Source organism: Nesoenas mayeri (assembly GCF_963082525.1).
Source record: "Nesoenas mayeri genome assembly, chromosome: 2".
Classification (NCBI taxonomy): domain Eukaryota; kingdom Metazoa; phylum Chordata; class Aves; order Columbiformes; family Columbidae; genus Nesoenas; species Nesoenas mayeri.
The window spans coordinates 1,476,521-1,533,925 of record NC_137543.1 but is presented as its reverse complement, the minus strand read 5'-3'; the positions used below and the strand labels follow the sequence as shown (position 1 = coordinate 1,533,925).

At 53.6% G+C, this 57,405-nt stretch overlaps 5 protein-coding genes across 6 annotated transcripts in view; 4 read left to right on the top strand and 1 right to left on the bottom strand.

The window, feature by feature from the left end:
* Window positions 1-9,632, top strand: part of ARHGAP39 (Rho GTPase activating protein 39) — a gene marked incomplete at both ends in the record, with an annotated part of 153,405 nt that extends 143,773 nt beyond the window's left edge. Inside the window, 6 exons of the mRNA XM_080339494.1 lie at window positions 2,471-2,563; window positions 5,373-5,446; window positions 7,553-7,752; window positions 8,882-8,973; window positions 9,063-9,232; window positions 9,438-9,632. Of these exons, the coding sequence (XP_080195620.1) occupies window positions 2,471-2,563; window positions 5,373-5,446; window positions 7,553-7,752; window positions 8,882-8,973; window positions 9,063-9,232; window positions 9,438-9,632 (824 nt within the window). The remainder of the gene's footprint in view (window positions 1-2,470; window positions 2,564-5,372; window positions 5,447-7,552; window positions 7,753-8,881; window positions 8,974-9,062; window positions 9,233-9,437) is intronic.
* A 10,137-nt stretch (window positions 9,633-19,769) lies between these two features.
* On the top strand, window positions 19,770-25,966 carry LOC308038273 (UPF0598 protein C8orf82). Its single transcript, XM_080340629.1, has 3 exons — window positions 19,770-19,951; window positions 23,235-23,283; window positions 25,311-25,966. The coding sequence occupies exons 1-3, from the start codon at window positions 19,820-19,822 to the stop codon at window positions 25,799-25,801; spliced, it is 672 nt and encodes a 223-aa protein (XP_080196755.1). The 5' UTR covers window positions 19,770-19,819; the 3' UTR covers window positions 25,802-25,966.
* LRRC14 (leucine rich repeat containing 14) lies at window positions 25,739-31,335 on the bottom strand. Its single transcript, XM_080340627.1, has 5 exons — window positions 31,266-31,335; window positions 27,830-28,169; window positions 27,023-27,658; window positions 25,993-26,841; window positions 25,739-25,855 (listed from the first exon to the last, which is right to left on the bottom strand). Exons 2-4 carry the CDS (start codon window positions 28,156-28,158, stop codon window positions 26,268-26,270), a joined length of 1,539 nt encoding a protein of 512 aa, XP_080196753.1. The 5' UTR covers window positions 28,159-28,169; window positions 31,266-31,335; the 3' UTR covers window positions 25,739-25,855; window positions 25,993-26,267.
* A 340-nt stretch (window positions 31,336-31,675) lies between these two features.
* Window positions 31,676-37,415, top strand: LOC308037605 (ATP-dependent DNA helicase Q4-like; the record flags this gene model as incomplete). Its single annotated transcript, XM_080339493.1, has 5 exons — window positions 31,676-31,788; window positions 33,994-34,027; window positions 34,180-34,283; window positions 36,700-36,843; window positions 36,930-37,415. Coding segments are annotated over exons 1-5 (852 nt in total), but the record flags the coding sequence as incomplete, so codon positions are not given.
* Window positions 37,416-51,437, top strand: RECQL4 (RecQ like helicase 4). 2 transcript variants are annotated; one of them, XM_080340625.1, is made up of 20 exons: window positions 37,416-37,519; window positions 37,907-38,006; window positions 39,813-39,942; window positions 40,091-40,222; window positions 42,627-42,752; window positions 42,839-42,931; window positions 43,017-43,153; window positions 43,223-43,306; window positions 43,398-43,586; window positions 43,664-43,846; window positions 46,864-47,026; window positions 48,081-48,358; window positions 48,439-48,576; window positions 49,758-49,911; window positions 49,997-50,126; window positions 50,247-50,419; window positions 50,500-50,686; window positions 50,765-50,921; window positions 51,030-51,138; window positions 51,243-51,437. In XM_080340625.1, the coding sequence occupies exons 1-20, from the start codon at window positions 37,422-37,424 to the stop codon at window positions 51,362-51,364; spliced, it is 2,883 nt and encodes a 960-aa protein (XP_080196751.1). In that variant the 5' UTR covers window positions 37,416-37,421; the 3' UTR covers window positions 51,365-51,437. The 2 variants fall into 2 exon arrangements, with proteins under 2 accessions (XP_080196751.1, XP_080196752.1); XM_080340626.1 differs by lacking the exons at window positions 37,416-37,519; window positions 37,907-38,006 and having other exon boundaries at window positions 39,837-39,942; window positions 42,853-42,931.
* The last annotated feature ends 5,968 nt before the right edge of the window (window positions 51,438-57,405 follow it).

The window sequence follows — 57,405 nt, the reverse complement described above, 5'->3', positions numbered from 1 at the left end:
GACCCCAACGCAGGTGTCCACAAGGTGGCCGAGAAAGCCCCGTGTACGAATGCATCCCCAGACAGGGGGACAGGAGGTGCCCATGTCCCCAGCGCAGGTGTCAGCTCATGTCATGGGTGTCACTCACGCTGGATCGGTGTCACCGGTGGTGACGCCAGTGTCACCGGGGACAGAACCCCCCAGAGACACCCCAGAGACACCAACAGCGACTGTGCCCAGCGCCACCGGCCCCATTGGCCCCATTGGCCTCATTGGCCCCATTGGTCCCATTGGCCCCATCTCCGGCATCTGCTCCTCGTTACATGTTCATTTTCAATTTTATCGTCAGTTTTGGTTCATGTTTGTGTAATTTGTTCATAGTTTTATATTCATGATTTTTAGTTCATGATTTCTTTTTATTTTCATGTTAATGTTACTTATGTTTTCTTTCATTTCTATTTGATTTATTCTTTATATTCATTTCAATTGTCATTCACTTTTCTTTTTATTTTCTGTTTTATTTTCATTTTATTTCTTGTTTTCTCTTTATTTTCCATTTTATTTCTATTCCATTTTCATTATTTTGATTTTTTATTTCCATTTAATTTATTTTCATGTTGATTTTTCATTTCATGTCTTTTCATTTTCATTATTTTTTATTTTAATTTCAATTTTCAGCGCAATTTTCCTTTTTTATTTTCATTTTATTTTTTTATTTATTAATTTCCATTTTTTCTTTCTTTTTTACATTTTTGGTTTCATTTTCTTTTTAATTCTCATTTTATTTCTTTTACATTTTATTGACATTTTTCACATTTTATTTTCTTTTTTAATCTTCCTTTTCATTTATTTTTTCAATTTCCTATTTTTATTTTTCTTGTCATTTCATTTTTTATTTTCATTCTTTTCTTTTTTAATCTTCCTTTTTGTTGCATTTTTTAATTTCCATGCTTTATTTTTATTTTCTTTTTATTAATATTACTTTTAATTTATTTTTTAATCTCCATTTTATTTTTAATTTTCATTTCCTTCCTTTTCTATTTTCCTTTTTCTCTCCTTCTTTTTAAACTCCCTTTTATTTCTTTTTTAATTTTTATTTTCCTTTTTTCTATATTCTTTTTAAAATTTTCCTTTTCCTTTATTTTTTTATTTTCATTTATTATTTTCTTTTTCCTATTTTCTTTTTTTAATCTTCCGTTTCCTTTATTTCTTTAATTTTCGTTTTAAATTTCCTTTTATTTTCTTTTTTCTTTTTTAAATCTTCCTTTTCCTTTATTTCTTAATTTTCTTTTTTATTTTCTTTTCTATTTTCTTTTTTAAATTTTCCTTTCCCTTTATTTTTTTATTATTTTCTTTTTTAATCTTCCTTTTCCTTTATTTCTTTTAATTTTCTTTTCTTTTCCATTTTATTTTTTACTCTTCCTTCTTCTGTATTTTTTAAATTTTCTTTTTATTTTATTTTCTTTTGTATTTCCTTTTTTATCTTCCTCTTTCTTTTTTAATTTTCTTTTTTAATTTCCATTTATTTTCTATTTTCTTTTTTTTATCTTCCTCTTCCTTTATTTTTTATTTTTCATTTTTAATTTTCTTTTCTTCTCTTTTCTTCTCTTCTTTTCTTTTCTTTTCTTTTCTTTTCTTTTCTTTTCTTTTCTTTTCTCTTCTTTTCTTTTCTTTTTTTCTCTTTTCTTTTTTTTCTCTTTTCTTTTCTTTACTTTTATTTTCTTTTCTTTTTTCTCTTTTCTTTTCTTTTCTTTTCTTTTCTTTTCTTTTCTTTTATTTTCTCTTTTCTTTTCTTTACTTTTATTTTCTTTTCTCTTTTCTCTTTTCTTTTCTCTTTCCTTTCCTTTTCTTTTCTTTTCTTTTCTTTTCTTTTTTTTCTTTTTTCTTTTCTTTCCTTTCCTTTCCTTTTCTTTCCTTTTCTTTTTTCTTCTCCCCTTCCCTTCCCTTCCCTTCCCTTCCCTTCCCTTCCCTTCCCTTCCCTTCCCTTCCCTTCCCTTCCCTTCCCTTCCCTTCCCTTCCCTTCCCTTCCCTTCCCTTCCCTTCCCTTCCCTTCCCTTCCCTTTCTCTTCCCTTCCCTTCCCTTCCCTTCCCTTCTCTTCCCTTCTCTTCTCTTCTCTTCTTCTCTTCTCTTCTCTTCTCTTCTCTTCTCTTCTCTTCTCTTCTCTTCTCTTCTCTTCTCTTCTCTTCTCTTCTCTTCCTCTCCTCTCTTATTTTATTTATTTTATTATTTTATTTTATTTTATTTTATTTTATTTTATTTTATTTTATTTTATTTTATTTTATTTTATTTCCATCTTCCTTTCCTTTATCGTTTCCATTTTCACCTCTTCTTTTCACTTTCCATTTCCTTTCCTTTCCTTTCTCAGTTTTCATTTCGGTTCATTTCCGGTTCCAGTTCCCTTTCCGTTTGCATTTCCGTTCCCGTTCGCGACGTTAATTTGCGTTTCTGTTTCCGTTGCATCGTCTCCTCGTCGCTGTGTCCGTTGCCCAGTGACCCAGCACATTCACGACATCCTGGCCAGGAGCACTAAGAAGAAGCCCAAATTGCGCAAGAAACCCAAGCCCCATAGCGACCAGCACCATGGTAGGGGCTGCACCCCAAGCCCCCAACTCGGGGGGCAAAGCTTTCATGGCCCAGGAAATAACAGCAAGGGCACAAAGAAATTAACAGGAATTAATACAAATTAACATTAATTCATAGAAATTTATACCATACTTAATATACTCTTATAAATTACTAACATAAAGTAAATTATACAAATATAATGGGTGGTTATATATTAGATATCGTAATATATTATAGATATAGATATTACATATCATCATATTTTGTGTTTTATTTTATATTGCATATATTATCTATAGGGTTACCTATAAATATATGTTATTTATTTAATATATGTTATTTATTTCTAAATATATGATACATATATTTATAGGTAACCTTATAGATAATTTATATATATATATAATGTTATTAATTAAATATATTGTTTAACAGGAACATGGATAATGGAAATATAATAATAAAAATAAATATAGTATATGTTATATAATATATAATAATATATTATAATATATTAAAATATATAATAAATATAGATATATATTAATAAATACATAATTAATATAAATATATATTAATAAATACATAATGGATACAAATATAATATGTGGTATAGACTATGTACTATATTCTATATACCATATAATATATACTATATCATATATAACAAATAATATATACTATATAATATATAGAGTATAACATGTAAGATAATATTTAACATTGAGTATATATAATGTATATCACAGAATATATAATACGATATTTTATATAATTATAATTATATTATATTACATATTATTATAATTCTAATTATATATCATATGATATTATATATTATGATATTATATTGTATCTTATGCTATATTATATTTAGATGTAGAATATTACCTACTATATTTATATATATAATGTCATAGGTAAATATATATAACATTATATATAACATTTTATGTATTTATCTATAACATTACATAGGACATTTTATATAACCATAATATAAAATAATATCAATAATATGTTAATATGTATTACATATAATGTTATAGATAAATATATGATGTTATAGATAAATTATAATGTTATATATAACATTATCTATCAACACATGATATTTTATATCATATATATTATAAATGATTTTAAAGTCATTAACACAAGGGGGAAGGCAGGAATTTAATTAAGCGGCACCACCGAGAAGACGCTGGTGAGTTTGTGGGTGTTTGATGTTGACTTCGAGGTGACCACGAGTCCCCAAGGTGCCACAACTGTCACCAGTGGGACGGGGGGTCATGGGATGAGCCCCTTTTCCCAGTATCCTCTGGGGTTTGGGGGGTTTTGCTGAGAACCCCAAAACCAGAGCAGGATGTCGGTGAAGGTTCAACATCCAAGATGGAACCAAGAGGTTCCTGGTGCAACTTGAGGGACCTCAACCTGGAGCCCCAGCCATGGTGAGCCTGGGGTGGAGACACCCCAAGAAATGGCTTTGTAGCCATTAATTAACGTTGATGTTAAATATCTTCATCAACAACATTGATGGTGGGATCCAGGGCACCCTCAGCAAGATGCCACCAAGTTGAGTGGTGGGATTGACCCACCTGAAGGACCTGGGCAAGCTGGAGAAGTGAGGGCCTATGTGAACCTCCTGAGGTTCCACCAGGCCAAGAGGCAGGTCCTGCACCTGGGTAGGGACAACGAGGCTGGGGGATGGATGGAGAGTGAAGGACTTGGGGACACTGGTGGGTGACAAATGGGACAGGAGCTGGCCAGGAAGCCAATCATCTCCTGGGCTGCAACTTGATCTAGATAAAGATGTCCCTCACTGAAGGGTGGATGATCTAGATGTTCTTCAAAGGTCCCTTCCAGCCCAAATCCTTCTGTGATGCCTTGAACAGAGCATTGAGCAACCTCATCTAGTTGTAGACGTCCCTGCCCATGGCAGAGCGGTTGGTCTAGATGACCTTCAAAGGTCCCTTCCAACCCAAACCATTCCGTGATTCAATGACTCTAGCAGGTGGAGAAGGATGGGCACCAGCTTTGAGGTCACCCCCTCATCGGGGATGGACGGAAAAGTAGCTGGTCCCAAGTCCCCAAGTTTGGTTTGAACCAAAAAGGTCCCGTTGAGGGGTCAAAACTACAAATTTCAAAGTGACCAAAAGAGAGAAGGTGCCAGATGATGGATCTTTTTTGTTCATTTTGCCCATTTTTAAGCTCTTAGAAGAATTTATGGGGCTTCCAGCATCTTCTGGGGTGGTCCGGAAGGTACCACCAGATCTCCATAGCTCTAAGATGCAGGATGCTGGAACATCTTCCTTGAGATGAGCCCATTGGATGCTCCAAGGGTTGAGGGTGCCACCTCCTTGTTGAAGAACATCAGGTAGAGAGGATGGATGGTGTAGAGGGGATGAAGGTAGAAATGGTGGCATCAGGAGGAGAAGATGGATGGTGGGGCAAGTGACAGTGGCATTGATGTCTATGGGGTGACAAATCACCCCAACAGCTGGGACATCCCTGCACAAGGCCACCAGAGTGATGGAGCCAAGAGGATTCCAGGGCTCCACGTTTGGTGGGTACGAGGACATTGGCTTCTCCAAGGTCTGAGGCTCTTGGGGAGAAGGTTGAGTTGTGGAGATACCTCCTGCAAGAAGGTTCTCCTCAAAAACCCCCCAGGAGCGGTGACAGGGACAGAGATGGAGCATCCCAGGGTGGACCCTGAGCCCTTCCTGGAGCTGAGATGAGCTTCCCCCCTCCAGGAGGGGACAGTCCCCTCCTGTGACCCACCCCGTGACCCCAAGGTGACACCCACTCCCTCTCTTCTCTCTTGCAGGGGTGGCCATCAGCACCTACGCCAAGTACTGCTACAACAAGCTGCAGAAGGCTGCTCTGACGGGAGCCAAGAAGGTATCAGCCAAGCGTTGGGCATGGGGAGGGCCACCACCGTCCAGGGCCACCATAGGGCCACCAGGGTTTGAGGTTGGGGTCTGGAAGAGGAGGAGGAAGGATGAAGCTGAGGAGAGGGGGAAATAAGGTGGCAGCTTGTGCCAGAGACGTGATGAGGATGGTCTGGGTATCTCCAGCGTGGTTTAACCATCGCTGCATCTCCTCTGGGGACCTTCTGGGGATCTGCAGGGACGTTCTAGGGACCTTCTGGTGTCTGCCAGGTCCTTCCCAAACCTGCTCATCAGCAAGGGACCCAACAGGGAGTCTGGAAATGATCCCAGGAGCAAAAGCATGACAAGATGTTCCAGCAGCTCCCATGCACGTGTCCTCTCTGTCCATCTCCTCTTCCGCATCCCACCTGTGTCCATCTCCTCTTCTGCATCCCACCACCCACATGTCCACTGTGTCCATCTCCTCTTCTGCATCCCACCACCCAAATGTCCACTGTGTCCATCTCATCTTCTGCATCCCACCACCCAAATGTCCACTGTGTCATCTCCTCTTCTGCATCCCACCTGCATCCATCTCTTCTTCTGTGCCCCACCTGTGTCCATCTCCTCTTCTGCATCCCACCATACTCATGTCCATTGTGTCCATCTCCCCTTCTGTGTCCCACCTGTGTCCTTCTCCTCTTGTGTCCCACCACCACTGCACCCATCTCCTTTTCTTCATTCACCATGCATGTCCACTGTGTCCATCTCCTCTTCTGCTTCCCACCTGTGTCCATCTTCTCTTCCATATCCCACCATACCCATGTCCACTGTGTCCATCTCCTCTTCTGCATCGCACCACCCAAATGTCCACTGTGTCCGTCTCTTCTCTGCATCCCACCTGTGTCCAATCTCCTCTTCCATGTTCCATCATGCACATGTCCTCTGGTCCATCTCCTCTTCTGCATCCCACCAGTGTCCATCTCCTCTTCTGCATCCCACCATACTTATGTCCATTGTGTCCATCTCCCCTTCTGTGTCCCACCTGTGTCCTTCTCCTCTTGTGTCCCACCACCACTGCACCCATCTCCTTTTCTTCATTCACCATGCATGTCCACTGTGTCCATCTCCTCTTCTGCATCCCACCTGTATCCTTCTCCTCTTCTGTGTCCCACCACCACTGCACCCATCTCCTTTTCTCCATTCACCATGCATGTCCACTGTGTCCATCTCCTCTTCTGCTTCCCACCTGTGTCCATCTTCTCTTCCATATCCCACCATACCCATGTCCACTGTGTCCATCTCCTCTTCTGCTTCCCACCTGTGTCCATCTTCTCTTCCATATCCCACCATACTCATGTCCATTGTGTCCATCTCCCCTTCTGTGCCCCACCTGTGTCCTTCTCCTCTTCTGCATCCCGCCACCACTGCATCCATCTCCTTTTCTTCATCCACCATGTACGTCCACTGTGTCCATCTCCTCTTCTGCTTCCCACCTGTGTCCATCTTCTCTTCCATATCCCACCATACCCATGTCCACTGTGTCCATCTCCTCTTCTGCATCGCACCACCCAAATGTCCACTGTGTCCGTCTCTTCTCTGCATCCCACCTGTGTCCAATCTCCTCTTCCATGTTCCATCATGCATGTGTCCTCTGGTCCATCTCCTCTTCTGCATCCCACCATACTCATGTCCATTGTGTCCATCTCCCCTTCTGCGTCCCACCTGTGTCCTTCTCCTCTTCTGCATCCCACCACCACTGCATCCATCTCCTTTTCTTCATCCACCATGCACGTCCACTGTGTCCATCTCCTCTTCTGCTTCCCACCACACACATGTCCACTTCATCTTGGTGTAGATGCTCCAGCATGGCCGTGGCGCCACAGCAGAGCATGGGGGTCCTACCAAGCCCCATGGGGACAGTCCCCAGGGCTGGATGGAGACACCCACCAGCACATGGCCAACACTGGAGACCTTGGCCAGGTTGGCTGGAGCTCATCCATGGCTCCATCCACTGTTCCTACCACGCTGTGGGCTCTGGACATGTCACAACCATCCGTGGTGCTGGGATTGAGCAGGACCCCGTCCCGCTTGTGGGGACATTGATGCCACCAGTGACCTCTCTTGTCTCTCCCAGGGCCTGAAGAAGCCAAACATCGAGGAGATCCGCCATGCCAAGAACGCCGTCTTCAACCCTTCCATGTTCGGCAGCTCCCTGCAGGACATCATCACCATGCAGAAGGAGCGGTACCCTGACCGGCAGCTGCCCTGGGTGCAGACCCGCCTCTCCGAGGAGGTCCTGGCGCTCAACGGGGACCAGACCGAGGGCATCTTCAGGTAAAGCCACCTACAGCTGCAGGGAGACCCCCAGGATGGTGACATCATGATGGACCTTCTCATGGTGGAAGCCATAAGTGACCACATTACGGGACAGCCCCCAACTTCTCCTTGCTCCAAGGCCATGAGGAGTTCTCCACGGCAGGGTCACGCCCGTTCTTTGGTGCCCACCAGAGTCATCTTGGGGTCTTCACACGGCCCCATCTCGCAACAAGATGTCACGTCCCTATAGGGCAGCAACCTAGTCCTAAAATGGCTCCATCCCCAGCTGATGTCCCCTCTTGGATCTCCTTGATGTCCCCTCCTTGTTCTCCTTGATGTCCCCTCCTGGTTCTCCTTGGTGTCCCCTCTTGATTCGGCTTGGTCTCCTCTTGATTCTCCTTAATGTTTCCTCCTTGTTCTCCTGATGCCCCTCTTGATTCTCCTTGGTGTCCCCTCCTTGTTCTCCTTGATGTCTCGTCCATGTTCTCCTTGATGTCCTCTCCTGGTTCTCCTTGATATCCCCACTTGGTTCTCCTCAATGTCCCCGCTTTGTTCTCCTTGATGTCCCCTCTTGATTCTCCTTGGTGTCCCTTCCTTGTTCTCCTTGATGTCTCCTCCTTGATGTCCTCTCCTGGTTCTCCTTGATGTCTCTTCTCGGTTCTCCTCAATGTCACCTCCTGGTTCTCCTTGATATCCCCACTTAGTTCTCCTCGATGTCCCCGCTTTGTTCTCCTCGATGTCCCCTCTTGATTCTCCTTGGTGTCCCTTCCTTGTTCTCCTTGATGTCTCCTCCATGTTCTCCTTGATGTCCTCTCCTGGTTCTCCTTGATATCCCCACTTGGTTCTCCTCAATGTCCCCGCTTTGTTCTCCTTGATGTCCCCTCTTGATTCTCCTTGGTGTCCCTTCCTTGTTCTCCTTGATGTCTCCTCCTTGATGTCCTCTCCTGGTTCTCCTTGATGTCTCTTCTCGGTTCTCCTCAATGTCACCTCCTGGTTCTCCTTGATATCTTCTTTTGATTCTCCTTGATGTCCCCTCTTGGTTCTCCTTGAGCCCCACATGCACCCAGGGGTCCCCAAAGCCCGGGGAGTGTGTTACAAGGTGGGTCCCCATCTCTTGCTTGGGGACCAACGTCTCTTCTCCCCGCAGAGTCCCTGGTGACATCGACGAGGTCAACGCCCTCAAGCTGCAGGTGGACCAGTGGAAGATCCCCACCGGCTTGGAGGACCCCCATGTTCCTGGTAGGACCTCTAGGGTGCCATAGGGTGAAGAATCAGGTCCTCCACCCACCAGGTCTCAACACCTACTGATCTTCTGCTCCTCCCACCAGCCTCCCTGCTGAAGCTCTGGTACCGGGAGCTGGAGGAACCGTTGATCCCCCACGAGTTCTACGAGCAGTGCATCACCCACTACGAGAACCCCGAGGCCGCCATCACCGTCGTCCACTCTCTGCCCAGGATCAACAAAATGGTGCTGTGCTACCTCATCCGCTTCCTACAGGTAGGTCCAGGACCTCCCCGGTGTGTCCCCCAGGGCCACCACCCAGCCTGGTGGCCTCTCTTGAGGTGGTTTTGGGTTCCTCAAGTTGCTGTGGGCTTTCCCCACATGGTGACCTCCCTCTCATCCAAGAATCAGGAGGTCCACATGGTTCCTCTACCCATCTCCTACCACCCCATCACTTGCCGCCTTCCTCCCCACCCTCCAGGTCTTCGTGCAGCCAGCCAACGTGGCCGTCACCAAGATGGACGTCAATAACCTGGCCATGGTGATGGCCCCCAACTGCCTGCGCTGCCAATCGGACGACCCGCGGATCATCTTCGAGAACACCCGCAAGGAGATGTCCTTCATCCGGGTGCTCATCCAGCACCTCGACACCAGCTTCATGGAGGGTGTCCTATAGCGGCCGCCACCACCTGTCCCCTCCCGTCCCACCCCCCTCGCCCGAGGAGCACAAGCTGGACCCTGCAGAAGGAGGTGGCTTGTCCCACCATCTCTGTCCCCTCCTGCCCGTCCTACAGCAGGACATGGGACTGTTCTCCAAGCCCCATCCCAACCATCTCACTGCCCACCTGGTCACTGGCCATGTTGGGGGCCACCTGGGGATGGCAGCACCCCTGGAGTGGGCGAGGAGCATCCTGGGTGTCCCCTGTGGCCATGGGTGACAGCGGGGACCTGGGGAGCAGGTGACAACGTGGAGGCTGGTCAGGGATGTCTTCCTTGGGGTTGGGTCCAGCTACAGCGGAGAGCAGAGCCATGGGGCCACCATGGGGCCGGGAGAACCTCCAGGGCCAAGAGAAGCCACTAGTGATGCGCACCTGGAGAACGTGGCATATGGGGAACCAGAGTGACAACCATCCTGGTGGCAGAAGAGTCCCAGCTTGCGGGGAGGAGGACCGTGGGTGGGGCTGTGGGCACCCAGGGGTGGGTGCTGGGGGTCCCTCAGGAGCTGCCGTGTGGCTAGTTGACCACCCTTGGGTGCTGGAGGAGGCCACATGTGTCATGGTGCCCATCTCACAGCAGCAGGCAGGACACTGGACCCATCTCACCACGCTTTGGCACCACCAGGCCCCAAAGGACCTGTCTGAGCACCCACTATGTTAGCTTGGGCCTGTGGGACCCATCAGAGGACCCATCATCTACTCCTGGCCTTGGGAGACCCATTCTGACACCAACCATCTCTCCGTGGACCTGCTGGAGTCATCTTGGTACCCGTCATCTCCTCCTGGTCCTGCTGGACTCATCCTGGCACCCATCATCTCCTGCTGGTCCTGCCCAACCCAACTTACAACCTCAAATCTTTGCCTGGTCCTCCTGGACCCATCTTGGTGTCCGTCATCTCCTCCTAGTCCTGCTGGACTCATCTTGATGCCCATCATCTCCACTTCATTTTGCCCAGCTCATCTTGGCACCCATCATCTCTTCCTGGTCCTACTGGACCCATCTTGGCACCCATTATCTCCCCCTGCTTCTCCTGGACCCGTTTTGGTGACCATCATCTCCTCCTGGTCCTACTGAGCTCACCTTGGTGTCCATCATCCCTGCTTGTCCTTGGTGGACTGATCTTGGTGCCTGTCATCTCCTCATTCTGCCCAACTCATCTTGGCACCCATCATCTCTTTCTGGTCCTGCCCAGCCCATTTTGGTGCCCACCATCTCCAGGTCCTACCCATCCCAATTGGTGTCCATCATCTCCAGGTCCTGTCCAACATATCTTGGTGCCCACCATTGCCTGATTCTCCTGCCCAACCCATCTTGACACCCATCTCCTCCAGGTCCTACCCAACCCAACTTGGTGCCCACCATCTCTTGGTTCTCCTGCCTAACCCATCTCCAGGTCCTGCCCAACCCTACTTAGTACCTGTCATCTCCAGGTCCTGCCCAACCCAACTTGGTGCCCACATCTTGGTCCTGCCCACCTCATCTTGGTGCTCATCATCTCCAGGTTCTCCTGCACCCACCTTGACATCCACCATCTCCTGCTTCTCCTGGACCCATCTTGGCACCCAACATCTCCAGGTCCTGCCCAATCCTGCTTGGTGCCCATCATGTCCTGGTTCTCCTGCCCAAACCAACTTGGTGCCCACCATCTCCATGTCCTGCCCAACTCACCTTGGCACCAAACACCTCTTGCTTCTCCTGGGCACATCTTGGTGCCCATCATCTCCTCTTGGCCCTGCCCAACCTATCTTGGCAACCACCATCACCAGGTCCTGCCCAACCCAACTTGGTGCCATCATCTCCAGGTCCTGCCCAATTTGTGTTGGCACCCACCGTCTCCAGGTTCTCTTGTCCAACCCAACTTGGTGCCCATCATCTCCAGATCCTGCCTAACCCACCTTGGACCCCATAATCTCCAGACCCACCTACCTAACTTGGTGCCCGTCATCACCTGGTCTGGCCCAACCCACCTTGGCACCCACCGTCTGCAAGTCCCACCTTCCCACCTTGGCCACCATCATCTCATGGTCCCATCCAACCCAACTTGGTGACCATGATTTCCTGGTTCTCCTGCCCAGCCCAACTTGGTGCCCACCAACTTCAGGTCCTGCCCAACCCACCTGGGCACCCACCATCTCCTGGGTCCCCTGACCAACCCAATTTGGTGCCCACCAACTCCAGGTCCTGCCCAACCCAACTTGGTGCCCACAGCTTCAGGTCCTGCCCAACTCATCTTGGTGCTCATCATCTCCAGGTTCTCCTGCACCCACCTTGACACCCACCATCTCCTTTTGCTTCTCCCAGACCTATCTTGGCACCCACCAATTCCAGGTCCTGCCCAACCCACCTTGGCACCCACCATCTCCAGGTCATGCCCAACCCAACTTGGTAGCCGTCATCTCCAGGTCCTTCCCAACCCTATTTGGTACCCACCATCTCCAGGTCCTGCCCAACCCGATTTGGTGCCATCATCTCCAGGTCCTGCCCAACCCACCATCAACTCCAGGTCCTGCCCAACTCAACTTGGTACCCACCAGCTCCAGGTCCTACCCAACCCAACCTGGTACCCGTCATCTCCGGGTCCTGCCCAACCCAACGTGGTGTCCATCATCTGGTTCTCCTGCCCAACCCACCATCATCTCCAGGTCCTGCCCAACCCATTTTGGCACCCATCATCTTCAGGTCATGCCCAACCCAAGTTGGTACCCATCATCTCCAGGTCATGCCCAACCCAACTTGGTACCCGTCATCTCCAGGTCCTTCCCAACCCTATTTGGTACCCACCATCTCCAGGTCCTGCCCAACCCAACTTGGTGCCATCATCTCCAGGTCTTGCCCAACCTACCATCAACTCCAGGTCCTGCCCAACCCAACTTGGTACCCGTCATCTCCAGGTCCTTCCCAACCCGACTTGGTACCCACCATCTCCAGATCCTGCCCAACCCAACGTGGTGTCCATTATCTGGTTCTCCTGCCCAATCCACCATCAACTCCAGGTCCTGCCCAACCCACCTTGGCACCCACCATCTCCAGGTCCTGCCCAACCCAACTTGGTGCCCACCATCTCCAGGTCTTGCCCAACCCAACTTGGAACCCACCAACTCCAGGTCCTACCCAACCCAACTTGGCACCCGTCATCTCCGGGTCCTGCCCAGCCCAACGTGGTGTCCATCATCTGGTTCTCCTGCCCAACCCACCATCAACTCCAGGTCCTGCCAAACCCACCTTGGCACCCACCATCTCCAGGTCCTGCCCAACCCGACTTGGCACCCATCATCTCCGGGTCCTACCCAACCCAACCTGGTACCCGTCATCTCCGGGTCCTGCCCAGCCCAACGTGGTGTCCATCATCTGGTTCTCCTGCCCAACCCACCATCATCTCCAGGTCCTGCCCAACCCACCATCAACTCCAGGTCCTGCCCAACCCAACTTGGTACCCACCAACTCCAGGTCCTACCCAACCCAACCTGGTACCCATCATCTCCGGGTCCTGCCCAACCCAACGTGGTGTCCATCATCTGGTTCTCCTGCCCAACCCACCTTGGCACCCACCATCTCCAGGTCCTGCCCATCCCAACTTGGTGCCCACCATCTCCAGGTTCTTCTGCTCAACCCCCCCGACATTCACCATCTCACGGTTCTCTTGGACCCCCCACCCACCCCAAGGTCCCCACGGCAGCAGGACGTGCCCCCCCCACCCCCATGGCCACCCCCCCCATGTGCCTTCAGGGTGACAAGGGACCTTGGGGGGCACCCAGTGGGGGGAGCACCCACCAGACCTTATAGATCTATAAACTTAATTATCATTAATTAGCACCCCCCCCCCTAATTTTCAAGCCAGATGGTATCTGCAAAGGGGGGGTCCCCAACGTGGAGGGTCCCTATGGTGTGGGGGTCCCTATGGTGGGGGCGTTCCCAAGGTCGAGGGTCCCTATGGTGTGGGGGTCCCTATGATGGGGGTGCCCCCAACGTGGAGGGTCCCTACGGTGTGGGGGTCCCTATGGTGGGGGCGTCCCCAAGGTCGAGGGTCCCTATGGTGCGGGGGTCCCTATGGTGGGGGGTCCCTATGGTGGGGGATCCCTATGGTGTGGGCGTCCCCAAGGTTGAGGGTCCCTATGGTGGGGGGTCCCTATGGTGGGGGCGTCCCCAACATGGAGGGTCCCTATGGTGTGGGGGTCCCTATGGTGGGGGCGTCCCCAAGGTCGAAGGTCCCTATGGTGGGGGGGTCCCTATGGTGGGGGCGTCCCCAAGGTCGAGGGTCCCTATGGAGGGCGGTCTCTATGGTGGGGGGTCCCTATGGTGGGGGCTCCCAATGGTGGGGACCTAGTTCCTATGGTGCGGGGGTCCCCAAGGTGGAGGGTCCCTATGGTGGGGGGTCCCTATGGTGGGGGATCCCAATGCTGGGGACCTATGGTGTGGGGGACCCCAAGGTGGAGGGTCCCTATGGTGGGGGGGGCGGGGGGGTCCCAATGGTGGGGACCTAGTTCCTATGGTGCAGGGGTCCCCAAGGTGGAGGGTCCCTATGGAGGGGGGGGATCCCTATGGTGGGGGTCCCCATGTTGGGGACCTAGTTCCTATGGTGCGGGGGTCCCCAAGGTGGAGGGTCCCTATGGTGGGGGATCCCAATGGTGGGGACCTAGTTCCTATGGTGCGGGGGTCCCCAAGGTGGAGGGTCTCTATGGAGGGGGGGGTCCCTATGGTGGGGACCTAATTCCTATGGTGCAGGGGTCCCCAAGGTGGAGGGTCCCTATGGTGGGGGATCCCAATGGTGGGGACCTAGTTCCTATGGTGCGGGCGTCCCTATGGTGAGGGGGGGTCCCTATGGTGTGGGGGGTCCCCAGGGTGATGGGGCGCCCCCTGGTGGGGTGGGGGTGGACACCCAGCGCTACCTCCCAGCTCTGCTCACTGCCAGGGGCCGGGGGGGACACATGGGGGCGGTGACACCCCGGGGTGGGGGGGGGAGGTGACACCCCGGGGGGAGTTGGTGGCGGGGGGGGGGGGGTGACAGCGGGGGGAGGGGCGTCCCCGCTTCAACTTCCATTTAATCCTTTAATTCCCCCCCCCCCGCACCCCGAGTTTTATATTATTTTCTTTGTGTCCCCCCCTTGTTTGTTTTTAGACTCTCGAGGTTTTATTTATTATGAAAAATTATGACAAAAAGAATAATAAATAATAATAATTAATAATAATTAAAGGGATCAACTGCCCCCCCCCACCCCCACCCCAACCGCTGTGGGACCCCCAGCCCCTCCCCCACGTGAGGGGAGGGGGATATTTAGGGGGGGGGGGGAGGGGAACGGGGGGTCCCCTATAGGCTGCCGAACTCTGTACTTGGGGCGTGTGGACGTATAGAGGCGCCCCCCCCCCCCCCAATCATGTGAATAAAGCAACGTATGGACAGAGCGACGTATGGAGCGGGTCGTTCACTCTGGAGCGGAGCGATGGCGGAATGGGTTATAGGGGCTATAGGGGGTGGTTGCTCCCAAGGGGTGTGCGGGGGTATATAGGGGATGTATAGGGCACTAAACAAGCCTCACTGATCCCATGCAGCATCTATATGGTCATGGCACAGCATGTGGGTTGTATAGGGACACACCACCCATGATGTACGGGCTCTATAGGGGTTGGCTGCTCCCAAGGGGTGTGTGGGGATGTATAGGGCGCTAAACAAGCCTCACTGATCCCATGCAGCATCTATATGGTCATGGCCCAGCATGTGGGTTGTATAGGGACACACTACCCATGATGTACGGGCTCTATAGGGGTTGGCTGCTCCCAAGGGGTGTGCGGGGATATATAGGGGGCTATGGGGGATGTATAGGGCGCTAAACAAGCCTCACTGATCCCATGCAGCATCTATATGGTCATGGCCCAGCATGTGGGTTGTGTAGGGACACACCACCCGTGATGTACGGGCTCTATAGGGGTTGGCTGCTCCCAAGGGGTGTGCAGGGATATATAGGGGGCTATGGGGGATGTATAGGGCACTAAACAAGCCTCACTGATCCCATGATGTACGGGCTCTATAGGGGTTGGCTGCTCCCAAGGGGTGTGCAGGGATATATAGGGGGCTATGGGGGATGTATAGGGCGCTAAACAAGCCTCACTGATCCCATGCAGCATCTCTATGGTCATGGCCCAGCATGTAGGTTGTATAGGGACACACCACCCGTGATGTACGGGCTCTATAGGGGTTGGCTGCTCCCAAGGGGTATGCGGGGATATATAGGGGGCTATGGGGGATGTGTAGGGTGCTAAACAAGCCTCACTGATCCCATGCAGCATCTATATGGTCATCGCCCAGCATGTGGGTTGTATAGGGACACACCACCCATGATGTACGGGCTCTATAGGGGTTGGCTGCTCCCAAGGGGTGTGCAGGGATATATAGGGGGCTATGGGGGATGTATAGGGCACTAAACAAGCCTCACTGATCCCATGATGTACGGGCTCTATAGGGGTTGGCTGCTCGCAAGGGGTATGCGGGGATATATAGGGGGCTATGGGGGATGTATAGGACGCTAAACAAGCCTCACTGATCCCATGCAGCATCTATATGGTCATGGCCCAGCATGTGGGTTGTGTAGGGACACACCACCCATTATGTACGGGCTCTATAGGGGTTGGCTGCTCCCAAGGGGTGTGCAGGGATATATAGGGGGCTATGGGGGATGTATAGGGTGCTAAACAAGCCTCACTGATCCCATGTAGCATCTATATGGTCATGGCCCAGCATGTAGGTTGTATAGGGAATATAGGGAATATATAGGAATATATAGGTTATATAGGGAAGCCCCAGCCATCCCATGTATCATCTATAGGGTGTATATATGTGGCCCCCACCACTCAGGCTGTATAGGGACACCCCAGACATGATGTTCAGCATCTATAGGGTCGTTTCCCACCACATAGACTCTATAGGGAAGCCCCAGCAATCCCATACATCATCTATAGGGTGTATACGGTCACACCCCCTGCCCTGCAGGCTGTATAGCATGTATAGGGCTCCCCCTACAAGCAGCACAGGGTGAACCAGGCACTATAGGGTGTACTGGGATGTATAGGTACCACCCCCCATGGATATATATGTACCATCCCAGGGGCGTAGGGATGCGCACAGGGTCTATAGGGGTAAACAGAGGGGTGTATAGGAAGATATGGGGAGCACAGGTGTATATATAGATGCATAAAGCTATAGCAGGACATGAACTTCCCCAATGGTATGTAAAGCTATGCAGGAATGTATATAGGGACATATAAACCTCCCCAGGGATGTACATAGGGGCACCTTAAGGTGTCAAGGGGAGCTCAGGACATATAGAGGGTTTCTATAGGGGGGCACAGTGGTGTATGGGAGCATATGGCTGTCTATGGGGGTGCATGGGTGTCTATAGGGTGCACAGGGGCACACAGGGAGTGCATGAGTTGTATATACGGGCAGGTGGGTGCATATAGGGGTGTATGGGTCTCTATAGGGCCACATGGGTCTATATAGAAGTATGGGGGCATGTATAGGGTGCATGGGTGTCTATGGGGGAGTCGGTGTCTATAGGGGGTCTGAGTGCCTATAGGAGTGTGTGAGTGTATATACGGGTGTGTATAGGACCACACAGGGGGTATGGGTGTCTATAGGGGTCTGTAGGTGTGTATGGGGCACTTGGGTAGCTGTAGTGTGTATAGATATTTATAGGGGTGGGTGGGGGGTCCGTAGGGCCTATAGGGGCAGATGGGTGTCTATAGGGATGCAAAGAGGTATGTGGGTGTCTATAGGGGTGTACCAGTGACTATGGGGTAGGTGGGTGTCTATAGGGAGCATGGGTATCTATAGGGCTGGGGGGTATCTGTAGGGGTGGGTGGGTGTGTATATATAGTATGGGTGGCTATAGGTGCCTATAGGGGCTAGAGGTGTCTACAAGGGGGTGTGGGTGCCTATAGGGGGTCTGGGTATCTATAGGAGAGGGTGGGTGTCTGTAGGGTATATAGGTGTCTATAGGGGTAGACAGGGGCTGTATGGGTGTCTACAGGAGTGCACAGGGAGTAGAGGTATGTATAAGGGTTCATGGGTATGTAAAGGGTGTCTATAGGGGGCAGGGATGGCAATGGGGGCCATACGTGTCTATAGGGGTGCATGGGTGTCTATAGGGGTGCATAGGCGACTATAGGAGTTATAAGTATCTATGAGAGGCACGGGTGTCTATAGGAGTGACATAGGAGCATCTATAGGAGCTATGAGTGTCTATAGGGCAGCAGGGGTGTCTATAGGGGCTATGAGCATCTATAAGGTTGCATGAGTATCTATGGGGTGCAGGGGTGTCTATAAGGGTCCTCAGGGCTACATGGGTGTCTATAGGGCCCCTGGGTGTCCATAGGCGGGCATGGGTATCTATAGGGGTGATGAGTGTCTATAAGGACAGGCATGTCTATAGGGGAGCAGAAGTGTCTATAGGGGTGCCCAGGGCTACATGGATGTCTATAGGAGCTATAAGTGTCTTTAGGGCCCCGGGGTCTCCATAGGTGCCATGGTGTCTATAGGGGCTATAAGTGTCTATAGGGCAGACACGAGTGTCTATAGGAGTGATGAGTGTCTATCTATAGGGGGCACACGGGTATCTATAGGGCCGATGACTGTCTATCCATAGGGGCCATAAGTCTCTATAGGGGGGCAGGGGTGTCTATAGGGGGGCAGGGGTGCCTATAGGGGCTATGAGCGTCTATAGGGGGCAGACGGGTATCTATAGGGCCGATGAGTGTCTACCCATAGGGGCCATAAGTGTCTATAGGGGGGCAGGGGTGCCTATAGGGGCTATGAGCGTCTATAGGGGGCACACGGGTATCCATAGGGCCGATGAGTGTCTACCCATAGGGGTCATAAGTGTCTATAGGGGGACAGGGGTGTCTATAGGGTCTATGAGTGTCTATAGGGGGGCAGGGGTGCCTATAGGGGCTATAAGTGTCTATAGGGGTGACACGGGTATCTATAGGGCCGATGACTGTCTATCCATAGGGGCCATAAGTGTCTATAGGGGGCAGGAGTGTCTATAGGGGCTACGAGTGTCTATAGGGGGGCAGAGGTGCCTATAGGGGCTATGAGCATCTATAGGGGGCAGATGGGTATCTATAGGGCCGATGAGTGTCTATCCATAGGGGCCATAAGTGTCTATAGGGGGCAGGGGTGTCTATAGGGGCTATAAGTGTCTATAGGGGTGACATGGGTATCTATAGGGCCGATGAGTGTCTACCCATAGGGGCCATAAGTGTCTATAGGGGGGCAGAGGTGCCTATAGGGGTTATAAGTGTCTATAGGGCTGATGAGTGTCTACTCGTAGGGGCCATAAGTCTCTATAGGGGCGCAGGGGTGTCTATAGGGGCTACGAGTGTCTATAGGGGGGCAGGCGTGCCTATAGGGGTTATAAGTGTCTATAGGGGTGACAGGGGTGCCTATAGGGGCTATAAGTGTCTATAGGGGTGACACGGGTATCTATAGGGCTGATGAGTGTCTGTCCATAGGAGCCATAAGTGTCTATAGGGGGGCAGGGGTGTCTATAGGGGCTACGAGTGTCTATAGGGGGGCAGGCGTGCCTATAGGGGTTATAAGTGTCTATAGGGGTGACAGGGGTGCCTATAGGGGCTATAAGTGTCTATAGGGGTGACACGGGTATCTGTAGGGCTGATGAGTGTCTATCCATAGGCGCCATAAGTGTCTATAGGGGGCAGGGGTGTCTATAGGGGCCATAAGTGTCTATAGGGGGCAGACGGGTATCTATAAGGCTGATGAGTGTCTACCCATAGGGGCCATAAGTCTCTATAGGGGTGACATGGGTATCTATAGGGCTGATGAGTGTCTACCCATAGGGGCCATAAGCGTCTGTAGGGGGGCAGGGGTGCCTATAGGGGCTATGAGCGTCTATAGGGGGCAGACGGCTATCTATAGGGCCGATGAGTGTCTATCCATAGGGGCCATAAGTCTCTATAGGGGCCATAAGTCTCTATAGGGGCTCCGCGGGGTCTCTGGGGTCGACTCCCTCCGCGCTCCCGCGGCCGCTTCCGCCCGTAGCGGCGTCACCCCGACGCCGCTTCCGGCGTCGCTTCCGCCCGGAGCGGCGCCACTTCCGGGCGGGGCCTAGCGCCGGTTGCGCTGTCAGCGTCGCGATGCGGCTCCCGGCGCCGCTGCGGCTGCAGCTCCGGGCCGGGGCGGCGGCGGCCGGGCCCGGGTACCGGCAGGGCCAGAGCCCCGCGCCGCGGATCCGCGAGTATTTTTACTACATCGATCACCAGGGGCAGGTACCGGGACCCCCCCGGAGCCCCACGAGGCGGGGAACGGGGTGTCCGGGGGGGGGGGGGGGGAACGGGGGCACCGGATCCCAAAGAGACCCCGGGGGGGGTCCCTGAAATGGCATCAGAGGCCTCGGGGCGGATCCCGGGGGGATCCCAGACAGATCCCCAAAGGATCCCATGGAGGCTCAGGGCAGATCCCGGGCAGCCCCAAAACCCCAGGTATGGGGACCCCACGTGGGTCCGGGGCAGATCCCAAATGGATCCAGGACAGATCCCCAAAAGATCCCACATTGATCCAGTGCAGATCCCCCAAAGATCCCACGTGGATCCCCAAAAGATCCCCAACATTTCCCACATGGATCCAGGGCAGATCCCCAAAAGATCCCACATGGATTCCCCAAAAAGATCCCAGATGGATCCAGGGCAGATCCCCCAAAGATCACACGTGGATCCAGAGTGGATCCCCAAAAATTCCCACGTGGATCCAGGGCAGATCCCAAAAGATCCCAGATGGGTCCAGGGCAGATACCCAAAAGATCCCAGGTGGCTCTGGGGCAGATCCCAAAGGATCCCACGTGGGTCCGGGGCAGATCCCAGGCACAGCCAGGACAGATCCCCAAAGGATCACACATTGATCCAGGGCAGAGTCCCAAAAGATCCCACAGGGATCCCCAAAAGATCTCAGATGGATCCAGAGCAGATCCCCAAAATTTCCCATGTGGTTCCAGGGCAGATCCCAAAATTTCCCACAAGGATCCGGGGCAGATCCCAAAAGATCCCGCGTGGATCTGGGGCAGATCCCCAAAAGATCCCACGTGGGTCTGGGGCAGATCCCAGGCACACCCAGGACGGATCCCCAAAGGCTACCACGTGGATCCAGGGCAGAGCCCCAAAGGATCCCACATTGATCGAGGGCAGATCCCCAAAAGATCCCACATGGATCCCCAAAAGATCCCAGGTGGATCCAGGGCAGATCCCCCCAAAGATCCCAGATGGATCCAGGGCAGATCCCAGGCACACCCAGGACAGATCCCCAAAGGTTACCACATGGATCCAGGGCAGAGCCCCAAAGGATCCCACATGTATCTGCCAAAATATCCCAGGTGGATCCAGGGCAGATCCCAAAAGATCCCAGATGCATCCAGTGCAGATCCCCCAAAGATCCCACATTGATCCATAGTAGATCCCCAAAAATTCCCACGTGGATCCATGGCAGATCCCAAAAGATCCCAGATGGATCCAGGGCAGATCTCCCAAAGCTCCCACATGGATCCAGAGCAGATCCGCAAAATTTCCCATGTGGATCCAGGGCGGATCCCCAAAGATCCCAGATGGATCCGGGGCAGATCCCCAAAATATCCCAGATGGATCCAGGGCGGATCCCAAAAGATCCCACGTGGATCCAGGTCAGATCCCCAAAAGCTCCCAAATGGATCCGGGGCAGATCCCCAAAATATCCCAGATGGATCCGGGGCGGATCCCAAAAGATCCCACGTGGATCCAGGTCAGATCCCCAAAAGCTCCCAAATGGATCCGGGGCAGATCCCAGACACACCCAGGGCAGATCCCCAAAAGATCCCAGATGGACTCCGATTCCAGAGAGACCCCAAACAAACCCCAGCCAGATCCCAAATAGAACCCACATGGACCCAGGACAGATCCCACATGGTCCCAAGACAGTTCCCCTAAAAAATCCCTAGATGGGCTCAGGACAGACCCCAAACAGATTCCAGCGGGATGCAAGAAATATCCCAGACAGATCCTGGCCAGATCCCCAATGGATCCCAAACCGAGTTGAGACAGATCCCACCGATTTTAAACATAAATGAATAAATAACTAGGTGGGCCTCAGAACAGATGGGTGGACCCTGGGTGGATCCCAGAGAGACCCCACATGGATCCTGGACAGATCCCCAAAAGACACCAGATGGACTCGGGACAGATCCCAGAGAGACCCGAACTAAACCCCAGACAGATCCCAAAAGGAACCCACCTGGACCCAGGGTGATCCCCAGAAGATCCCAGATGGACTCGGGACAGATCCTGAGCAGCCCAAAACCAAACCTCAGACAGATCCCAAAATGATCCCCCATGGATCCAGGGCAGATCCCCAGAAGATCCCAGGTGGACCCAGGACAGATCATGGCTGGATCCCAGGCAGATCCCCCATGGATTGAGGGCAGGTCCCAGACACACCCAGGACAGATCCCCAGATATCCCAGATGGACTCAGGACAGATCCCAGAGACACCCAGAACAAACTCCAGATGGATCCAGGATGGATCCCAAATAGAACCCACATGGACCTAGGACAGATCCCCCCAAAAAAACCTTTGCTGGGCTCAGGACAGACCCTAAACAGATCCCAACAGGATGCAAGAAATATCCCAGACAGATCCCAGATGGATCCCAAACTGAGTTGAGACAGATCCCACCGATTTTAAACATAAATAAATAACCAGATGTGCCTCAGAACAGATCTTGGATGGATCCCAGAGAGACGCCAGATGGATCCTGGACAGATCCCCAAAAGACAACATATGGACTCGGGACAGATCCTGGGCAGCCCAAAAATGAACCCCAGGCAGATCCCAAACAGACCCCAGATGGACACGGGTCAGATCCTGGACAGATCCCAAATAGAACGCACATGGATCCAGGGCAGATCCCAAACAGATCCCAGCCAGGCCCAAGACAAACCCTGGACAGATTCCCAAACCAAGTGGAGACAGATCCCACCAACAGATCCCTCCCTCCCCAAAAATCCTACATGGGCTCAGGAAACATCCCAGATGGACCCCATACCCCAAACAGATCCCAGATGGATCCCAGGCAGATTCCCCCTCAAAAAAACCCTAAGTGGGCTCAGGACAGATCCCGTGCGGAGCTCAGATCCCAGACAGATCCCAGATTGAGCCAGGACATGCCCCAGACAGATCCCAAATTGATCCCACATGAGCTCAAGGCAGATTCCAGACAGATCCTGGCCAGGCCCAAGATGGATCCCCGGACAGATCCCAAACCATCCTGAGACAGATCCCACTGCCAGATCCCCCAAACAAACCCATATGGACTCAGGACAGATCCCAGGTGGAGCTCAGATCCCAGATGGATCCCAAATAGACCCAGGACAGATCCCAAGTAGAACCCAAACAGATCCCAGGTGGATCCCGGTCGGATACCCCAAGACCTCGGCTGGATCCCAGATGGATCCTAAACAGATCCCAGCCCCCCTCCAGGATCTACCAGCAGCTTCGGGGGTTTTGAGGCATTTTCTGGCTTTTCTGCAGCTTTTCCTGGACGACACCAAAGTCAAGAACTTCATCACCTGCTTCAAAGGTACCCAAACCCCCCAAAAAACTCCCCAAAACCCCCAAATTCCCCCCAAAAAGCTCCCAGATCCCCCCAATTCCCCCAACTCTGCCCCAAAATTCCCCAAATTCCCCCTAAAATCCCCAAAATTCCCACCCCAGAACCCCAAATCCGCCCAGATCTGCCCAACCCCCCTCACTCACCAACACGGTCCCCCCACCATCAGCCTTCATTAGGATCTGATCCTTAATTAATTGGGCGCTGATCCTTAATTAATTTGGATCCAAGCCTTAATCGGGCTCCAATCCTTAATTGGGATCAGATCCTTAATTAATCTGGATCCAAGCCTTAATTGGGCTCCGAGCCTTAATTGGGATCAGATCCTTAATTAATTTGGATCCAAGCTTTAACTGGGCTCCAATCCTTAATTGGGATCAGATCCTTAATTAATTTGGATCCAAGCCTTAATTGGGCTCCAAGCCTTAATTGGGATCAGATCCTTAATTAATCTGGATCCAAGCCTTAACTGGGCTCCAAGCCTTAACTGCGATCAGATCCTTAATTAATCCGGATCCAAGCCTTAATTGGGATCAGATCCTTAATTAATTTGGATCCAAGCCTTAATTGGGCTCCAATCCTTAATTGGGCTCCAATCCTTAATTGGGATCAGATCCTTAATTGGGATCAGATCCTTGATTAATTTGGATCCAAGCCTTAATTGGGCTCCAAGCCTTAATTGGGATCAGATCCTTAATTAATTTGGATCCAAGCCTTAACTGGGCTCCAATCTTTAACTGGGATCAGATCCTTAATTAATTTGGATCCAGTCCTTAATTGGGCTCCAATCCTTAATTGGGATCAGATCCTTAATTGGGATCAGATCCTTAATTAATCTGGATCCAAGCCTTAATTGGGCTCCAATCCTTAATTGGGATCAGATCCTTAATTAATTTGGATCCAAGCCTTAACTGGGCTCCAATCCTCAATTAATTGGGGCCCGATCCTTAATTAATTGGGCTCTGATCCTTAATTAGGATCCAAACTTTAATTGAACTCCAGTCCTTAATTGGGATCCAATCCTCAATTAATTGGGGTCCAATCCTTAATTAATTGGGCTCTGATCCTTACTTAGGATCCAATCTTTAATTAAACTCCAGTCGTTAATTACGCTCTAATCCTTAATTAGGGTCTGATCCTTAACTGGGCTCCCATCCTTAATTAGGATCCAGTCCGTCATTGGCATCTGGTCCTTAATTATTTTGGATCCAATTCTTAATTGGGCTCTAATCGTTAATTAGGATCCAATCCTTAATTAATTTGGATCCAAGCCTTAATTAGGATCCAATCTTTAATTTGGCTTTAATCCTTAATCAATTGGGATCTGATCCTTAATTAATTTGGATCTGGTGCTTAATTTTTCTCTGATCCTTAATTGGGCTCCCATCCTTAATTAATTGGGCTCTGACCATTAATTAGAATCCAATCTTTAATTGAGCTCTAGGCCTTAACTGGGCTCTAGTCCTTAGTTAGGGTCTGATCCTTAATTGGGCTCCCATCCTTAATTAGGATCCAGTCCCTCATGGGGATCTGGTCCTTAATTAATTTGGATCCAATCCTCAATTCTGTTCTGATCCTTAAATAACTGGGCTCCAATTCTTAATTAGGATCCAATCCTTAATTAATTGAGATCTGATCCTTGATTGGGATCAAATCTTTAATTGGGCTCAAATCTGTAATTGGGGTCCAATCCTTAATTAGGATCCAGTCCTTAATTGCGCTCAGACCCTTAATTGGGCTCCAATCCCTACTGGGAGGGGGGCGCCCCCACTCCACCACCTTTGCCGGTGACAAATTAACCATTGGGCACCATTTGTGTATTAATTACCTTATTAATTAAGCACCTCCTGCCATCCATAACTCTTACGCGCGCTTGTTTCCCCCCCGAACCGCCCCATCGCTCTTCCCTACCGCCGCTAACAAACCCAACCCCAATCCTCCCGACTTCCCCAACCGCTAATTCATTAATTAATTAACCTCCGGGCGATTAATTACAGACGTCCGGTTCCTCGCCTTCTTCTTCAAGCAACTACAGCCCAACCGCAGCGGCCGCTACGAAACCCAATTCCCCTTCGTGTCGCTGTGCGGGCGCGAGCGCAACTTCCTGCGCTGCGACGACCAGCCCGTGGTCTTCACCCAAATCCTCCCCGGTACCGGTACCGGCGCCGACACCGGCACCGAGCGGCTCCTCTCTTACTGCGGCGCCGGCGACCGCTTGACCGTCCCTTTCCAGCCCCAAAATTTGGTGGTTTCACCCCAAAACGGGCGGTTGTACCACCCGGCGCCGACACGGGTGGGTGGCGTGGGGTTGGTGCGCTCGGCGTTGGCGTTGGAGTGGGATCCGTGTTTCGAGTACGAACTGGGGCCGGCGCAGCCCCCCACCCATTTTAACTGGGAAGGCCGGCGCTACCGGCTCACCGGGGAGTTGTTGCCGTTGCTCCACGGTGGCGAATCAGCCGATGTCACCGTTACGCCGTGTCAGGGTTGAGTGGGGGACGCCCAACGTGCTTCGTCGCCCCTGCGTGCGGCGACTCGCGTTAATCTGTGAAAAATAACAAAATCTGTGAAAAACAACCAAAAAAAAAGGTTTAACAAGTCCAATTCCACGTCGAGCGCTCACCACGATTTGGTTGAGTTATTGTAGGGTCTACCTATAAACGGCGCCGTGGTTACGCTTACCGCGACCTCAACGCCTGCCGAGCGGCGGCGATTTATTCATCAAGTTGCGCGGCGTTAATTAATCGGCGAAGGAGGTGACACGAGGCACCGGTGGGTGTTACCAACACCCATCCGTGGCTGATGACGCGGTGACAATAACAGGGAAAAGGTGCCAGAAAAACACCAAAAAAAGGAGGAAACACCAAATTTTAAAAGGAAGGATGAGGTGGGATGGCGGTGAGGCCGCGGCGCGTCACCAGCTGCCACGGGACACACCAAATGCTACAGGTTTTTGGTTACAAGGCAAAGTAGTCGAGGGCTCCAAGCTGGCAGAGGTTGGTGGTCCAGACGGTGTCGGCTCTGCCGGAACTCGCCAGGATCTGACACAGCTCGGCGTTCACCGCCGCCAAACGTTCCTCGTCCACCGCGTCCTCAAAAACCCAACCGGAGCCGGGGAGCGGCTGCGGTGGCTCGTGGTTGTAACAATCCACGGGGTACGGGTAAACAACCAGGTGCAAATCCGGCAAAACCAGCGTTTTCCGTAACAAAGTCTTGAGTCCCGGCGTGGAGAGGGGGTTCCCAAACAGTCCCAAGCACCGGAGATGGGAGCAGCGGCAAAGCGCCGGCAGCAGAACCTCCAACCGCGCGTCCGTCAGGCGACACTCCACCAGATCCAGGTGACGGAGCGAGGCCGAAGATTCTTCCAAGAGACGCCCGAGGGGTCCGAGAAGGTTTTCGGTGAGATCGTGGCCGCTCAGGTCCAGTTTCTGCAGCGCCGGAGCATGGGGGCTTTGGCAAAGGAAGGCGACGTCGCCGGGAAGGAGGGAGCAGAACGGCAGCTCCAGACTTTCCACTGGGGCCTGCAGGTCGCTGCCGGGGGGAGAAACAAACCATGAGCCCAGAGAAGTGTCACTGCGCTAGTGCCGGGCTGAACTTTGTCTATATACCGCGTTCCCGGAGGAACGGCGCCAAAACCACCCGGATCGCACGCCAAAAAATCCCCCCTGCGCACAAAAAGAGCAATTTGGGGATCTGCTTCACCTGAACTTACCTGAGAAGCTGCCTCAGTTTCCCCGAAAGCCTGGAGGAGCCTAAATTAAGCTCACGGAGAGCCGGCAGCTTCCCCAGCTGCTTGGCGAGACACCGGAGCCCGGCGTCCGTCCCCGCCGCCGCTCGCCGCACGTCCACGTTGCTGTAAGGCAGCTTGAGGCTGAGGAGGCGGGTGAAGCGGGCGAGATGCGGCAAAACGGCGCAGAGCCCGGCCAAGCCCAGGTTGTTGAAACGCAGATCCACCCGGCGCACGGCGGCAGGATCCAGCAGCTCCAGCAAACTCACGGTGCCGGCGACCGAAAGCTCCTCGGCGTGGAAGTCGCGGCATTTGAGGCGCAGGGGAGCGGCGGCGCCGGCACGGAGGGCGTCGCGGAGGACGGCGAAGGACGCGGCGTTGACGAAGAGATCGGCGCGAACCTCCACGGCGACGGGTTGCGGAGCCACCGAGGCGCCCAAGGGACCTTTGTGGCGTTTGGAGCCGCGTTTCAGGCACTCGCGGTGGTGTTTGGAGACCTCGAGGGTGGCTTTGGCCAAAGCCACCGTGCCGGACCAAAGGCTCATCCCCTCCGGGCCGCGCTCGGCATCATCGTCTTGGAGACCCGTCATGTCCAGCACGCGCAGGCGGCAGCGTCTGGCGCTAAACGAGAAATCGGTGAATAAACAAGCCGGGGAAACAACACGCGCAAACAACCAACCCGTGGTCGGTCACCGCGGTCGATCCGATGGCCCCAAGTGTCGTCAACTCCACGTCCCCTCCCCAGGAAGAAGAAAATCATCTCCTGTGCAATTCGGCAACCCCGGCACGTACCTGGTGCCGCCGCAGGGCTCGTCCAGCGCCCGGCGCAGCTGCGCCACCACGGCCAGGATGACGGCCTGGACGCAGGGTTTGCTGGGTTTGTCCCCTAGGTGACAATCGCGATGACAGTCGTGGTGACGGTGACCCAAGAGGTGGCGGAAGCTGAGGAGGGGGAAGGGCCAGGCGGCCAGCAGGGGCGGCAGCGCCGGCGTCCGTCCGTCCAGGCAGGCGGCGCGGAACAGGACGGGGTAGAGCTCGGCGGGGACCAGCGCCAGGACGCGGCGCAGGGCGCGGGGGTCGCCCACCAGGCGGCGGGCGCAGAGGAAGAGGAGGGAGCGCATGGTGGGGGGCGCTGCGGGGAGAAATGGGGGGGACAAGGAAGAATTAGAGATGGGGGGGCAGTGGGAACTGGGGAGTCCCCCAATCCAGCCCCTACCCCATCACAGGGACCCCCCACAACCTGCCCCGGCCAACACAGGGACACCCCACACAGGGACCCTCTGCACCCCCCCAAACTGTTCCCCCCTCCCATCACAGCGACCTCCCCATGACTCCCTAATCCTGCCCCCGCATCATAGGGACCCCCCCCACAACCTGATGCCACCCTCACAGGGACCCTCTGCACCCCTCAAACTGGCTCTCCCCCCTATCACAGGGACCCCCTATGGCCCCCTAATCCAGACCCTGCCCCATCACAGGGACCCTCCACAACCTGCCCCCCCCCCCCAATCACAATGACCCCCCATGACCCCCTAATGCAGGCCCCCCATCACAGGGAACCCCCCACAACCTGATGCCACCCTCACAGGGACCATCTGTACCCCTCAAACTGGTTCCCCCCGTGACCCCCTAATCCAACCCCCCCCATCACAGGGACCCCCACCACAACCTGCCCCCCCATCACAGGGACCCCCCCACAACCTGGTGCCCCCCACACAGGGACCCTCTGCACCCCCCAAACTGGTTCCTCCTATGACCCCCTCCCCACCCCCCCCATCACAGGGACCTCCCCACAACCTGCCCCCCATGACCCCCTAATCCAGCCCCCCCATCACAGGGACCCCCCCACACAGGGACCCTCTGCACCCCCCCAAACTGTTCCCCCCCTTCCATCACAGGGACCTCCCCATGACTCCCTAATCCTGCCCCCCCATCACAGGGACCCCCCTACAACCTGGTGCCCCCCACACAGGGACCTTCTGCACCCCCCCAAACTGTTCCCCCCTCCAATCACAGGGACCTCCCCATGACTCCCTAATCCTGCCTCCCCATCATAGGGACCCCCCACAACCTGATGCCACCCTCACAGGGACCATCTGTACCCCTCAAACTGGTTCCCCCTGTGACTCTCTAATCCAACCCCCCCCATCACAGGGACCCCTCCCCACAACCTGTCCCCCCATGACCCCCTAATCCAGCCCCCCCATCACAGAGACCCCCCACAACCTCGTGCCCCCCACACAGGGACCCTCTGCACCTCCCAAACTGGTTCCTCCTATGACCCCCACCCCACCACAGGGACCCCCCCCCCACAACCTGCACCCCCATGACCCCCTAATCCAGCCCCCCCATCACAGGGACCCCCCCACAACCTGCCCCCCCCATGACCCCCTAATCCAGCCCCCCCATCACAGGGATCCCCCCACAACCTGTCCCCCCGTGACCCCTTAATCCAGCCCCCCCATTACAGGGACCCTCCCCACAACCTGGTGCCCCCCACACAGGGACCCTCTGCACCCCCCAAACTGGTTCCTCCTATGACCCCCTCCCCCCCGCCATCACAGGGATCCCCCTACAACCTGTCCCCCCATGACCCCCTAATCCAGCCCCCCCATCACAGGGACCCCCCCACAACCTGGTGCCCCCCACACGGGGACCCTCTGCACCCCCCCAAACTGTTCCCCCCTCCAATCACAGGGACCTCCCCATGACTCCCTAATCTTGGCCCCCCATCATAGGGACCCCCCACAACCTGATGCCACCCTCACAGGGACCATCTGTACCCCTCAAACTGGTTCCCCCTGTGACTCCCTAATCCAACCCCCCCCCATCACAGGGACCCCTCCCCACAACCTGTCCCCCCATGACCCCCTAATCCAGCCCCCCCATCACAGGGACCCCCCACAACCTCGTGCCCCCCACACAGGGACCCTCTGCACCTCCCAAACTGGTTCCTCCTATGACCCCCACCCCATCACAGGGACCCCCCCCCACAACCTGCACCCCCATGACCCCCTAATCCAGCCCCCCCATCACAGGGACCCCCCCACAACCTGCCCCCGCCATGACCCCCTAATCCAGCCCCCCCATCACAGGGATCCCCCCACAACCTGCCCCTCCATGACCCCCTAATCCAGCCTCCCCATCACAGGGACCCCCCCCACAACCTGGTGCCCCCCACACAGGGACCCTCTGCACCCCCCAAACTGGTTCCTCCTATGACCCCCTCCCCCCTCCCCGATCACAGGGACCCCCCCCACAACCTGTCCCCCCATGACCCCCTAATCCAGCCCCCCCCATCACAGGGACCCCCCCCCACAGTCCCCCTGACCTGGTCCCTCCATCACAGGGACCCCCTACGACCCCCCAGTGTCGCCCCCCCACAACACAGGGACTCCCTCTAACCTGCCCCCCGCCCCCCTTACCAAGACTCCACCCCCCCCAGCCCCCTTAACCCAGCCACCCCCAATACAGGGATCCCCCCCACAGTCCCCCTGACCAGCCCCTCATCACAGTGACAGCCCATTGCCCCCCTATAGCCCCCCAAAGCCGGCTCCCCCATCACAGGGACACCTCATTGCCCCCCCATAGCTCCCCAAAGCCGGCTCCCCCATCCCAGGGACCCCCCACAACCCCTGTAATGTGCCCCCCACACTTCACAAGCACCCCCTCCTAACCTGCCCCCTCTCATTACAGGGACCCCCAGAACCCCGCTAACTTGGGACCCCCACCAACCTCCTTAACCCAGCACCCCCCCAACACAAGGTCCCCCACAACCCCCCTAATCCAGCCCCCCCCCATCACAGAGACGCCCCTCAATCCGCCCCCCCCCCTAGTCCCCCCAATCCAGCCCCAAATCATAGAGACCCCCCCACAACCCCCCTAACCTGCCCCCCACACACAGATCACGGGGACCCCCAAACCCCCCCAACACATCTCACCCCCCCAGGACTCCTCTAGCCCCCTCCACATGACTCCCCCGTCACAGGGACCCCCCCATGGCCTCCCCAACCCTCCCCCCCATCATAGGGACCCCCCTAACCCGCGTTCTCTCCTCACAGTGACCCCCTATGACCCCCTAATCCAGGCCCCCCCTCACAGGGACCCTTCCAGCCCCCACCCAACCCGGGACCCCTGTCACAGGGACCCCCCCATGGCCCCCTAACCCGGACCCCCCATCCCAGGGGCCCCCCAACCCGCTCCCCCCATCCCAGGGACCCCCACTCACCTCACTCCAGATCCCCCCACTCTCCGCCGGCCCCTCCGCTCTCCCGCTCCCTCCGCACTTCCGGGCATGCGCGCTGCCTCCCCGCCTCTAACCAATCAGGGAGCGCGCTGCACCACGGAAGGCGGGCCCAACGTTCCAGTCTCCCCCTTTCCATTGGCTTGCGCTGCTGTCACTCTCCGCTCCCTCCCTTCCCATTGGCTGAGGCGCGGCGGGAGCAGGAGGTTCGCTCTGAGGCCCGGACGCCTGAGTCCCCTCCCCTTCCCCTTCCAACTGGCTGGTGCTGCTGTCACTCTCCGCTCCCTCCCTTCCCATTGGCTGAGGCGCGGCGGGAGCGGGAGGTTCGCTCTGAGGCCCGAACGCCTGGGTCCCCAACCCCGGGAGAGGCTTCGGGACCCCCAAGAGGCCTCAGATCCCCCCCGGGGAACCGGCCCCGGGCTCCATGGAGCGGCAGCGGGAGGTGAAGGCGCTGCTGAAGCGCTGGGAGGCGGATTTTCTCCGGGAGCGGCGGAGGAAGCCCAGCCAGGTTTGTAACATCTCTATTATGCCTTTCCATAAGGTGTTTCTATAGGGTCTTTCCATAATGTCTTTCTCTAAGGTTTTTCTATAAAGCATTTCCGTAACATAAGTCTATAAGGCATTTCTATAGGGTCTTTCCATAAGATCTTTTCATAAGGCATTTCCACAATGTCTTTCTACATCGTATTTCCATAAGGTCTTTCTATAAGTCATGTCCATAAGGCATTTCTTTAAGCTTCATCCATAAGGTATTTCTGTAGGATCTTTCCATAAAGCCTTTCCCTAAGGCAATTCCATAGGGTCTTTCCACAAGGCATTTCTATATGTTTTTCCATAAGGCATCTCTATAGGGACTTTCCATAGGGTGTTTCCATAACGTCTTTCCCTAAGGTTTTTCTATAAAGCATTTCCATAATGTCTTTCCATAAGGTATTTCTATAAAGCGTTTCTATATGGTATTTCCATAAGGTACATCTATAAGGTCTTTCTATAATGTCCTCCAATAAGGCATTTCTATAGGGTCTCTCCGTAAGGTGTTTCTATAACACCTTTCCATAGCGGGGCAGGGGTGCCTATAGGGGCTATGAGCATCTATAGGGGGCATATCTATAGGGGCCGATGAGTGTCTATCCATAGGAGCTACGAGTGTCTATAGGGGAGCAGGGGTGTCTATAGGGGCTATGAGTGTCTATAGGGGTGACATGGGTATGTACAGGGCCAATGAGTGTCTATCCATAGGGGCCATAAATGTCTATAGGGGGGCACCCCTGCCCCCCTATAGACACTCGTAGCCCCTATAGACACCCCTGCCCCCCTATAGAGACTTATGGCCCCTATGAATAGACACTCATCGGCCCTATAGATACCCATGTGCCCCCTATAGACACCCCTGCCCCCCTTTCTATAGAGTGTTTCCATAAGGTATTTCCGTGACTTCTTTCTCTAAGGCCTTTTTGTAAGGTCTTTCTATATGGCATTTCCATAATGTCTTTCCTAAGGTGTTCCTATATGGTCTTTCCATAAGGCATTTCTAGAAGCTCCTTCCATCAGGCATTTCTATAAAACATTTCTATAAGGCCCATCCATAAGGCATTTCTATAGGGTCTTTCTATGAGGCATGTCCATAAGGCCTTTCCACAAGACATGTCTATAGGGTCTTTCCATAAGGTGTTTCCAATAAGGCCTTTCTATGTAGTTCCCTATGGTATGTCCATAAGGCATTTCTATAGGGTCTTTCCATAAGGTGTTTCCAATAAGGTCTTTTTATGTATTTCCATATGGTATGTCCATAGGGTCTTTCCATAAGGCATGTTCATAATGTTTTTCTCTAAGGTCTTTCTATACGGCATTTCCATAAGGTCTTTCTATAAGGTATTTTTGTAAGAAAAGCCTGTAAGGTATTTCCATAAGGCATTTGTAGAAAGCATTTCTATATGGTCTTTCCATAAAGTATTTCTAGAAGGTCTTTCCCTAAGGCATTTCTATAGGATCTTTGCATAAGTTTCTTCCATAGGGTCTTTCTATATGGCATTTCTATAAGGTATTTCCATAAGGTCTTTCTATAAGATATGTCCATAAGGTGTTTCTATGGGATCTTTCCATAAAAGATTTCTATAGGGCATTTCCATAAGATCTTTCTATAATGTGTCTCTAAGGCAGCAGGTTTTGGAATTTAAAGGTTTGAATTGAACATGTTTTGGTATTTAAAGGTTTGAATTTATCAGTTTTAGGATCTAAAGGTTTGAATTTAAAAGGTATTGGGATTTAAAGGTTTGAATTTATCAGTTTTAGGATCTAAAGGTTTGAATTTAACAGGTATTGGGATTTAAAGGTTTGAATTTATCAGTTTTAGGATCTAAAGGTTTGAATTTAACAGGTATTGGGATTTAAAGGTTTGAATTTAGCAGGTTCGGGGATCGAAAGGTTTGTATTTAACACAATTTTGGGATATAATAATTTGAATTTAGCAGGTTTGGGGACCTAAAGGTTTAAATTTAAGAGGTTTTGGGGATGTAAAGGTTTTAATTTATCAGGATTTGGGATCTAAAGGTTTGAACTTGACAGGTTTTTGGGTCTAAAGCTTTGAATTGATCAGGATTTAGGGATCTAAAGGGTTATAAAAAAACCCCAACCCTCTTATTCTACCATCACGGGCAATCGTGCTAATTGGCTCATTAACCCGAAATAACGATCTCTAACTTGTTTTCCACAGGCCGACATCGAGGAGGCCCCGGAGGACACCAGACGTGAGTGGTGACGCGATGTGACACGTGGTGACACGATGTGACACGTGGTGACACGATGTGACACAACATGACACGTGGTGATTCGAGACCTGCTGGGATCTGCTGCTAAATACCAAATATTCTATAACAATCGGATTTTTGGCCTTTTTTAGGGCTCTACAAGGAGTACAAGATGCTCAAGAAGCAGCGAGAGGAGTCGGATCCACCCCAACCCGAACCCCCGGACACCCCGACAGCGGAGAAAGTACCGGAAAATGTAATAGATTTGGCGTTTAAAGGTTGAATTTAGCAGATTTGGGGGTCTAAAGGTTCGAATCTAAAGGGTTTGGGGGTCTAAGGGTTTGAATTTAGCAGGTTTTGGGAGTTTAAGGTTTAAATTTAACAGGGTTTGGGGGTCTAAGGGTTTGAATTTAGCAGGTTTTGGGGTCTAAAGGTTTAAATTTAACAGGTTTTAGGGGTTTAAGGTTTAAATTTAACAGGGTTTGGGGGTCTAAGGGTTTGAATTTAGCAGGTTTTGTGGTCTAAAGGTTTAAATTTAACAGGTTTTGGGAGTTTAAGGTTTAAATTTAACAGGGTTTGGGGGTCTAAGGGTTTGAATTTAGCAGGTTTTGGGGTCTGAAGGTTTAAATTTACCAGGTTTTGGGGGTTTAAGGTTTAAATTTAACAGGGTTTGGCGGTCTAAGGGTTTGAATTTAGCAGGTTTTGGGGTCTAAAGGTTTAAATTTAACAGGTTTTGGGGGTTTAAGGTTTGAATTTAGCAGGTTTTGGGGTCTAAAGGTTTAAATTTAACAGGTTTTAGGGGTTTAAGGTTTAAATTTAACAGGTTTTGGGGGTCTAAGGTTTGAATTTAGCAGGTTTTGGGGTCTAAAGGTTTAAATTTAACAGGTTTTAGGGGTTTAAGGTTTAAATTTAACAGAGTTTGGGAGTCTAAGGGTTTGAATTTAGCAGGTTTTGGGGTCTAAAGGTTTAAATTTAACAGGTTTTGGGGGTTTAAGGTTTGAATTTAGCAGGTTTTTGGATTTAAAGGGTTGAGTTTCGCAGGGTTGGGGATTTAATGGTTTGGATTGAACAGGGTTTGGAATCTAAAGGTTCGAATTTAGCGGGTTTTGGGGATCTAAAGGTTGGAATGTAGCAAGTTTGGGGATCTAAAGGTTGGAATTTTACAGGTTTTGGGGTCTAAAGGTTTGAATTTAAAACATTGTGGTATTTCAGGGTTTGAATTTAGCAGGTTTAGGACCTATAGGTTTGAATTTAGCAGGTTTTGGGGTCTTAAGGTTTGAATTTAATGAGTTTGGGGATTTAAAGGTTTGAATTTAGCAGGTTTGGGGATTTAATGGTTTGAATTTAGCAGGTTTTGGGATCTAAAGGTTTGGACTTAACAGGTTTTGGGGATCTAAAGGCTGAATTTAGCAGGTTTTAGGCTCAAAAGGTTTGAATTTATGAGCTTTTGGGATGTAAAGCTTTAGATTTAACAGGTTTGGGGATTTGATGGTTTGAATTGAGTGGGTTTGGGGGATCTAAAGGTTTGAATTTAGCAGGTTTTGGGGCCTAAAGGTTTGAATTTAAAGCATTGTGGTATTTCAGGGTTTGAATTTAGCAGGTTTAGGACCTATAGGTTTGAATTTAGCAGGTTTTGGGGTCTTAAGGTTTGAATTTAACGAGTGTGGGGATTTAAAGGTTTGAATGTAGCAGGTTTGGGGATTTAATGGTTTGAATTTAGCAGGTTTTGGGATCTAAAGGTTCGGACTTAACAGGTTTTGGGGATCTAAAGGCTGAATTTAACAGGTTTTAGGTTCTAAAGGTTTGAATTTATCAGCTTTTGGGATGTAAAGCTTTAGATTTAACAGGTTTGGGGATTTGATGGTTTGAATTGAGTGGGTTTTGGGGATCTAAAGGTTTGAATTTAGCAGGTTTTGGGGTCTAAAGGTTTGAATTTAAAGCATTGTGGTATTTCAGGGTTTGAATTTAGCAGGTTTAGGACCTATAGATTTGAATTTAGCAGGTTTTGGGGTCTTAAGGTTTGAATTTAACGAGTGTGGGGATTTAAAGGTTTGAATTTAGCAGGTTTGGGGCTTTAATGGTTTGAATTTAGCAGGTTTTGGGATCTAAAAGTTTGGACTTAACAGGTTTTGGGGATCTAAAGTCTGAATTTAGCAGGTTTTAGGCTCAAAAGGTTTGAATTTATGAGCTTTTGGGATGTAAAGCTTTAGATTTAACAGGTTTGGGGATTTGATGGTTTGAATTGAGTGGGTTTGGGGGATCTAAAGGTTTGAATTTAGCAGGTTTTGGGGCCTAAAGGTTTGAATTTAAAGCATTGTGGTATTTCAGGGTTTGAATTTAGCAGGTTTAGGACCTATAGGTTTGAATTTAGCAGGTTTTGGGGTCTTAAGGTTTGAATTTAACGAGTTTGGGGATTTAAAGGTTTGAATGTAGCAGGTTTGGGGATTTAATGGTTTGAATTTAGCAGGTTTTGGGATCTAAAAGTTTAGACTTAACAGGTTTTGGGGATCTAAAGTCTGAATTTAGCAGGTTTTAGGCTCAAAAGGTTTGAATTTATGAGCTTTTGGGATGTAAAGCTTTAGATTTAACAGGTTTTGGGATTTGATGGTTTGAATTGAGTGGGTTTTGGGGATCTAAAGGTTTGAATTTAACGCTTTGTGGTGTCCCAGCAGGTGCCAAACTCCGGTTGTTGGGGCACACACCTGAACCGGCAGCTGAAAACCCCGGTGCCGAACCGCAGTGAGCGCTCCGTGCCCAAATCCTCGGTGCAATATTACGGGATGAAGCTCAAATCCAACCTGGGAACTACCGGGAAGGTCAGGAGCGGGAATTAGCACCGAGCTTCTCCTGCTTTTGACCTTTTTTATCCCCAAAATTCATCTGTCCTTCCTTCCGTCCACAGGAGACAGTCCTGACCCCCAGGAGGATCCCCAGGCTGCCCAAAAACCCGGTGACAAGCGCCAAACCCCCGTCCCCGCCACCAACGGAGGCTCCGCAGAGTGAGAGGGATCTCGTCCTTCCTCCCTCGGTGTCAGGCCTGGCCCCCCTCATCCTCACCACGGGGCTGAAGCCAAAGCCGCCACCGCCCCCGCCAAATAAATACCAGCGGCTGAAGCAGACGGTGGCAGAGAGATTGGGCTCGCTGGACGCCGGCTGGTTGCAGCGGTGCCAGGGGACACTTGGGGACAAAGAGACGATGCCACGTGTTGCGCAGGACGGGGGAGATTCCGGGAGGAAAAGGCCACGTGGAGATGAAGATGATGAAGATGAAGGCGGCGCAGCGGCTCCCACGCCGCTCAAACGGTGCTGCGGCTCAACCGAGGGAGCGTTTGGCAACGCCGATGAGCCGAAGCGGAACCGGGAGGGGAAGGAAGAGCATGTGAAAGCGCCAAAAATGAGCGAGATGGTGCCGGATCCTTCACAAAACCTCCTGGAAGAGGAAGAGGAGGAGGAGGAGAAGCACAGACCCGCCCGCCGAACTGGCGCTGCCAGGTGGGTTCACGTCTCGGAAACGAAGCTGGTAATTAAATCAAATAAACACAGGCAAGACCATTAAATACAACCTTAAGATCTCCAAAAAAGAGCCAAAACGCGCTCAGAAAAATACGTCGCAAGAGCAAAGGTGGCTTTTTTCTCTCAATTTTTATAAATAACGAGCCGCTCTTCCCTTAATTCCTCATATTTGGTGTTAAATCAAGAATTTGAGGGGCAAAGGGATATGGTTTTTAGCCTGATTTTTTAATATAATGACGCCCTGAGTGCTTTTTGCCTCTCCCTGAGTGTTTTCATCGCCCTCAGTCACATTTAAGGGATGAAAAATTGCCAGATTCTTTCCCTCGAAGGCGTTTTGTGGTTTGTAACCAACCTCTTTGCTCTCAGAGCTGCTCCCCGGAACCGCCAAAACTTCGTCCGGCTCAACCTGAAGAGGAAAACTTACGTCCGCGGTTTCGCCTTGCGGGGAAATCGCCTCCGCAAGCAGGTAATGGCACCAAAATCCGCGCCCTCGAACCCGTTTCCAGCCAAATTTACCTTTATCTGGCCCAGGATGAATTTAAAATTCTTCCAGGTCTCGCTCGTCTCCCCTTCAAATGTTTCTCTTCATTCTTATTTCTTCCTCATTTTTTCCCTTAATTCTTAATTCACCCTCAAATTTCTCCCTCTGTTCTCTCACCCATTTTTCCCTTAATCCTCCCTCAAATTTTTCCCTTAATTCTTAGTTCTCCCTCCAATTTTCCCCTTAATTCTCCCTCCAAATGTTCCCTCAATTCTTCATTCTCCCTCTGATTTTCCCCTTAATTCTCCCTTCAATTTTTCCCTTCATTCTTAATTCACCCTCCAATTTTTCCCTTTGTTCTCTCACCCATTTTTCCCTTAATCCTCCCTCAAAATTTTCCCTTAATCCTTAGTTCTCCCGCCAATTTTTCCCTTAATTCTCCCTCCAAATGTTCCCTAAATTCTTAATTCTCCCTCTGATTTTCCCCTTAATTCTCCCTTCAATTTTTCCCTTAATTCTTAATTCACCCTCCAATTTTTCCCTTTGTTCTCTCACCCATTTTTCCCTTAAACCTCCCTCAAAATTTTCCCTTAATTCTTAATTCTCCCACCAATCTTTCCCTTCTTCTTTCACTAAATTTTCCCTTGATTCTCCCTCAGATTTTTCCCTTAATTCACCCTTCAATTTTTCCCTTAATTCTTAATTCACCCTCCAACTTTTCCCTTAATTCTTAATTCACCCTCCAACTTTTCCCTTAATTCTTATTTCTCCCTGATTTTTTTCCCCTTCATTTCCCCTCAATTTTTTCCCTTCATTCTTAATTTACCCTCATATTTTTCCCTTCAATTGCCCTCCAATTTTCCCCTTAGTTCTTAATTTTCCCTTGTATGTTCCCCTTAATTCTTCATTGGGAGGGAGTGTGGAGCTGCTGGAAAGCAGGAGGGCTCTGCAGAGGGATCTGGATAGACTGGAAAAACGGGCCCATTCCAATGGGATGAAGTTCAACAAGGCCAAGTGGTGGGTCCTGTTGGCCGCAACAACCCCCTTGAGCGCTCCAGGCTGGGCACAGAGTGACTGGAAGGGACCTGGGGGGGACTAATGGACAGGAAGCTCAACATGAGCCACCAGTGTGGCCAAGAAGGCCAATGGGATCCTGTCCTGTATCAAAAACGGCGTAGTTGGCAGGACAAGGGCAGTGATCCTTCCCCTGTGCTCTGCATTGGGGAGGCCACACCTGGAGTATTGTGTTCAGTTCTTGGCCCCTCAGGTCAGGAAAGAGATTGAAGTGCTGGAGCGGGTCCAGAGAAGAGCAACAAGACTGAGGAAGGGACTTGAGCACAAGCCCTATGGGGAGAGGCTGAGGGAGCTGGGCTTGTTTAGTCTGGAGAAGAGGAGGCTTAGAGCTGAGCTCAGCACTCTCTATAACTACCTGAAGGGCAGTTCTAGGACAAGGGGATGTGGGCTTAAACTCTGCCAGGGGAAATTTAGGCTGGAGATTAGAAAGCAGGGAGCGTGGGCAGGCATTGGAATGGCTGCCCAGGGAGGTGCTGGACTCACCGGCACCAGCGGGTTTTAAGCTGAGACTGGACATGGCACTTAGTGCCATGATCTAGTCAATGGACTGGAGTTGGACCAAGGGTTGGACTTGATGAGCTCTAAGTTATTTTCCAACCCAGTCCATTCTGTGATTACCCAAACCCCGCCGCGGCGGCAAAATAAAACATCATAAAATCCACTTTTATCCAAAATAAAAATAGAAAATTAACCAGAAACCGCATGGTTTTGTTTCAGATGTGGAAGCAGAAATGGCGGAAAAAAGCCGAGTGGTTCGGAGGAGGCGGCGGATCCAGCGCCCGAAGCTCCGACGTTTGCTTCAAGTGCGGCGCCACGGGCCACTGGGCGTCCGAGTGCCGGGGCCTCGGTAAGCTTGGCTCAGCAAAGCCGGGCTTAACTCTGGCTGGAGCATCTTTTGGGCTTTTCCCACCTCTCTGCAACTTCTCCGCGTGGATTTTCCGGGTGGGGAGAGGGGGAAGCGATGAGGCAGTTGATTTATCGGGGGGTTTTGCCAGGAGAGGCGAATTCCGCCCCATTGCCGGAGGATCGCGGTGGTGCCCATGATGAGGAGGATGAGGATGACCTTCCTCTCCCCACGCTGGAAGAAGTGGCTCGCAGGACCAATTCCGTTTGCCGCGATCTCTCTGGTGAGTCCCCGGCGGTTTGGGGGGATCTAAAGGGTCGAATTGAACACGTTTTGGGATCTAAAGGTTTGAATTTGAACGCGTTTTGGGATTTAAAGTTTTGATTTTAGCAGATTTGGGAATCTAAAGATTTGAACTGAACGTGTTTGGGGATTTAAAGGTTCTAATTTAGCAGGTTTGGGGGATTTAAAGGTTTGAATTTAACGGGTTTTGGAATCTAAAGATTTGAATTTAGCAAGTTTTAGGATCTCAAGGTCTGAACTTAATGGGTTTGGGGTTTTAAAGCTTTGAATTGATCACGTTTTAGGGATCCAAAGGTTTGAATTGATCAGGTTTGGGGATCTAAAGGTTTGAATTTGACAGGTTTTAGGGTCTAAAGGTTTGAATTTCACAGGTTTTTGACGTTTAATGGTTTGGATTTCACAGGTTTTTGATGTTTAATGGTTGGGATTTAACAAGTTTGGGAGATCAAAAGTTTTGAATTTACCAGGTTTTGGGGATTTAATGTTTTTATTTCAGTAGATTTTGGATTCTAAAAGTTCAAATTTAACAGGTTTTGGAATCTAAAGGTTTGAATTTAGCAGGTTTTGGGGATCCAAAGGTTTGAACTTAATGGGGTTTGGGTTTTAAAGTTTTGAATTTATTACATTTTGGGGATCCAAAGGTTTGAATTGATCACGTTTGGGGGACCTAAAGGTTGAGTTTAGCAGGTTTCGGCATGTAAAGGTTTGAATGTAACAGGTTTTAGGGTCTAAATGTTTGAATTTCACAGGTTTTTGGTATTTAATGGTTTGGCTTTAACAGGTTTGGGGAACTGAAGGTTTGAATTGAACACCTTTTGGGATCTAAAGGTTTGAATTGAACAGGTTTGGGGGATTTAATGGATTGATTTTAGCAGATTTGGGAATCTAAAGGTTCGAATTTAACAGGTTTAGGGATTTAAAGGTTCAATTTTAACAGGTTTAGGGATTTAAAGGTTTGAATTTAACAGGTTTTGGGTTTCAAAGCTTCAAATTTATCACATTTTGGGGATCCAAAGGTTTGAATTGATCAGGTTTGGGGGATCTAAAGGTTTGATCTTAGCAGGTTTTGGGATTTAAATGTTTGAATGTAATAGGTTTCAGGGATCTAAATGTTTGAATTGATCAGGCTTGGGGGATCTAAATGTTTGAATGTAACAGGTTTTGGGGATCTAAAGGTTTGAATTGATCAGGTTTGGGGGATCTAAAGGTTTGAATGTAACAGGTTTTGGGGATCTAAAGGTTTGAATTGACCAGGTTTGGGGGAACTAAAGGTTTGAATTGATCAGGTTTGGGGGATCTAAAGGTTTGAATGTAACAGGTTTTGGGGATCTAAAGGTTTGAATTGATCAGGTTTGGGGGATCTAAAGGTTTGAATTGATCAGGTTTGGGGGATCTAAATCTTTGAATGTAACAGGTTTTGGAGATCTAAAGGTTTGAATTGATCAGGTTTGGAGGATCTAAAGGTTTGAATGTAACAGGTTTTGGGGATCTAAAGGTTTGAATTGATCAGGTTTGAGATTTAAATGTTTGAATGTAATAGGTTTCGGGGATCTAAATGTTTGAATTGATCAGGTTTGGGGGATCTAAATGTTTGAATGTAACAGGTTTTGAGGGATCTAAAGGTTTGAATTGATCAGGTTTGGGGGATCTAAAGGTTTGAATGTAACAGGTTTAGGGGATCTAAAGGTTTGAATTGATCAGATTTGGGGGATCTAAAGGTTTGAATGTAACAGGTTTTGGGGATCTAAAGGTTTGAATTGATCAGGTTTGGGGGAACTAAAGGTTTGAATTGATCAGGTTTGGGGGATCTAAAGGTTTGAATGTAACAGGTTTTTGGCATTTAATGATTTGAATTTAACTGGTTTGGGGGATCTAAAGGTTTAAATGTAATGGGTCTTGGGTATCTAAAGTTTGAGTTAATCAGGTTTAGGGGATCTAAAGGTTTGAATTGATCAGGTTTGGGGGATCTAAAGGTTTGAATGTAACAGGTTTTTGGCATTTAATGATTTGAATTTAACTGGTTTGGGGGATCTAAAGGTTTAAATTTAATGGGTTTGGGGGCTCTAAAGGTTTGAACTGAATGGGTTTTGGGGATTTAAAGGTTCGAACGGAACAGGTTTGGGGATTTAATGGTTAGAATTTAGCACTTTGAGGTATCATCGCAGCCGCCGGACTCTGTGCCGTGAGGCTCCGGCGGTTTTTCCGTCGCCCTCCGGTGACACGTTGTGGCCAAATCGGGGATGAATTCCCAGAGCCGCAAAGTCATTTTCTTTTCCCCTCCTGCAAAGTTTTAGCGCCTGAATTTACCCCGGGACCCATTTCCTTCAGGAATTCCTTGGAAAATCTCACCGGTGCGTCCCAACCGTCACCTTTGTCCCCAACAGGGACCGGAGACGACGGGGAAAACTCAGAGAATATTCCAGAAGCGCCGATGCCGCCGTACGAGCCGCCCGCTCCCCCTGCGCCCGTGGAGCCGCTTTACACTCTGGGGCCGGAGGGGAAAGTTCAAGGTACGACCCCCCCATGGCTTTGCGAGTGGGACCGGGGGCTTTGTCCCCACTTTGTCCCCTCCCCGACTGTGTCCCCAACCCTGCAGAGACCCCCCGGGAGGTGTTTGAGGCTCTGAAGACACTGGGTTACAGCTCCTTCCGCCCTGGCCAGGAGGTGGCTGTGATGAGGATACTCTCCGGTGGGTTTGGTTTCCCCTTCCCCGCGATCCCCGTCCCACGTGGGGTGACCCGATTGTCCCCAAAATGTCCCCGATGTCACGCCAGGTCTCTCCACGCTGGTGGTGTTATCGACGGGGATGGGGAAGTCGCTCTGCTACCAGCTCCCCGCGTATCTCTACCACAAACGCTCCAAGTGCATCACCCTGGTCGTGTCACCGCTCGTGTCCCTCATGGATGACCAGGTACCGCTCAGGGGGTCCCCTACGTGTCACCGTGACCACCGACGGGTGGGTGACAAGCATCATTCACAGGTCTCAGGGCTACCACCGTGTCTCAGCGCCGTGTGCATCCACTCCAACATGCCCAAAACGCAGCGAGACGCGGCGATGGAGAAGGTGAGACACCCAATTTTCCGGGGACATCCTCACCGTCCCTGTGTCACCGTTTGGTGACAACCCTGGGAAACGCGGTTTGAACACGGCGCAGGTGCGGCGCGGCGAAGCGCAGGTGCTGCTGCTCTCCCCCGAAGCTCTGGTCGGCAGCGGCGCGGCGGGATGCGGTTACCTGCCCGGCGCCGATCGGCTGCCGCCCGTCGCCTTCGCCTGCGTGGACGAAGCTCATTGCGTCTCCGAGTGGTCGCACAATTTCCGTCCCTGTTACCTGCGGCTCTGCAAGGTGACCGGGGAGGGGGTTTTGGGGTTAAAAATCACGCAAATCGACCTCTGGATTAGTTTTCAGTGTTTGTTCGGCAGGTTCTCCGGGATCGCTTGGGCGTCCGCTGCTTTTTGGGGCTGACGGCAACGGCCACGTTGGCCACGGCGCGGGACGTGGCTCAGCACCTCGGCGTCCCGCCGGAGGAGGGGGTGACGGTGCGCTCAGCCGCCGTGCCGCCGAATCTGCGCCTCTCCGTGTCCCTGGACACCGACCGGGATCAAGTAGGTGGCCAGAGTGGGACAGAGTGTCCCTAGGGTGACAGGGTGTCCTGGGAGGGTACAGGGGGTGACAGGGTGTCCCTGCGGTAACAGGGTGTCCTGGGAGGGTACAGGGGGTGACAGGGTGTCCCTGGAGTGATGGGGTGTCCTGGGAGGGTACAGGGGGTGATGGGGTGTCCCTGGGGTAACAGGGTGTCCTGGGAGGGTACAGGGGGTGACAGGGTGTCCCTGGGGTAACGGGGTGTCCTGGGAGGGTACAGGGGGTAACGAGGTGTCCTGGGAGGGTACAGGGGGTGACGGGGTGTCCCTGGGGTAACAGGGTGTCCTGGGAGGGTACAGGGGGTGACAGGGTGTCCCTGGGGTGACGGGGTGTCCTGGGAGAGTACAGGGGGTGACAGAGTGTCCCTGGGATAACAGGGTGTCCTGAGAGGGTACAGGGGGTGACAGGGTGTCCCTGGGGTGACGGGGTGTCCTGAGAGAGTACAGGGGGTGACAGAGTGTCCCTGGGATAACAGGGTGTCCTGAGAGGGTACAGGGGGTGACAGGGTGTCCCTGCGGTGACAGGGTGTCCTGGGAGGGTAGGAGGGGTGACAGAGTGTCCCTGGGGTAACGGGGTGTCCTGGGAGGGTACAGGGGGTGACAGGGTCTCCCTGGAGTAACGGGGTGTCCTGGGAGGGTACAGGGGGTGACAGGGTGTCCCTGGGGTGACAGGGTGTCCTGGGAGGGTACAGGGGGTGACATGAGGACATTGCAGGGGACAGGGGAGGGGACATACAGGGCTCTGTGTCACTTGTGTCCCCACGGGGTGACCTGCAGGACCCTCTGGCATCAGTATCCAACCTATTGGGGATGCTGCTGGGACAGGGCTCATGTGGCGCATGGGGGACAGAGGGGACATGGGGACACGGGGGAGCAGGAGGGGACACATGAGCATCAGGAGAGGGGACACAGGGCTCTGTGTGTCCCCTGTGTCCCCACGGGGTGACCTGTAGGACCCTCTGGCACTGATACCCAACCTGTTGGGGACACTGTTGGGACAGGGCTCGTGTGGCACATGGGGGACACAGGGGAGGACAGAGGGGACATGGGGACACAGAGGGGGACAGGAGGCAACACAGGGGTGTCAGAGGAGGGGACACAGGGCTCTGTGTGTCCCTTGTGTCCCCATGGAGTGACTTGTAGGACCCTCTGGCACCGGTACGAAACCTATCGGGGACGCTGCTGGGACAGGGCTTGAGTGGCACATGGGGGACATGGGGACACAGGGGGACAGGAGGGGACACATGAGCATCAGGGGAGGGGACACAGGGCTCTGTGTGTCCCTTGTGTCCCCACGGGGTGACTTGTAGGACCCTTTGGCACTGATAACCGACCTGTTGGGGACAACGCTGGGACAGGGCTTGTGTGGCACATGGGGGACACAGGGGAGGACAGAAGGGACATAGGGACACAACAGGGGACAGGAGGCAACACAGGCGTGTCAGGGGAGGGGACACAGGGCTCTGTGTGTCCCTTGTGTCCCCATGGAGTGACTTGTAGGGCCCTCTGGCTCCAGTACCAAACCTATCGGGGACACTGCTGGGACAGGGCTTGTGTGGCACATGAGGGACACAGGGGGGGACACAGGGGACATGAGGACACAGGGGGGGACAGGAGGCAACACAGGGGTGTCAGGGGAGGGGACACAGGGCTCTGTGTGTCCCTCATGTCCCCATGGGGTGACCTGTAGCACCTTCTGGCACTGATACCCAACCTGTTGGGGACACTGTTGGGACAAGGCTCGTGTGGCACATGGGGGACACAGGGGAGGACAGAGGGGCCATGGGAGGGGACATGGAGCTCTGTGTGTCCCTTGTGTCCCCACGGGGTGACCTGTAGGACCCTCTGGCACCAGTTCCTGACCTGTTGGGGACACTGTTGCGGTTGGGTTCATGTGGCACATGTGGGACACAGGGCAGGTAGGAGGGCATGTGGGGTGGCCAGGGGAGGGGACACGGGGCCAGGAGGGGACACAGGGCTCTGTGTGTCACATTTGTCCCCATGGGGTGACCTGCAGGACCCTCTGGCACTGATACCCGACCTGTTGGGGACACTGTTGGGACAGGGCTTGTGTGGCACTTGGGGGACACAGGGGACATGGGGACACAGAGAGGGACAGGAGGCAACACAGGGGTGTCAGAGGAGGGGACACAGGGCTCTGTGTGTCCCTTGTGTCCCCATGGAGTGACTTGTAGGGCCCTCTGGCTCCAGTATCAAACCTGTCAGGGACGCTACTGGGACAGGGCTTGTGTGGCACATGGGGGACATGGGGACACAGGGTGGGCAGGAGGGGACACATGAGCATCAGGGAAGGGGACACAGGGCTCTGTGTGTCACATTTGTCCCCATGGGGTGACCTGCAGGACCCTCTGGCACTGATACCCGACCTGTTGGGGACACTGTTGGGACAGGGCTCGTGTGGCACATGGGGGACACGGGAGGACAGAGGGGACATGGGGACACAGAGGGGGACAGGAGGCAACACAGGGGTGTCAGGGGAGGGGACACAGGGCTCTGTGTGTCCCTTGTGTCCCCATGGAGTGACTTGTAGGGCCCTCTGGCTCCAGTACCAAACCTATCGGGGACGCTGCTGGGACAGGGCTTGTGTGGCACATGGGGGACACAGAGGGGGACACAGGGGACATGAGGACACAGGGGGGGACAGGAGGCAACACAGGGGTGTCAGGGGAGGGGACACAGGGCTCTATGTGTCCCTCATGTCCCCATGGGGTGACCTGTAGCACCTTCTGGCACTGATACCCAACCTGTTGGGGACACTGTTGGGACAAGGCTCGTGTGGCACATGGGGGACACAGGGGAGGACAGAGGGGCCATGGGAGTGGCCATGGAGCTCTGTGTGTCCCTGGTGTCCCCATGGCGTGACCTACAGGACCCTCTGTCACCAGTACCAGTTGGGACAGGTCTCATATTGCACAGAGGGGACATTGAGGGGGACCGCTCACCCCATTTTTCCCCCCCAGGCCCTGGTGTCGCTGCTGCGGGGGGAGCGTTTCGGGCGCCTGGATTCCATCATCGTGTACTGCACGCGGCGGGAGGAGACGACACGCGTGGCCGCGCTGATCCGCACCTGCCTGCAGGGAACCGAGCCCAGGCAGGATGCGGCCCCGAGGACCAAAGCCAAGGGTGAGAATTCATTTGCCCTTCAAACTCTCCTCCTCAAAAATTTTCAATTAATTCTTAATTCTCTCTCCAGATTTTCCCCTTAATTCTCCCTCCAATTTTTCCCTTAATTCTCCAGCAATTTTTCCCTTAGTTCTTCATTTTCCCCTCAAATTTCCCTTTAGTTGTTAATCCTCCCTCACATTTTTCCCCTATTTCTTAACACACCTTCATTTTTTCCCCTTGATTCTTAATCCTCCCTCAAATTTTCCCATTAATTCTCCCTATTTTTCCCCTTTATTCTTATTTTTCCCCTTTATTCTCCCTATTTTTTCCCCTTTATTCTCCCTCCAATTTTCCCCTTAATTCTTAAAACTCTCCCCAAATTTTCCCTTGATTCCCCCTCAATTTTTTCTCTTAATTCTTCATTTTCCCTCTAATTTTCCCTTCATTTTCCTTCTATTTTTCCTCTTATTTCCCCCTCTAATTTTTCCCTTAATTCTTAATTCACCCTCACATTTTCCCTTTCATTCTTCATTTTCCCTTAAACCTTAATCCTCCTGCCAAACTTTCATATAATTCTTAATTCTTCCTTGAAATTTTCCCTCAATTCTTAATTTTCCCTCAATTCTTAATTCTCCCTCCAATTTTCCCCTCAATTCTTAATTTTCCCTCCAATCTTTCCCTTAATTCACCCCCCAATTTTTCTCTTAATTCTTCATTCTCCTTCAATTTCTTCCCCTTAATTTACCCTCAATTATTTCCCCTCCATTCCTAATTTCCCCTCCTATTTTCCCCTTCATTTCCCCTTCCATTTTCCCCCTAAATCTTCATTCTCTCTCAATTTCCCCCCTTCATTCTCCCCTCAATTCTTCATTCTCCCTCCAAATCTACAACCTTGGGATCATTACCCATCCCGCCTCCCAAACCCACCGATGCTTAACGATCTCCTGGCGCCTAACGAGCATCTCACACCCCGTTACCGCATTGGCTGCTCGTTTCCATCCCCAATTTAACCACCGTGCGCCCTTTACCCACAAAACCCACTCATTTAACCCCCTCTTTTACCCTTTTATAGCCAAAACAAGCGCCCGCCCGCGGCCGCTGTGCCTCGCCGACGCTTACCACGCCGGTTTAACCGCCGCCGAGCGCCGGCGCGTCCAGAAGAGCTTCATGAGCGGCCGGCTGCGCGTGGTAGTGGCCACGGTGGCGTTCGGCATGGGACTGGACAAGCCCGACGTCCGCGGCGTCATCCACTACAACATGCCCAAGAATTTCGAGAGCTACGTGCAGGAAATCGGCCGCGCCGGGCGCGACGGCGAACTGGCTCATTGCCACCTCTTCTTAGACCCGGAGGTGAGCCATTTTTCGGCAAAATTGTGGGTTTTTCCTTAAATTTGGGGGTATTTTCCCTATTGTCGCCGTCGTCTCGCCAGGGCGGGGATCTCCACGAGCTGCGGCGGCACATTCACGGCGACGCGGTGGATTTTTATGCCATCCAGAAGCTGGTGCGGAAGGTTTTCGCTCCCTGCAAGTGCCTGGAGCTGCACCGGAAACACCGCGACGCCGTCAGGGTGAGGACGGGGTTAATTAAGTAACGAGTTAACGGTGCTTTCGTTGGGGAGGTTAAATCAATGGAGGGAATATGGTGGGGGAGGATTTAGCCAAAAAGGCGCAGGAGAAGGGTTGGGATGAACCCAAAATGACGGTGAACGTCTTCGAAGCAGTGACGCTGCGTCCGTCACAGGGTAGGGAGGGGTTAATTAAGTAACCCGGCGGAAAATGCTTAATTGTTGGGTGGCTTCATTGGGGAGATTAAATTGGTTTGAGGGAACATTGGAGGTGAGTTGTGGGGGAGGATTTGGCCAAAGAGGCGCAGGAAAAGGGTTGGGATGAACCCAAAATGATGGCGAATGTCCTCAAAACGGTGACACCGCGTCCATCGCAGGGCAGGGAGAGGTTAATTAAGTAACGAGTTAACCCGGCGGAAAATGCTTAATTGTTGGGTGGCTTCATTGGAGAGATTAAATCAGTTTGAGGGAACGTCGGAGGTGAGTTGTGGGGGAGGATTTAGCCAAAAAGGGGCAGGAAAAGGGTTGGGATGAACCCAAAATGACGGCGAACGTCCTCGAGACGGTGACGCCGCGTCCGTCGCAGGGTAGAGAGGGGTTAATTAAGTAACCCAGTGGAAAATGCTTAATTGTTGGGGAGATTAAATCGGTTTGAGGGAACGTCAGAGGTGAGTTGTGGGGGAGGATTTAGCCAAAAAGGCGCAAGAGAAGGGTTGGGATGAACCCAAAATGATGACGAACGTCCTCGAATTGGTGACAGCGCGTCCGTCGCAGGGCAAGGAGGGGTTAATTAAGTAATGAGTTAACCTGGTGGAAAATGCTTAATTGTTGGGTGGCTTCATTGGGGAGATTAAATTGGTTTGAGGGAACATTGGAGTTGAGTTGTGGGGGAGGATTTAGCCAAAAAGGCGCAGGAAAAGGGTTGGGATGAACCCAAAATGACGGTGAACGTCCTCAAAACGGTGACGCCACGTCCGTCGCAGGGTAGGGAGGGGTTAATTAAGTAACCCGGCGGAAAATGCTTAATTGTTGGGTGGCTTCATTGGGGAGATTAAATTGGTTTGAGGGAACATTGGAGTTGAGTTGTGGGGGAGGATTTAGCCAAAAAGGCGCAGGAAAAGGGTTGGGATGAACCCAAAATGACGGCGAATGTCCTTGAAACGGTGACACCGCGTCCGTCGCAGGGCGGGGAGGTGGAGGACGCCGAAATTGCCGAGTTTTTGGAGGAAGAGGAGGATGGCGCCGCCGCGAAGCCGAGCGAGCAGCGGGTATGTTATAAACACGAGCGAGCCATCCCCATCCAAGAAACCGTGGAGGCCCTGGATCTGCGGGAGGAAGGTGAGGAGGAGGAATTGGCGACGCCAAAGCGTTATCGGTGGCAACGCAGACGGGTTAATCGGCGTCTCCTTGTTCTCCCTCATAGGGATCGAGACCCTCCTGTGCTACCTGGAGCTGCACCCGCACCGCTGGTTGGAGCTTCTGCCACCCACCTACTCCTCTTGTCACCTGCGCTGCTACGGGGGACACCGGCAGCTCCGGGCTGCGGCGCAGTGGTGAGAACCGGCATCCCCAGCGCCGTACGGGAGCCTCTCGGCGTTGCCAGCGTCTCTCAGAGGTGAATTCAGCCTCAAAACGGCGGCAACAAAGAGATTTTTGGCATCTCCCGCCTGCAGTTCGCCGCCCGTGGCCGTGGCGCTGGCGCGGGAGCGTCTCGCCGGGAAGGACCGCGGCGCCGCCAACACGTTGGAATTCGACGTGGTGGCGCTGAGCGACGCCATGGGCTGGGAGCCGGCGCTGGTGAAACGCGCCCTGCGGCAGCTGCAGTGGGACCCGCGGCTGCGCCGAGGTAGCGGCTTCACCGAACGGGGCGCCAAATCCCTCCCGGCGCCGCCGCGTTGCGGTGAGAATCAACTCAGCGCTTTCCAGGCGAGCGCGGCGTGGGGAAAAACGGGATCCTGGTGGAATTCGGCGACTTGTCCTTTCACCTCCGCGCCTACGGCGACCTCGCCGCCCACGAGCTCGATTCCGTGTGCGATTTCCTCCACCGCAGGGTGGTCGGCCGGGAAAAAGCGGCTCTCGCCCAACTCGGCGCTTGTTTCCGCGCCTTCCGGAGGTGAGAAAAACCCCGTCACGGTTCCCAGTTCTCCCAGTTTGGGTGCTGGGGTGGGGAGGGGTTGACGGCGGCGCACAGCGTGGCTTTCCAGAGCTGCGGCCCTCACGGCGAGGAGGAGGAGGAGGAGAGGAGCTCGCGGTTGAAGGCTCTGTTGAGCCGCTATTTCGATACGGAGCCGGCGGCGCACGGCGAGGAGGAGGAGGAAGAGGAGGAGGAAGCTCTTGATGCCGCTCAAGTGAGTAAATCCAGCAAATCCCCGGTGTTTCCGACACGGGGTTCAATAAACCGGGGGGGTGAGGAAGAGGAGGGAGACGACATCCTCCTGTCACCGCGTCCCTCGCAGCGACAGGATTGGGAGAACCAAATCCGCGCCGACGTCCGACACTTCCTTGCCATCCGCCACGACGAGACGTTCACCGGCCGAGCCGTCGCCAGGATCTTCCACGGCATCGGTAAGAGAAACCGAGCAGGGGTTCAGGTGACAAATCGACATCTGCCTGTCTCGCTCTGTCCCCCGTTTGTCACCTTGTCACCGGGGGGACGTCTCTCCTCGCAGGCAGCCCCTGTTTCCCCGCCGATATCTACGGCCGTGATCGCCGCTTTTGGAGGAAACATCTCGCTTTTGACTTCCACCGCCTCACCCGCTTGGCCACCGAGGAGATCCTGGCCAGCAGGTGACACTCGGGGCCACACGGGGGTGTCACCCCCCTGGGGACACCATTTCTGGGGGGTTTTTATAAAAGAATTAATAAAAAATGCCCATTTTTTAACCCGATTTCCTGCCTACGCTTTGCATGTGCCGAGGGCGTTGCCATGGTGATGTTGGGGTGTTGTTGCTATTGTAACATCAGGGAGGTGGTGCTGGGTGGGGGGGGAGTTGCCATAGTAGTGTGGTGTCTGTTACCATGGTAACAGGGCATTGCCACGGTGATGGGTTTGTCACCACGGCAACAAGGGAGTTGTCACCACGGTGATGTAGGATGCTTGTTGCTATGGCAACAAGGGTTTAGGATGCCCATTGCCACGGGGATGGGTTTGTCACCACGGCAACAAGGGAGTTGTCACCACGGTGATGTAGGATGCTTGTTGCCATGGCAACAAGGGTTTAAGATGCCCATTGCCACGGGGATGGGTTTGTCACCACGGCAACAAGGGAGTTGTCACCACAGTGATGTAGGATGCTTGTTGCCATGGCAACGAGGGTTTAGGATGCCCATTGCCATGCTGATGGGGGTAGGATGCCTGTTGCCATGGCAATGGGGGTGTAGGATGCCCGTTGCCATAGTGACGGGGGTAAGATGCCCGTTGCCATGGCAACGAGGGGGGTGGGATGCCTGTTGCCATAGTGATGGGATTGTAGGATGCCCAGCGCCATGGTGACGGGGGTAAGATGCCCATTGCCATGGCAACGAGGGGGGTAGGATGCCTGTTGCCATAGTGATGGGATTGTAAGATGCCCATTGCCATGGTGACGGGGGTAAGATGCCCGTTGCCATGGCAATGAGGGGGTAAGATGCCTGTTGCCATAGCAACAGGGGGTCCCATCACCGTACCCGTCACCAGGAGGCCACCAGCATCCCTGCCCTCACCGCACCTGGTGCCACCAGGTGCCACATCCCCTGCCTGTGCCACCCTGTCCCCCTCCCCAAAACTGGGTGCCCCTCCCCAGCACCCACCTCTCAGGGTGCCCTGGGGGCGGTAAAACCCTTTTTCCACCCCAAAACCAGTTTGGTTTTTGCCACCAGTGGCTCTGGGGCAGATAAAACCCTCCCGGCCAGGCTGGAAACGGGTTCCTGACCGGGAGAGCTTCACGCCCCAGTGTCTCCCCACGGGGACACCCTGTCCCTTCCCGGCGCGGTGCCACCCGCCGTTTGGGACGGTCACGCCGCAGCGTTTCCCCGGCAGCGTTGCCAAAATCCTTTTTAAACATTAACCAGCTGAGATGGGTGCTGAGGCCGGGCTGGGTGCCGAGCCGGCGCTGGCGCCGCACAGCCTCCTCCATCTCTCCTCCTCCTTCATCCCTGAGGGAAACTTGCGGCACAACCCGCGGCACAGCCGGTTCCCTCCTCATCCTCATCCCTCTACGTTTTCCCGGAGACAACGCCGGTGCAGCCTCTCCATCCTCCCCTCACTGGTGTGTGTTGTGGTAAGTGCCAACAGTGCGACCGGTGGGCTTGGGATACACCGGAGAGCGGCCCAGGCCCCTCTGCCGGTGCCAAAACTCTCTTTCGGCAACCAGGGTCGCCCCCAAGCGCCACATCCCCTTTCCCTGGCGTCATGGCCCTGCCGTGGGCGCTGCTGCTGCTCAGTGAGGTCCTGGCACAGGATTCGGCCACCCAGAGCTGCGTCGTCCCACCGTCCGGTGAGTCCCATCCCCGGCGGCGCTGCCGGCAAGACAATCCCTCACCGGGACCCCCCGGTGACAGGCTCGACGCTTTCGGCAGCGTTTAACGCGGCGCTGGGCCGGCCAGCCAGCCAGTCCTCCGTCTTCGGCAACATCAGCATCGCCGCCAACGCGGTGGACGGGAACCGGGACGGCGTTTGGCAGCACGGATCGTGCAGCCACACGCGGCGCGAGCGGGAGCCGTGGTGGAGCGTGGACCTGGGCGGGCGGCGCGCCGTGGCGGCCGTGCTGGTGAAGAACCGGCAGGATTGCTGCTGGCAGCACCTGCGGGGAGCGCAGGTCCACGTCGGGGACGCGCCGGGCGAGCGCGGCAGGGACAACCCCATGTGAGCCACCAAACGTCGCATTCCGCGCCGGGGACGCCACCGGTGTCACCGGTGTCACCTGAGCCCCGTCTGTCCCTCCCTGCAGTTGTGGCACCATCATGGATGCCGGTCCTGGGTCGCTCAGCACCGTTTGCTGCGCCGGTTTGCCAGGTCGTTACGTCTCCATCCTCCTCCCCGGGCGCTCGGCCGCGCTGGTGCTGTGCGAGGTGGAGGTGGTGCTGCAGGGCTGCCCCCCGCTGCCCGCAGGTGACGGGGGTCCCGGGGGGCATAGGGGGTGGTTACTGGTGCTGGTGACCCCCCTGCCACACTCCCCCCGGCTCTTCCAGCCCCCAACGTGGCGCTGGGCCGGCCCGTGGCTCAGTCGTCGGCGCTGAACGGCGGCACCTCGGCCGCCAACGCCGTGGACGGGAGCGGCGATGGCTCCTGCTCCCACACCGAGAAGGAGCCGGAGCCGTGGTGGCACGTGGACCTGGGCGCCCGGCACGCCGTCTACGCCGTCACCGTCACCAACCGCCGCGACTGCTGCTGGGAGAGTCTCCTGGGCGCCCAGGTCCACGTCGGAGACTCTTTGGTCGACCACGGCAAACGCAACCCCATGTGAGTGGGGTCCCCGCGGACGTGGCGTCCCCAATAAACCCTACGCTCTGCCGTAGCCGTGACGGTTCCCTCCCGGCAGCTGCGGCGTCATCATGGACACCGGCCCCAGTTCCGCCAGCACCATCTGCTGCAACGGGCTGCCCGGGCGCTACGTCTCCATCATCATCCCCGGCCGGGAGGATTTCCTCGTCCTGTGTGAGGTGGAGGTGACGGTGCAGAGCTGCGTCCCCCCGCCCGGCGGTAAGGCCCGGCAAAGCCCCCGGCACGCGCCGGGTGGCCACGGGTGAGCGGTGACATCCCCGAGTCCCTGGGGGGAAAAGGGGAGCGTGGGGAGTCACGGGGTTGGGGACGGAGGTGTCACACGTGTCCCTAAGCTCATGGGGACGCGCACGGCGGTGCCAGGGCGGACAGTGACTCCGTGTCACTGCGAGTGCCCGGAGCCGCTGTCACCGTCCCCTGGCATCCCCCAGCCCAAAACCTGGCGCTGCGGCGCCCGGCAGCTCAGTCGTCCACGGCCGGTGGTACCGGTAACGCTATCAACGCTGTGGACGGGAACCGGGACGGGAACTGGCACCGCGGCTCTTGCTCCCAAACGGAGCGCGAGCCGGAGCCGTGGTGGACGGTGGACCTGGGCTGGCGGCGCGCGGTGGCGGCCGTGCTGGTGAGGAACCGCCTGGATTGCTGCTGGCACCGGCTCAAGGGCGCTCGCGTCCACGTCGGTGACTCCCTCGCCGGCCATGGCACCAACAACCCCGTGTGAGTGCCAAAACGCCCATCCTGTGCCTTGCGGCCGCTCCGGCGCTCAGCCGCCCTCACCGCTCACTGTCCCGCAGCTGCGGCGTCATCACGGACACCGGCCCCGGTTCCACCAGCACCGTTTGCTGCCACGGGCTGCGCGGCCGCTACGTCACCGTCGCCATCCCGGGGCGGGAGGAGCGGCTGAGCCTGTGCGAGGTGGAGGTGGTGGAACACGGCTGCGCGGCGCTGCCTGGTGGTGAGTGCGCGGCGGGGACACCGGGGAGGGCTCGTCGGGGACGTGTCACCCCCACGGCCGTCCCTGCAGCCCAGAACGTGGCGCTGGGCCGGCCGGCCGCGCAGTCCTCGCTGCTGGACGCCACCAGCGGCGCCGGCAATGCCGTGGACGGGAACCAGGACGGTAACTGGGAACACGGCTCCTGCGCGCACACCACGGAGGAGCCGGAGCCGTGGTGGCGCGTGGACCTGGGCGCCCGGCACGCCGTCTACGCCGTCACCGTCACCAACCGCCGCGACTGCTGCTGGGAGAGGCTGAAGGGCGCCCAGGTCCACGTCGGCGACTCCTTGGTCGACCATGGCAAACGCAACCCCGTGTGAGCACCGGTGTCACCGTCACCCCCACCTTGTGCCGGGACCCGCGCCGGCTCATCCTCCTCCTCCCTTTCCTGGCAGCTGCGGCATCATCACGGACACCAGCCCCGGCTCCACCAGCACCATTTGCTGCCACGGCCTTCGCGGTCGCTACGTCACCATCCTCATCCCCGAGCGGGAGGCGGCGCTGGCGCTGTGCGAGGTGGAGGTGCTCCGGCAAGGCTGCGCGCCGCTGCCAGGAGGTGAGATCCCACCAAAACCCACCCCCCGTGGGCGCCATCACCCACCCTGGCACCCACCGAACCCCCCGCGCGGCGTTCGCAGCCCCCAACGTGGCACGGGAGCGCTGGGCGACTCAATCGTCCACCTCCACGGGCGCCGGCGCGGCGGCCAACGCGGTGGACGGGAAGCGGGACGGCGTTTGGCAGCACGGATCGTGCAGCCACACGCGGCGCGAGCGGGAGCCGTGGTGGAGCGTGGACCTGGGTGGGCGGCGCGCCGTGGCGGCCGTGCTGGTGAAGAACCGGCAGGATTGCTGCTGGCAGCGCCTGCGGGGAGCGCAGGTCCACGTCGGCGACGCGCCGGGCGAGCGCGGCAGGGACAACCCCATGTGAGCCACCAAACGTTGCGTTCCACGCCGGGGACGCCAGCGGTGTCACCGGTGTCACCTGAGCCCCGTCTTTCCATCCCCGCAGCTGCGGCACCATCACGGACGCCGGCCCCGGGTCGCTCAGCACCGTTTGCTGCCACGGACTGCGCGGCCGCTACGTCACCGTCACCGTCCCCGGGCGGGAGGAGCAGCTGGCGCTCTGCGAGGTCGAGGTCTACAGTGTCACCCCCGAGCTCTGAGCGCGGTCCCCGTGTCACCTCGGCCTTGTCACCGGCCCCTCCTTGCCCGCCATGGCCCGTGGGATGCGGCGTCACCCCCACCCATGTCCTCCTCATCCTCTGCGGATGGGAGGGTCACAGTCCCCACAATAGACACAACAAGGACATGGGTGTCCCCATGGGTGTCCCCATCCCCAGGGGACAAGACTGTCCCATACTATGGGGTTGCCCACGCTCCCATGGTGTCCAATGTCCCTGCAAAGCCCTGTGTCCCCAAAATGTCTCATGTCCCCAAGATGTCCTGGACTCCCATGGTGTCCCATGTCCCCAGGTGTCCCCACAATCCCATGCTGTCCCTGGGATGGCTCCTATCCCCAAGATGTCCCATGTCCCCAAGATGTCCTGTACTCTCACTGTGTCCCATGTCCCCAGGACACCTCATAGTCCCTGGGCTGTCCCATGTCCCCAAGATGCTCTGGACTCCCATGGTGTCCCATCTCCCTGGGTTGTCCCATGTCCCCAGGACATCCCACCACACCACAGGGCTCCCCACAGTGTCCCTTGTCCTTGGGCTCCTGTCCCCAGCATTTCCCATGTCCCCAGGATGTCCCATGTCCCCGAGATGCCCGGGACTCCCATGGTGTCCCATGTCCCCAGGACATCCCATAGTCCCTGGGTTGTCCCATGTCCCCAGAATGTCCCATACTATGGGGTTCCCCATGCTCCCATGGTGTCCAATGTCCCCACAAAGCCCTGTGTCCCCAAAATGTCTCATGTCCCCGAGATGCCCCGCACTCCCATGGTGTCCCCTCTCCCATGCTGTCCCATGTCCCCAGATGTCCCCACAATCCCATGCTGTCCCCATGGTGTCCCATGTCCCCAGGACATCCCATAGTCCCTGGGCTCTCCCATGTCCCCAAGATGTCCCATGTCCCCACAGTGTCCTATCTCCCATGGTGTCCCATTTCCCTGGGTTCTCCACCCTTGGTGGATCTAATGGAGGCCAGGCGGGGACCACAAGGGTGTCCCAAAGCCACCCAGCATCACCAGGGACGTCCCAAAGCCATCCCCTGTCCCTTGAGTGGCTGGGGCTGAAGATCCGACCCCACCAGGGCCAGGGACACCAAGGGACACCAATAAACGCCACCATGGACCCCACTGCCCTTTGCACTGTCCCTTGTACCACCACCGCCGCAGTGACGCCACGGCCACGACTG

Excerpts from the sequence above, each read along its gene's own strand:
- LOC308038273 (XM_080340629.1), top strand. The coding sequence starts at position 19,820 with ATGCGGCTCCCGGCGCCGCTGCGGCTGCAGCTCCGGGCCGGGGCGGCG. Across the intron at positions 19,952-23,234 it reads ACATCGATCACCAGGGGCAG|CTTTTCCTGGACGACACCAA; the intron begins GTACCGGGACCC and ends GCTTTTCTGCAG. Across the intron at positions 23,284-25,310 it reads CTTCATCACCTGCTTCAAAG|ACGTCCGGTTCCTCGCCTTC; the intron begins GTACCCAAACCC and ends GATTAATTACAG.
- LRRC14 (XM_080340627.1), bottom strand. The coding sequence starts at position 28,158 with ATGCGCTCCCTCCTCTTCCTCTGCGCCCGCCGCCTGGTGGGCGACCCC. Across the intron at positions 27,659-27,829 it reads GAGCCCTGCGGCGGCACCAG|CGCCAGACGCTGCCGCCTGC; the intron begins GTACGTGCCGGG and ends TTTCTCGTTTAG. Across the intron at positions 26,842-27,022 it reads AAACTGAGGCAGCTTCTCAG|CGACCTGCAGGCCCCAGTGG; the intron begins GTAAGTTCAGGT and ends TCCCCCCGGCAG.
- RECQL4 (XM_080340625.1), top strand. The coding sequence starts at position 37,422 with ATGAGCGAGATGGTGCCGGATCCTTCACAAAACCTCCTGGAAGAGGAA. Across the intron at positions 37,520-37,906 it reads CGCCGAACTGGCGCTGCCAG|AGCTGCTCCCCGGAACCGCC; the intron begins GTGGGTTCACGT and ends CTTTGCTCTCAG. Across the intron at positions 42,932-43,016 it reads TGTGATGAGGATACTCTCCG|GTCTCTCCACGCTGGTGGTG; the intron begins GTGGGTTTGGTT and ends ATGTCACGCCAG.